The sequence below is a fragment of the Lycorma delicatula genome, chromosome 13, assembly GCF_047948215.1.
Source record: "Lycorma delicatula isolate Av1 chromosome 13, ASM4794821v1, whole genome shotgun sequence".
Taxonomy (NCBI): Eukaryota; Metazoa; Arthropoda; class Insecta; order Hemiptera; family Fulgoridae; genus Lycorma; species Lycorma delicatula.
The window spans coordinates 41,400,879-41,472,967 of NC_134467.1; the positions used below are offsets into that span (position 1 = coordinate 41,400,879).

The 72,089-nt window shown below is 33.5% G+C and overlaps 3 protein-coding genes and 1 long non-coding RNA gene across 4 annotated transcripts in view; 1 reads left to right on the forward strand and 3 right to left on the reverse strand.

The window, feature by feature from the left end:
- Window positions 1-210: 210 nt before the first annotated feature.
- LOC142333586 (uncharacterized) lies at window positions 211-19,568 on the reverse strand. Its single transcript, XM_075380898.1, has 5 exons — window positions 19,482-19,568; window positions 14,706-14,782; window positions 10,370-10,747; window positions 2,364-2,783; window positions 211-443 (listed from the first exon to the last, which is right to left on the reverse strand). Exons 2-5 carry the CDS (start codon window positions 14,761-14,763, stop codon window positions 343-345), a joined length of 957 nt encoding a protein of 318 aa, XP_075237013.1. The 5' UTR covers window positions 14,764-14,782; window positions 19,482-19,568; the 3' UTR covers window positions 211-342.
- A 3,539-nt stretch (window positions 19,569-23,107) lies between these two features.
- LOC142334064 (zinc finger BED domain-containing protein 5-like) lies at window positions 23,108-23,803 on the forward strand. The gene has a single exon (XM_075381733.1). It carries the CDS (start codon window positions 23,108-23,110, stop codon window positions 23,801-23,803), a length of 696 nt encoding a protein of 231 aa, XP_075237848.1.
- Window positions 23,804-43,339: 19,536 nt separating this feature from the next.
- On the reverse strand, window positions 43,340-58,390 carry LOC142333956 (uncharacterized). The gene is made up of 3 exons (XR_012758756.1): window positions 58,276-58,390; window positions 50,363-50,469; window positions 43,340-44,115 (listed from the first exon to the last, which is right to left on the reverse strand). It is a non-coding gene; the product is annotated as an uncharacterized LOC142333956 (long non-coding RNA).
- A 12,930-nt stretch (window positions 58,391-71,320) lies between these two features.
- LOC142333712 (uncharacterized) overlaps window positions 71,321-72,089 on the reverse strand; it is a 20,227-nt gene continuing 19,458 nt past the window's right edge. The window contains exon 6 of the mRNA XM_075381154.1: window positions 71,321-71,544. Within this exon, the coding sequence (XP_075237269.1) occupies window positions 71,417-71,544 (128 nt within the window). The 3' untranslated portion in view covers window positions 71,321-71,416. The remainder of the gene's footprint in view (window positions 71,545-72,089) is intronic.

Sequence of the window (72,089 nt, forward strand, 5' to 3'; positions counted from 1 at the left end):
TCGGTCGTATATTTAGGATTATCAACGAAGTTATTCAATTTCTTAATTTTAAAAACTTACATTTCTAAATATCATATATTTCTAAAAAATTAAAAAAACAAATCCGAAAAACCTTCATTTTTTTAAGAGCAGTAGAAAATGCAAACAAAACAGATTGAAAGCTATTTTATGATAAATCAGGAAAGGTGAAAAATACATTAAATTAGAAAATTTCGTTTTATTTTTTTTTACTTTTTATTTATTATCGATTTCATATTATTTATTTAACAAGAAATTCGAATTCCTGATAAAATATTTAATTCGAATTTTTCATATAATCGAGTTTCCACGTAGAGTTACTTATTAATAAGTAATTTGGCGTATGAGCTCAGTTACCTTAGTTTCAACTTCATTTTGAGAGTTTACCTTTTTCCCTGTAGACGCTAATAAATTTCTGTATCTCTCTGAAAAGTAGAGAAAAATATTATTTATAAAAAAAAATATTAATAAAATTGAAAGACTCTAATTATGCTAAATAGGGAGATACTAATTTTATTTTCATATCTCGACGATAGTAGATTGTCTGATGATTATCGATGTTCAATAACACTTGTTCACAACAACATGATGTAATTTGGTAAAATTAACGTAACTGTTTATTAAAGAGAAGTAAAACATTTAAACAATGCGTAACACGAATTACTATAACATAAAAAAAACTATAAGGAACAATACTTTTCTTTTGTGAAGGCATTTTTTTTCTTATCGTTGCAATAAAAAACATGCATAAATATTGGCAAAATATGCTAAGTAAAAAAAAAATATTATTAAAACTAAAATATTAAATATTTTACTTATAAGCGTTAAAAAACAAAATCCATCATTTTACGTCATTGTTTTCCTGTTACTGACTAGAAGTTTGATAGAAATGTAAAATTGTGTTAGTTTGGCGGAAGTACTAGCTTTAATGACTGTAATGTTTTTAATGTAACCGACTACCCGTTTGACTAGGGGCCTGGTTGGGCGCTTCCTTCCCCAAGATAGGCGTTTCGGCATCTAGACCCGACTAGTTTGACTATTAGTTTTCAGAATAGAAGTAGATTGTATTAAGAACTGTGTGATAGAGCTGCGGTGTGTCGATGGAATCACTAGATTGTTTTTGACAAAGTACGAATGAATTTGGAAATCCGCAGCATAAAACTTACGTGTTTACGAAAAAAACTTTTTTAATGGATGAGAGAATAGAATTTGCATTTTTTCAGTATAGTCAATTAAATAAATATTTGATATTGCAGTTTAGTTTAAAATGTTGTTAAGGAAAATAACTATTTTCGAGTAATTTGATTTTATAGATAGACAAGGGGAACGCGCTTCCGCGAAAGGATCAGCGAGTTAGTTGCGAGTGCCACAAATTAAACTAGTTGAGCGAAATTGCAAGAAGCCTAAAACAAAGGCGGCAGTAAAGGGGAAAGAACACACTGATGGAAATACCTGTCCAGACATTTGCATCTTTGGCATCGTGACAGATGCCAGATTGATGACTCTGGTAACTAATGATGTTTAGCAGTCGAAAAGTCGATCTTTCATAAAGTCTGTTACAGCTAGTAACTGATTGGGTAAAGTGATGACGGGGATTTTCAGAAGGCGGATATGTTGCCTTACCGGGGTCAGGATGACCAATAATTAATCACAGCACTGAAAACGCAGCCGAGGATTCTTTTTTATTTAATGTTTTACTAGTAGCATCTTTCTATTATAGGTTAGAATAATATTTTATGAATATTCTGGGCGGACATTATTAATTGATCGCTAATGAAACTTATTAAAATCCAGTTTTTCATGTCAACTATTCACAGGACGATTTCACCCTTCCATGTATCGGATAATGTATTATATAATTTTAATTTTTATTTTTATTAAATGAATTTAATAATTTGTAATTTTGTACGACACGAGTCCGTAACCTTTGATATGATTTTGTTAATTAGTATGGTTTAATTAACCCGAATCTTGAAATTTTATCACGATTTATCAATTTTAGATATTTACTGGTGTAACTGGAAAGTATTATAAGAATATAAATTCAGTTTGAGCCTTCTCTATAGGCTGAGATCAAAAACATTAAACTGAAGTTCAGGTAGCTAAGTAAACTGTGAGTATCGCTTTGTTGTTACACGGTAAAGCTAAGAATGTGTAAACAGAAATATAAACGCGCTGTATTACTGCCTACAGCGTCTAAAGTACAGCGCTTGTGGTATAGTTAACGGAAGAATGAACTGGGTAGACAGGACGTTTCAGTCGCCTGTCAAGATCAGTCAACATCTGCGATGTTGACTCTTTATGCTTTGACAAATAATCTTAACATTACGTTTAATTTTACTTACTTTCATTAATATAATGATATATACATTCCTCCATTCTTTCACTTTTTCCGTTTGATATTAATGGGTTTATTTTTTGAAATTCAAGTCCTGATTGAAAGTTTTTCATAATATCGTTTGTTGAAGTACTCGAACATGTAGTGATCCACGACTGCACTGCATCAATATACCTGTTATAGTTTATAAATATATCTCTCATGGTGTCCTGGTGTTCAGCTGTTATCATTTTATTCGAATTTATAGAAGAACGTACCGTTGGTTCAATTTCATACCACCTCTGTTGTTCATAATTTACAAAATCTTTAATACAATTCATACAATTTTTATTCAAAACATTTGCATCAACTTGATTTTGAAAAATCTCGTGACTAAGATAATCATCTTGATAACGTTGTTTTATTTTATCAAAATCCGTAATACTGGCTGCAAAATAAAAAAAAATAATAATGTATATATATATATAGAAGTACAATAACATCTAAAATTGTAAACGAGACTTATAATCCTCAATCATTTGTGTGGTAAATTACAACAAAGAAACGATAAGGGAAAAACTATAACTATTTTATTTATCTGTAAATTCTTCTTCTTTATTGATAAAAAACAGTATTGGCATAACGGGTATTATGCGTCCCGTTCATCTTTGATGCCGATAAAACTGTAATAAATTTTTTTACATTGGGGAAAAATTTGAAATTGCATTTTCCTTTTCAATATAACCTGAAATAGTTATTATCAATGAATTTTTTAAGAAAAATATGAGTATTTTCATAGTGAAAATGTTTCCTCAATAAACGATCAGATTTTCAGACATCTGATCGTTTTTGTAATATTTACGCGAGCCGTATTTTGAATAAATAACAATAAATGAAAAAGGAAACTTTGACGGCATGTAGGAGATAGATTCAACGACGCCGCAGCCACCTTAGATTGGCCCTGCCAGAGGAGAAACAATCTGTTTCCTAAAAAGGGCCGTTTGTGAACTCACATTGGTATATCCTACCGATCGCAGCAAGTAACATATTTGACTTCATTCGGAGGATGATAAATTAGATTCATTTCGGAATTTGATACTTTCACAGATTCACATGTTTAAAGAGGCCATTGTAGAGGAACCGAACAAAGAATTCATCGATCGATACCGGCAGAAAATTTTCTTTTCTAGAAACTGCTTTCCATTATTCATATATAGTCAGCTATTTTCACAGTACATTCTTCATTATTGTTTTAAAAGTATGTCCTGGTTTTATATATACTTTGGAAAAGAGTTTTACCTTCCATGTCTAGCATTCTGTACTACGTTCTCTTCTCCTGTAAACCAGTAAATTGCATAACGATTATGTTAACTGAACAGATTTCCTCTCACACGAGCATAAAAACGAAAATCTGATCATTTTTAATTTCGAAGAATTAAAAAAGGCGACGCCATTACAATACAAAACATCCACTATAAGAAAGAAAAGAATCTGCTCAGTAATTTGCATAATGTCCTCAAATTAAAACCCGAGATAAAACCCCAAGTAAGCATTAAAAATATGAAATGTTGAAGATTCAAAAATGTGCTAAAGAGAAACAAACAGTAAACAGGAAGTTTTTAAATCATTTATCAGAAATAATAAATCTGAGGTGCATTTATGGAATAATTTAGTTGGAAATTCAGAATTTTGTACACGGAACTAAAATTCTTTCTTCGTATGCTCGTGGATTCAGTTCAAATACACGAAATTTTAAGAAGGCATGGTTTTCTTCCGGCGTGATTCCCCTTCAGTTCATCTGCTGGAGTACTTTCGGTACCAGGACCTATGGGCTAGCAGGAGTGCGCCAGAGCTCTAGTTATTTGGAGGGAGAAATGCGCCCGGTTCTCCGTAGGGAGTCGCATATGCTGACTAAATAGAATTATGGTCTCTTCGTCGGACAGTGTGGGGTGATGTCTGCTAATTTCTTTTGAAGCGTGGAGTTCAACAAAACTCGCTATGCCGGGTAAGCATATGTTAAAATTGGCAGGACGTATAGGTGAAAAATGAGCAATTTCATGGCCAGCGGATATGGGCTGGCACTGTTCATTATTGGGTAAAGTGAGGCCCTGACGGCCTTTGCCCTTTGGGTCACATATTTAACATGTTCTGCTATGGTAAGCCGTTTGTCCAGGACTACTGCCAGATACTTGACTGTTTTCTCAAAGGGGATTTCCTCTCTTGAGATTTCCAGCTGCCTGGCTGGAGGACATGTATTGTACGTGAACATCACTGCCACCAATTTTTCACCGTTGACCTTGATTCTCCACATATCGAGCCACGGCTCTAATAGATCAAAGTTGCCGTTGGAGTCCCTCGATCGCGTAATCTACACTTCCGGATTCATAATAATTATGCCGTGTCGTCTGCGTTTAGAGCTGTTTTGACTCCTTCCGTCAGAGGCATATCGTTGACGTAGGCCGTCTACAAAAACGGCGAAAGCACTGCTCCTTTAGGGACCCCAGCGACTACGTCTCTGGTGGAGGAGATTGTTCTCCCTACGCGTACAACAAATTATCGGTCTAGTAAATAAGACCGTATCAATCTGACATAGCAGCAGGGAATCGTCATATGTGCGAGTTTATACAGCAAGCCGCTATGCTATTCCAGCAATTCGGAAAATATCCAACGTACAAAATTGACGTGAATATTGCTGTTATGGTCTCTATAAGAGCCGGTGGATCATTCCGAAATGCGCGGGCAGCGATCCCGTCAACAATTGGAGTCTAGTCGGGGCGTGTGGCTTTGATTGTAGCGGAAACCTCCGCCTCAGTGACTTGGTCTAATTCTAGTGGGGCGTCCTCCACCTGTACTAAGTAATCTACGAGGAAGTACTCCACCTCGGTTGTGTGGTCGTCGTTCGTGGCCGGAGGAGGGTTTAGAATAAGTTGGTTCTCCAGTGTGTTGGCGAAAACCTCCGCCCTGTCCGCCTCCGAATATGCCAAAAAGCCTTGTTGCCCCACACCGGGTGGCGGGGCTTCTTTCCTTCTCGTAGTTTTTTGTTTAGCCTAAACACCGAGGAGTGATCGTCTGAGAGCGAAGCGAGGTATTCATTCCATGAATCCTCTCGATGTTGTGCCAGTAGCTGTTTTACTCTCTCCGTTTGAATATAAAAAGGGGGACAGGATGATTCGGTATCTCCTCCTCAGTTGGCGCTTTTCTCCTATAGCATCAGAGACGTGAGGTGGGAGATTATTACGGATAGGCCTCGTGGTCTTTTCCGTAGAGCTGTTTGGCAGAGCCTCGGTCATTGACGATGTGACGCGTTCGACCGTGTCGTCGATTTCCTCCGGTGTGTCAAGAGTTCAGTATTCGCTGGTTTGTAATCCCGTTGGAGAGTTACATACAACCTTTTCCAACTTACTGATCTTCGGCGTATAGTTGGGGGGTCTCGGCCGCGCCCTACTTGGCCTTAATAGAGGAGAGTGGTCCGAGCTGAGTTCTTCTATCGATTCAGTCATGACCGGAGTTGTTACCGCCTTCATGCTTGCGATTTCGAGTACATCAGGTCTCGATCTGCGCGTTCGATGAACGAAGGAGGGCACCTCGGGGCCTATGATGACTAGCCGGCGTGCTCGTGCCCTTCCGTATAGCAATCTGTCATTTGCACTTGTCAGATTGCTATTCCAAGACTCGTGCTTAGCGTCGCCCATGAATATCATGGGCCCATCCCAATTTTCTAGCACGGCATCTAGATCTGCACCGGGTACTGCTGAGTTTGGCTTCTTATAAGCTGAAATCAGCCGATATACCGTGGCTAGATGATCCACATGTACACGTCTGCTCCATTACGTTAGTGTTGAAGTCAACCCGCGTGTGTATACGGCGTCTGCAGACTTAAATTTCGGTTCCGCCGCTGGCAGGTCGTCCGGGTCGTACTGGCCTATCCGTCCTATACGAAAAGTAATTCCGAATGGTCAGTTATTTGTTTGCGTTCAGACACGTTTTAGACAACAGTATCACGTCTGTTAGTGGATCCTCGGCCAGACGGCATAGTTCTGCCGTTTAGCCTACTACTGGATTGGCGTTCCACTGTAGCAATCTAAGAGTTTGCCTAACCATGCCTAGATAGCAGGTTCATGAGGCACTCTATAATGGACTGAATGCAGTCCTTAAGAGATTTTGCTTGCACCAGGCGGGGCAATATTGCTATAATTTCCGGTAGGACATATTTAATTGTCACTTGTGACAAGAAATCCTTGCCGGAACTCTCCTTCGGGAGTGCGGTTATATTTATTTTGCCGCTGCAGGGGCCGGGAGTCGTTAACGCCTTTTTGGTGGGGCGTGGGCATCTGGGACCTTGGTGTGTTTTCAAGACGTCGTACGTTTGGCACCCGCCCTCTTTGATTTTGCCGATTGTTCGCCTGCCTTTTTTCCCTGCGGAGCACGCTTATTTGGCTTTTTTGCTTCCACCTTTCTCGTAACTATTGCCGGTTTAGGTTTGTTGGTGTCGGGGTAAGTGATTGTCCTTTATCCACCGTCATCGTTGCCGTCGGTAAAACTACCTGTGTCTGGGGGCTCGGTTTTCTCCTTCCGGCAACTCGAGCCCAGCTACGTCCGTCAGTAACAGCGCACGTTTTCTGAGTGTCCTTTTGCTCGTTCAGCTGCTCCTTATAATAAGAACAGCCCCTGTAATTGGCCGGGTGCAGCCTTTTACATTTTGCACACGAGACAGGCTCTTCGCGCGGCTACAAACACGTCGCCGTGTCGTGGTCTCCACCACATTTCACACAGACCTGTGCCGTGCGGCAATAGTTCAACGAGTGTCCGAACTTTTGGCATCTGTGGCATTTTGGGCGGACGCCGCGAGACACAAATGTGGTCATCTTAATTCTACAATAGAATAAGTTTTTCACGTCATAAATGCCTCTGGTGGCAGCGTTCGTTTTAAGGTGACGAGGCACATGGTGGTTTTCCTTCTGTCCCTCGTAGTCAGCTTATTAACTGAAAGTGCCTCGTAACCAAGCGAGGTCAACTCCTCTTTTACCTCTTCCGGGTTGGCCCCATAAGGGATGCCCCGGATAACCACTTTGAGCTACCTATCGTTTGGGAGTTGAAAGGAGTGAAAGGCGACTCGCTTAGAATGCAGAAAACGCTGTACTTCTCTGAAGTCGCCTTCGCTGCTTAGCTGCAGCCTTACAGAAAGCCCGCTCTGTAGTTTTGGCTACCAGGCGCCCTCTGATAATGGCGGAGATTGCTCTCGCCAGCGTTGGCCACTCCTTGGGGCAGTCCAACATGATAGGTGGGATTTTCTCCCGCCTAGTACCGGTGATTGCAAGGAATTACCATCGCTAACCTCCATGGTAGCAGCTGCCGTTTCAGAGCTGCCCCTCGTAGTGTTTGGCTTCTCGGAGGGTTTATCACCCGTGGTTACCGACCTACGCTTAAACGTTTTCTTGCTCCCACACCGTTATCCTCTCCACCATCAGAAAACTCCGGGCGGGATAACGAGGGAGAAGGACAAGTTCGGATTAGATAGCTTTCAATTAAGAAAGAATTGTCTGAAGAGTACTGCTAAAATTTAAATTAATATTAAGTTAATTAACTATTTTTGACTTCGATGAAAGACCTGTCGTAGAAAATTAAAAATACAATTAAAAAGGTTAATCTAGAAGTCAAATTACTTGTAAAAGTTAAATTGTATTCACTAATAAAATATTAACATGTAGATAATAAACAAGTATTAACAAGAGCTATACAAGTATTAACTTATAGATATAAATAAAATTAAAGATTTAGAAATAAGAATATATAGAAATAAGGATTAAAGAAAAGTGTTCAGAAGTGGAAAGAGAAATGAACATTGGTAAAATAGACGGAGCATACAGGAAAGTTAAGGAAAATTTTGGGGTACATAAATTAAAATGTAATAATGTGTTAAACAAAGATGGTACACCAATATATAATACGAAAGGTAAAGTCGATAGATGGGTGGAATATATTGAAGAGTTATATGGAGGAAATGAATTAGAAAATGGTGTTATAGAGGAAGAAGAGGAAGTTGAGGAGGATGAAATGGGAGAAACAATACTGAGATCTGAATTTAAGAGAGCATTAAAAGATTTAAATGGCAGAAAGGCTCCTGGAATAGACGGAATACCTGTAGAATTACTGCGCAGTGCAGGTGAGGAAGCGATTGATAGATTATACAAACTGGTGTGTAATATTTATGAAAATGGGGAATTTCCATCAGACTTCAAAAAAAGTGTTATAGTTATGATACCAAAGAAAGCAGGGGCAGATAAATGTGAAGAATACAGAACAATTAGTTTAACTAGTCATGCATCAAAAATCTTAACTAGAATTTTATACAGAAGAATTGAGAGGAGAGTGGAAGAAGTGTTAGGAGAAGACCAATTTGGTTTCAGGAAAAGTATAGGGACAAGGGAAGCAATTTTAGGCCTCAGATTAATAGTAGAAGGAAGATTAAAGAAAAACAAACCAACATACTTGGCGTTTATAGACCTAGAAAAGGCTTTCGATAACGTAGACTGGAATAAAATGTTCAGCATTTTAAAAAAATTAGGGTTCAAATACAGAGATAGAAGAACAATTGCTAACATGTACAGGAACCAAACAGCAACAATAACAATTGAAGAACATAAGAAAGAAGCCCTAATAAGAAAGGGAGTCCGACAAGGATGTTCCCTATCGCCGTTACTTTTTAATCTTTACATGGAACTAGCAGTTAATGATGTTAAAGAACAATTTAGATTCGGAGTAACAGTACAAGGTGAAAAGATAAAGATGCTACGATTTGCTGATGATATAGTAATTCTAGCCGAGAGTAAAAAGGATTTAGAAGAAACAATGAACGGCATAGATGAAGTCCTACGCAAAAACTATTGCATGAAAATAAACAAGAACAAAACAAAAGTAATGAAATGTAGTAGAAATAACAATGATGGACCACTGAATGTGAAAATAGGAGGAGAAAAGATTATGGAGGTAGAAGAATTTTGTTATTTGGGAAGTAAAATTACTAAAGATGGACGAAGCAGGAGCGATATAAAATGCCGAATAGCACAAGCTAAACGAGCCTTCAGTAAGAAATATAATTTGTTTACATCAAAAATGAATTTAAATGTCAGGAAAAGATTTTTGAAAGTGTATGTTTGGAGTGTCGCTTTATATGGAAGTGAAACTTGGACAATCGGAGTATCTGAGAAGAAAAGATTAGAAGCTTTTGAAATGTGGTGCTATAGGAGAATGTTAAAAATCAGATGGGTGGATAAAGTGACAAATGAAGAGGTATTGCGGCAAATAGATGAAGAAAGTAGCATTTGGAAAAATATAGTTAAAAGAAGAAACAGACTTATAGGCCACATACTAAGGCATCCTGGAATAGTCGCTTTAATATTGGAAGGACAGGTAGAAGGGAAAAATTGTGTAGGCAGGCCACGTTTGGAGTATGTAAAACAAATTGTTGGGGATGTAGGATGTAGAGGGTATACTGAAATGAAACGACTAGCACTAGATAGGGAATCTTGGAGAGCTGCATCAAACCAGTCAAATGACTGAAGACAAAAAAAAAAAAATAAATAAAATTAGAAAGTTTTTAAAGAAAGGTTTAAAACTTATCCGGTCGTTGGGAATAGCTTTGTTATGGGCCTGGCTTGACGTCCTAATGGGAAGTTGACAAGGTCACATGGTGAAGGACACTGGTGGCCGGAAACGAAGCAGAACACTAACGCTCAAGCACTAGTAACACACACTAACGCAGGAGCACTATTTAACACAACCTTCTCAACAGAGACTCCAGAGTATGTAAAGTGACCGGTATGTTTATTAAATTCTCCAAAATTTGATTACGATTAATAAATTTCATTCGTGTTTATGCATAAACACCAAAATTAATCAAATTTACCATAACATTTATATTAATTAGCGGGTTCTGTAGGTAAATTAAGAAGAAATTTTTGGTCGATAGGAGAATAGTAATATCAAAATATGCTTTATAAAAAAAAAATCCCATTATACAAAAAGAATACTTACATTCTCCTCTAGTAAATAATTTTATGCAGTCAGAAATAACGAACGCCTTTTTTCTTGGAAGTGATGTTTTGTAATGTACTGTAGTATAAATATCAAAAAATGACTTTCTGGTATCAGTCGGCATGCCTTTTTCACAGTAATTTTTCCAATTTTCAGATTTATCCTTATATATTTCTATACGAAATTTACTTGATTTATCGTTTTTTGGTGAACGTTGTATTAATTCTAATTGTTCATTAATTTCAGCAAGTATACAAAGATAACAGCTTATCTGTGTATGATATAAATGCGGCCTGTTAAATAAGTCAGTTATATTTTGTTTTTCTTTTAAAAAATAATTCAACCCATTGGTTTTATCGATAGCAGATTGGCCATTAGCTGAAAGCAAACAAAATACATCAATAAATTCATTTCGCTAAGAAAAAACTATTAGATTCTTCGATTGTAACTACCATCAACCCGAGTTTGACGAGAAAAATGTGTAACTAACTGGCTAATGACGGTTTGGCTCTCTACAGACCATAATTTGCGTGGAAAATTAAATGAATCAATAGAGTATGTAAGCGTGCAAAAAAGAGTTATGTAAAATATTATTCTATCAAAATAAAAATACGAGATAGGGAACATATGGTGTCCGGATTGACAAATTATAACCGAAATTAAATAAAATCAATGAATCCTAATCAAAAGTAATCATTCAACGTTCCATAAAAATCGGTTAAACTAAACCGTAAGTATTAAAAAAAAAGAATACTGACGAAGAAAAACTAAAAAAATTGAGCTTATTATTTCTCACTATTAAATGAAATATCCTAAATGCAAAACCGACGGTTAATTTTAATGTAATGAAATCATCGACGTACAAGGATATGAGTTTGAATAAAGAAACGAAAAAAAAATATTTTTTGGAAATAAGAGTAAGGTGAAAATGAGAAAATATATTTTATATGGACTCCGGGGCATGCTGGTATTACAGGTAATGAAATCGCAGACGAAGCTGCCAGAAAGGCAACAGTCTGCGATGATTTGGATGCATTTCCTGTAAGAGTGGCAGATGTTAAAAACCGTCTAACAAATATAGTAAGAAACAAGTGGAACGCTGAATGGAGAAGTTTAAATACAAAATTAAACTCAGTTAAAACTTCTCCTTATAAATGGAAAAGCGACTTTAAGTTGACTCGCCGTGAACAAGTAGCGGTGACCAGACTTAGAATCGGTCACACGCGATTAACAAATTTATATTTGTTAACCGGCGAAGTGAGACCAATGTGCGGTGTTTGTAATAAAACACTGACAATCAAGCATCTAATAGAAGAGGAGTGTACCATATATGAGGACCTCAGAAAGAGGTTCTGTCTTAGAAATAATATTAGTGCTGATCTGGATAATGGAAATGAAGAAAATATAGTTGCATTTCTACACGCCAGTGGAATTCTTAAAAGTCTACAAAATGAAAGTTTAAAGCTGTGACAAAAGAAACTCTAAGCGGTAGTTTATATATATATATATATATATATAAAGAAAAAATGGTATTGATAAATTTAATTTTAATTTCAAATGCATGCATATATATATATATAAGGGAGTCTCGAAACTTGGCACGTATAGTAACGGGAGGTAGCCCTCTTGCCTAGGCCATTTTGGCTCACTTGCATTCAAGAGCAGTGAGTCGGGGTGTGTCCGATGATGGCATGGGGAACCCTCATGGGTGGATTGAGGGCGCGAGGCTATGGGTGTACGCTGTGCATGCCTATAGCCTGTTTATAAGAAGGATTCAACTGCCACGGCACCCTGGCGCGACTGATATACTGCTCAACGGCGGTTCTGGTCGCCCCGAGGGTGCTTAAACAAACTATAAATGAGACTCGTAGAAGAAAGAAAGAAAGAAATGGTATCGATAAGTTTAATTTTAATTTTAATTTAATGGTCTTTTGAGAACCTATCTCAAATTTTAATATTGGGGCGCTTTACACCCCATAAGTGTTTGTGATTTTCCTTGTCTTTATGTCTTAAATGTTTTGTGTAGTTTGTGCTTTTAAATAAAATGTAAGGGCCCTTTACACCCTTACATATGACGATCCAGATGGTGATAGTAGTTTCTTTTAAAGATTGTGACGAGGGCTAGTGACCTTACCAGTCGATGGCCATAATAAAAAATAAATAAAAAATATAAAAAAAATATATATATATATTTTATAACCAAGAGAAATCAAATTATAAAGAAGAAATCATTTTCCCATAGATAAAATTCAAAAATATAAAGTCTCTTCCTCAATCTCAGCCAAAACTAAACCCATTATGTATACGATTTATGTATACGGCCGTAATGGCCGTGTACATATATCATAATTCGGTTACTCTGAAAACACAAAGAAAATAAGTAAAACCATCATAGATCCTTCCAAATTGTATCTTCGCTAAAACTGTTTTTTTATTACAAGGAAGTCATGAATAACCAATTCCTGCAGAAATCGAGAATGGATTAGACTAGTTTACTTTGTATACAAAGAACAATTTGTAATTATGTAGTTGACAAAGTAAAAATAATATTTTTTATTATTATGTAATTAACAATATTCTGGTGGCCTGTTTTCCGTTTCTGAAATATCTTTCTGTCTTTTTGACGGCTTGAATGAGGTGATATACACTTTGGACGGGAATCACGTTAGCATAATTCATATTTAAAAAAAAAAAAAATATTGAGGCATAGTTTTGTATTATGATGTTTCAAGGAAAAACAGTACGGTTTGATTTTCTTATAAGATTATTACATTAATTTTTTCATCCGAAGAGCATTTACCATCGTATGAAACACCCAGAAATTTCGGAGCACATAGAACAGAAATTCTATCGTTATCATTACCGAAAATTCTACCCGTGAGATCATTATTAGTATGTCTTTCTGAAAAGCGCAACGCACCCGTTTTATTTTTGCCAATCTGGTTATCTTTCTGAAAATTTTTATTTCTTGAATAGTTCTTTAAAATGTCTCAATTTTCATTATTACTTGTTGCAGTAATTCCATTTTCATGTAAAAAGCAACCCAACAAAAACAACCCATTTAAACAATACTGATGTGATATATTTAGTGCAATTAATTATAAATATTACCACTATTTTTGCAAAACAATATTTAGATCAAGTATTTTTATAACAATTTCTGAAAGTGTCCATGATCTTCAGCAATGCATGCATTTGAATATATATGAAGAAGACAGGAAAGTCAACTTTTGAAGCGTACATCTTCCGTTTCTCGTAATTCTTGATTTATATTGGCTTTCAGTTCTTTAATTTTGTGTGGATTATGTTTGAATACACAAACTTTTAGATATGCCAAAAAAAAAATCTGCAGGAGAAAGATCGGATGACGTAGGTCTCCATATGTAGGTATTTCTCTTTCTCAGAACGTCCATCGTTGCTCTTTCCGTCTTCCATGTGACCTCCTCTTGTTGAATAAACAAATTTATCATTTAATTATAAATTGTTAATTAGTTGGTTAACAACTTTTTAGTAGAGGACTGCAGTAAGAGTATTTTTAAAGTATATGAGACCGATTAATCTTCGCCTGGAAACTGCTTTCACTCAACAATTTTCTGTGAGTGTACTGATCGTAAATAGAAAGTGTGAGGATTTTTGGATCACCATAGTCATCGTTTCAACTATTAACTACTCAAATTAAACGGAGTTTCATCTACAAAAAAATATACCATCGTACACTTTAATGCTCCCTTTAATAAAGCGAATAAACCACTGAAAATAGTAGAGACTAACAGCATAATCAACCAGGTGTGATTCATGAGGTACTTGAATTCGGTACAGTGTAAGTTAACTAATAAGAATAGCGACGAATGTAATCTTTTTTTTAATCCAACATACGAGTATAAATAATCTTTTCTTTAATAACAGCAATTAAAAGAAATACAGAAATAAATTATATTTAAATTCAGATCATCAAATCTCAGTAACAGAGGACATCAAACCAGATTTTTTGATGTTGCTAAACAAATACAATCAAATGTTCATGTTAAATTCCAGTGCAAAAAATGAATTTGAAATAAATTGAATGAAACTATATTGTTTCAAAGAAATAAATAGCTGGTTTATTGACAACATATATAAATAAATATATATATATATATTTATATTATATTTTATGGGAAAAATTAATAATTATTTGCGTCTTTGGGGTACGTAATCAAAGTCGTTGTGAGATTGCTCTTCTAGATCTATGATAGCAGGAAAGTAATAATTGTTCCTTTCAAAATTTTGTGTTACGAGGTTAAACGTTTTCTTTAGTATTGTTTAAATTTTTGTAATATAAATAAGAAATATTTACCTTCATTATAGTACACCATAGAAAGGAAAAGTATTAATACCAATTTAATGTGAATCATTTTCTCTTCGTTGAAAAATCTAAAAAAAAAACAGACGTTTTATATTTTATTTTTGTTTTCATATTCTTTTTATTTTTATATAACTGTAGCATAAATTAAACTACGATACAGATTTACCGGTTCTTCGAGAAAAAATAAAGCGATTAGGTTTAAAGTATAAACTGCCGCTAAACAACCGCATAAATCATTAATCGTAATAAATAATTATAAACAGCATGATTGTTTACGTCAAATTAATAATTAATATTTTCTTAATATAGATATTATTAATTAATTCAATAAAGGTGTTAATTTTAATAGAAGATAGTTTTAAATAATATCATAAATAAAAATATAAATGTTTTTTTGTTCAAAAACTTAAATCTCCGAAATTTCTTCACCAATTGGTTTGAAATTTTGACATAACGTTGGATTCGAATACGCGGGTGCTTTTATATACCTACTATTTATATACCTAAGCTAATACTTCTGTAAAAAGTAAAATCATGTTTTTTTTTTAAAAACAGTGCTATCTGTAAGACGTAAAGGCAAAAGAAAATAGTAAACGAGAAAAAGGTAAAGAGAGAAGAAGAAAAAATGGGAAAAAGGGAAAACAAGGAAAACGAAACGGAAAGGAGAAAGAGAAAAAAAGGGGAAAGGTGGGAATAGGAAATGGTAAAGAGAAATAATACAAGGAAAAATGGGGGAAAACGTGGGAAAGGAATATGGTAAAAATAAAAATTGGGAAATTGAAAAGGGAGAATGGAAAGTGAAAAGGTAGTTAAATTTGTGAAGTCTGTAATGTTCATTTTGTTAATGCTTTATCAAACTTCCAATTGTGTTGGAAGGCAAAAAGAGATGCAGAATAAATTTATATTATATCAAAAGAGAAGTACGAACATGTTACAGCAAAAATTAGAATTGCAAAAGAAAAAAAGTATAGGTCTAAGTAGTAAATATATAGATAATATCTATACTAAATTAATATCGCGTCAAGAAATAAATTATAAAAAATTTATTCAATCTAGTAATACAGATAATAATTGTAATTATGTACTTTTTGAAGTTAATCAAAATTTGATTAAGTGAATACCAGTAATATAAAATATCTTTTAGCGATTTTGCCGCTAAAGGAAAAAATAAAAATTGTAGATTAGAAGAGAAAAATAGCGAAAACGTTTCAAGGATATATTACTACTCTTCGTCGCAGCTTCGCCCGCGCTGCGTGGTTTCTTTCCTTTCCCGTAGCGGTCAATCTTTTTATTTTGTGTTTATTAATCAAGTAACGGGATGTAACTACAACCTGTCACACATACAATAACGATGGCAACGACTTTGTTGGTCACAGCACTTTCCCACACCTTAAAAAAAAATCGGAATTTAAAAAACCCAAAAATAGTTTTTAAATGTTTAACTGCAGAGTATTTGCAAGATCAAATCTACTGAATATTTCGTTTACTGAAGTCGGGATATGGAAAAATTACATTCACTCTTCAAATATTTTTTACCTTCTTCAGCTTTGATATGAAGATTGCACTCACCATTGAAATTAAAAAATGTAAGGTTTTCGAAAAAAATTCAAAAATCTATTTTTCATCCTTTTAAATTCGAATTTCAAAAAAAATTATTTAAACCGTTCGAACTTGGAATTTCAAATAATCTAGAAATTGGGTTTTAGATACTCATAATCAGTCATTTTGTTCAAACCCAGCTCATACAAGGATACACACTTACAGTTCACAATTTATTAATTCAATTCATTGAAGTTTTTCCTTCAATTGGAAAATTTCCACTACTAAAAAATATATATACTTTTTCCAAATTTTTCAAGAAGAAATATATCTAAAAACCTTCTCAATAATGGCAAAAAACAGGGGTTGCTATTGATCATGTAGTTTTTTTTATCCGGAACAAAAAAAAATATCTTTCTCTTAAATAATAGTATAGATTAATTGTAGGGATAACCCTAAAATCCTAATATGTCCTAAAGTTTCGGGCATCTCAAATTTTAAGATATATAATGAATTAATTTTTGACAGAATTGTTTATAAACTTCAAAAAAAAAACGTTAGATTTAGATAAAATGGATTTGAATAATTTGTCACCCGTTAAAAAACAGAATGCTGTTGCTCATCAAATATCTATACGACTTTTATATTTGTATTTACTTTTAATAATCAATCGTATTGTAAAATACTTAATTAAGAAATACCTGAGACTGCAAATCAGCAGCCGCCGAATGTTTTATTTGGTGAATTAGGTGTATTGTTTCTGGAAATACATTAATTCTATTAATTGTCTTAGTGTAATTTCTGTCCTTTGCACAATTATTGTTCGTCTCTTTGTAAGTACACGACCCGTTGTATATAAAGTTTATTGGAAGGCATATCCAGTAATAATAATTATTAAAATAATCTATTGTATATCATGTATATCTAATTTAGTAAAATTTGGAAGTATAATAAATTAAAAGTAGATTTTTAATAATATTCATTTTTGTGAATAGACATAACATATATATGTATATATAAAAATCCTTTCCAACTCATCACGGCATTTATTTTATTATGCTGGACTTTTAATATTTTGAAGGAATTTTCTATCTTTAAATGGTATGGTTCTTTTAACTCTTTTTCAATAATTAGTATTGTTTAGATCAATAATTGTTTATTGTTTTCTCATAATTCTTCGTAATAACCAATAAATAATATTTGTATTATATACTACATATTTCAAAATCATATACATGTATATTTTTTCAAGTGTATAATTAAAATACTTTTTAAATAATTATATTGAGAAAGGCAATGTATTAAACCTATATTGTACTATTTTGTTTAAATAAATAATAATATTAGATAAATTTATTTATCTATTAAATTATTTTTAAATATTAATTTATTATATTTTTTATAAACGACGTAGATGAAATCAAGCAGAAAAGTATGTCCCCAAGTTTATACAGTAATTAGTTTCTTTATCGTTAGATTTTCAACAAATAATATCTGATGCGGACATTACAAGACATGCTTGTACGTCTGTTAAATTATATATGCTCATAATTTTCATTTTTTTCTTTTTAATGAAAGTATATAAAATTTTATTTCATTAATCATATCTTAATTTCCCATTTTTTTTTAAAAAGTTAAAAAAATTAAGAAATGAATTCGGATACGAACCGATGTGCCTTCCCTTTGTATAATCCAAATATTTCATTAATTAAATTTTTATTTGGTTATAACTCCGGAATTATATATCGTTGAAAAGCATAACTGCAGTTATAAAAAATTTTAAAATCTTCTTTTTTTTAGTTTTGACTTTTTTGGACACTTTTTGTGCAGTCGATTGTAATCAAAGCTGCAGAACTAGATGTTACAGCACCCCTATATACAAAATTTCAACATTCTACGGCTAATCGTTTTTTAATTACGCGAGATACAGCCAGTCATGCGAGATACACGTCAGTACGTACGTTTCGAAGTCACACCGAAGCTATTCAAAATGGATATAGGGATGGTCAAAACGCATATTACCGTTGAATTCTGAAAACCGAAATTTTTCCGATCACAATACTTCTTTTATTTCGTATAAGGAAGTAAAATAAGAAGTAGTTTTGCTTTCAAAGAAATACTTCACATTTCATGAAATAAAATATCGTTTGATAAAAATAAGGACTAATAAAAAATTTAAGATTAGAATATTAACGTGTCAGCCATTTTAATTTGTTTACTCTTGTGTATACATCGCTTAATTATTTCCTTTAATATAGAAACTTTGTATGTATGTATATATATATATATATATATGTATATATGTATTCAAATTCAGAAGTGAACTCTCTCAACCCTTCCACATATAACTGGATTGTGGCAAGGAGACGGCTTCTCACCACTCTATTTTAACTGCGCCCTCGAATATGTCATGAGAAAATGGTATGAAATAAATCCCAAAAGTATAAAAATGGGTACTAAGAAAAACTCCATCACACTAAATTGCCTAGGATTTGCAGATGACCTCGCTCTTTTAGCAAATAATATTCAAGAAGCCAAAACACAAATCATGAGAAACACAAAACCTACCACAAAAGATAGGGCTTCATATCTCTTTCGAAAAAAATGAACTAATGGCCATAGATCCTCTGGTAATAGAGCACATTACGGTAAACAATCAAGAAATATCATTGAAAAGCTGTGGTTCCAAAAGCTAGAAGTAGGATGGATCAAAGAAAATTAGAGAAGATATGAAAGAATTGAGAATTTCCCTGACTGACCTACAGAATAAAACTGGAAAAATTACAAAGCTAAAAGAACAAAAGCATTAAATTTAAACAAAATACAGACAAACAAACGACAAAATACAACGAACAGAATGTTTACGGATGAAGAAAAGAAAGCAAGGTAGGAATGGATGAAGAAATACCTGCCAGCTCGGAAGAGTAAAATAACACGATTTTCTCAGAAAAGATCCAACTAAAATTGACTTAAGTGGTCCCATGTTGGCCGTAAAAGCATAACATATAAAATATATATATATATATATATAAAAGATTATTTATTCGTTTCAATTTACATCAAACATTAAAAAATAATAAGATATAAATTAAATAATAATAAACATGTTAACTTAAATATTAAATTATTATGAAATAAAATCATATTTTATTATTGCAATAATATTAATAAATTTTGTATATTAAATATGTTTAATATTAGCAGTAACATAATAAAAATAATAATTACGTGAACTACAATACACTTCAGTAGTAGGCCGGAGCAGATGCAAATCGTAATTTAATCATTGCAGCACCTCCTTTTATACTGAATTTTGTGAAAATAAAGTACGTTTCTTACGTAAAAGATATGTACATATTAAATATCCGTATATCCATTTTGAATAGTTTCTGTGTGACGTCAAAACGTATATACTGACGTGTATTTCACATAATTAAAAGCGTACCAGCATTAAAGAAGATAAAAATAGACGTTTGATGAAAACAACGTATTTCGTTTAAATTTCGCTATATTGTGCAATTTAAAAAAAAATATTTTTTCTTATTATTAAAAAAAAACCCAAATATTTTATTATACTATATTACTCAATTGTGACATACAGGAAAGAAAACTTAGTATTTGTTTCAACAATCACTTTACGGAAAATTTTGACTTTTTTCTCATTTCTAATCCGCATGGACAAACTTCGAACTTTAAGGGAAGAAAAAATACTTTTTTCTTCCCTTACATTAGCGACAACGTTCATTCTTATGAATGTGAAGCAAATAAAGGCAGGTGAATTAAAAGTTAGGGTGGGTTCTTTTGACATTATTGGTGAACCGAATTAAGGTTTGTAGTGCTAAATATTAACTGCATTTCGATTGCTTTAGAATTCTGAAATGTAATTATATATTCTTCGCTTTTGCTAGTAAACCTGGAACGATGTTTGTTATTCTTACAGAAGGCTAAATTATTATGGTGTGTGAATCTTGTACGATTAACTTACAAATTGTTATACTTATAGCGCTTAAAATTACAAAAATACATACATTTTTAAATGTTTTCTTCTCGAGTAGATAGCAAAAGCGGTTTAAAAAACTCAAAACATTATACTTGAAATTTGATGCGATTAGGATTTACCATTTTAATTTCCATTTATATAAAAGCTCTTTTTGAGTTTTGTCTTTAACTCGAAAATACCCGATTTACCCGTAAAACCCTCTACCGGTAGATTTATTTTACAAAAATGAAGATATATATATATATATATATATATATAACCAATATATGATTATATGTAAGATGAAGACGCATCATCTTCAGTTTTGTCTCCAGAAAGCTTCCCAATACATAATACTAAGGAATCGTTTCAGGATCCATTATACACATGTAACACCGAATCTTTTATGAACTAAAATAATTTTAAAAAACGAATAAAGTATAACGAATTTAGTAAAACGAAAAGTATAACGTGTGTGAATCTTGTACGATTAACTTACAAATTGTTATACTTATGGCGCTTAAAATTACAAAAATATATACATTTTTAAATATTTTCTTCCCGAGTAGATAGCAAAAGCGGTTTAAAAAATTCAACAAAATATACTTGAAATTTGATGCGCTTAGGTTTTACCATTTTGATTTTTATTTAAATAAAAGCTCTTTTTGAGTTTTGTCTTTAACTCATAAATACCCCATTTACCTCTGCCGGTATTTATATTGCAAATATGAAGATATATGTATATAAGGAATATATGATTATATGTAAGATGAAGACGCATCATCTTCATTTTTGTCTACGGAAAGCTTCCCAATATATAATACTAAGGAATCGCTTCAGGATCCTTTATACTTGTATCTAACCCGGAATAGTGTCATAGTTATTCTTTTATTAATTAAAATAATTGGAAAAACGGATCAAGTATAAGGAAAAGTGGTGTAATAGCAACTTACATGAAAAAAATATAAAATAAGCGTAAGTCAAAGAAAAACCTATAGTTAGGATGAAAATTTAACCAAGCGTTTATTTGTTCAAAAATAGTATTAGTTGCTCGAAGGATAAGAAGGTTTTATAGCGATTCCACACAGATTTAGTCCAGTCTCTCTATGAATCCCTCCAAAATGAGGGAGGAAGATGGAGTAAGAATTGACAGTGACTTTTCCAACCCCTCATGATGACAATTTAACCAAGCGTTTATTTGTCCAAAAATCGTATTTAGTTCTTCAAACGATAGGAAGATTTTATAGCAATTCTACACAAATTATATTTCACGAATTTTAATCGAGTCTCCTTCTGAGGCCCTCCAAAATGAGGGAGGAAGATGAAAAAAAGAACCAACAAATTTTATACCTAGAAACAAAACGTACGATATCTCACTTATCTTCACTTCGGCAAAAAGTTCGACACAGTATTATCATGAAATGATCATTATCCATTATTTTTTCCATTATCACCTTATATATTTAAAAACAAACATCACTTTGAAATATATTCCTATCCATTAATTGAACCATAATATTCATGAAGAAATTATCGTGCTACAATCATCGAAATCTACGGCTGCTATGTAAATTGCCGTATGAATAGTTTGTCTTTGCGAGTCTAGTAGAGGATATCATTTAAAGCAGTCTTTCTCAAAGTGGGCGATAACGCCTCCTTGGGGGCGTTTGAAACCTAGAGGGGGGCGTTAAGGGGCCCAGAAAAAATGGGTGGGGGGGCGTTGATGTGGGTTAGGGGGGCGATGTATAATTTGTAATTTCATTTACTTTATATAGTATTTTAAATTTCACTAAAATTAAAACCCACCTACTACTCAATAACGAATAATTAGTTTATATTTCTATCCTGTATGATGTTATAAAAACTTAAAATACTTAACATAGATTTCATAGGATAGCCCTCACACCGTACGCAATCAAGTTGTAACAAGTTTCTGTGGATAAAGGAAAATGATCGATGATAGTTAAAAATTAGAGCAATTTTACCTTAATTACATTGCACCAGAAATTATTTTAAACATTAGGAAAAAAACTACCGTGAACAGTTTTAAAATATTATACATACGTAAACTAACATAAATTTAGTTTTCTTTACTTTCTTTCTTGCTTTTAACATAAGTGCATATTACAATATTTTCCTAGCATTTTATAAGAAATTACTTATGTAAGAATCATCATTTTTATATAAAATGGAAATACATATATAATTATTGTTCAAAAAGTTGTGTTAGAAATTTTTTTTTACAATTAACCCATTACCGTCCAGTTTCAAATAGTATAGTAAGCCTAAACAGTTCACTTATTGTAAACATCGTTTACTATTTCTATATATTATAAATATTAAATATTACAAATAATAAAAACGCTGGCTTAGCCGGCGGTTTTTATTTGAACCAGTTCTAAATTATAAACTAAAATTCTATGAAAAATTACCCGTATTTATCTATAATAAGAAATGATATTAATTTATTTTCCGTAGTTAAATAAGTTATTATTGTTAGTAGCATTATTTACTAGTCGAAATATAAAATTTTAATTACCTTATATAAATGAGAAAGATATTCAACAAAAATAGTTTCGCTCTAATAAATTAGTACAATAATAGTACAATAAAATAGCAATGTATTTTGGTAATTCTGATCAGTGCAATCAGGTAGAAATCGGCTGGTTCATCGATACTTGCTCAGTACGATTGTACGTCGAAAGAGATAAACGAGTTTGTGCGTGTTTGTCTTATTCCTGTCGTTACTTGCTGTATTTAAATCCTATATAAAAGCTCGTAATTTTTCTTATATTTTCATTTGCGGTTTCGCGCGCTATCTTTAAACAAGTATTTAAATTCAACACTTTATTTACATATTTTTGAAAACAAATCCATGTCGGAAGCAAAAAAGAAGAAACGGCAATACAGTGTAGAATATATTAAATATGGATTCATAGAAAATTCGACAAACTCATCTTTGCCTTTGCGCCTTCTTTGTTCAAAAACATTTACAAACGAAGCGATGAAGCCTTCAAGACTTCAAGATCATTTGAATAAAATGCATCCGGATAAGAAGGACAAAAATGTAGCATATTTTAAAGATCTGGAAAAGAAGGATAATGCTCAGCCAAGTGTATCGAAACTTTTTTCGATGGCTGCTGAGCAAGACGATGACGGACTTCGAGTTTCATACAATATCTCTCTGTTAATTGCTCAAACAGGTAAACCACACACCATCGGAGAAAGGTTAATTTTGCCGGCGATAAAAGAAGTTATAACTACTGTGCCCCATAAACCGGCGGCAGATATAATTCGAAAAATTCCTTTGAGCAATAGTTTTGTCCAAAGACGAATCGATGAAACGGCTGAAAACATTGAAAAGTCATTGTACAATCATCTGAAGACTAGTAAATTTTCAATTCGGTTGGACGAGTCCACTTTACCGACTAATGAAGCATTGTTGTTGTCTTACGTGAGATTTATTAAAGATGAAAAAATATGTCGAGAACTTTTATTTGATAGAAATTTAGAGACAGACACGAAAGGAGAAACCGTATTTAAAACACTGGAAAAGTTTTGTGATGAATAAGGAATTCCGTTGAAGAATATTATATCAGCTGCTACAGATGGTGCTCCAGCTATGACGGGGTGTCAAAAAGGCTTCATATCGTACTTAAAAAACAAAATTCCTGATGTGCTTGCTGTACATTGCGCGTTATACATCGACAGGATTTAGTTGCTAGAAATTTAAGCGAACGACTATTTCAATCATTGCAACATGTCATCAGAGCGGTCAATGAAATCCGAAACAACTCTTTAAATGACAGATTATTTAATCAGCTTTGTGATGATAATGATGAAGATTTCAACAGATTGATCTTTCACACAGAAGTGCGTTGGCTATCAAAAGGAAATTGTCCGACTCGTTTTTACAATCTGTTTGACTCTGTCATAGAGTTCTTGGAAAACAAAGACACAGAATCGCGCGAAAATCTCATCACATCAAAGAATGATATCGCATACCTGACAGACCTTTATACATTTCTTAATGATATGAATCTCCAACTTCAAGGCGATGACTTTAACTTAATAAAAACAAAAAATGTTGTCGCTGCTTTCGTAGCCAAGCTGCTCTTACACAAGAAGAATATCGGCAGACGTGAGTTCCATAATTTTCCCAATTTATCAGTATCCTGCAACAACGACGATTTGCTCGTCTACTGACAACATTTGGAAAATCTTCACAGTGATTTCATCGAAAGATTCCAGGACATTTTGAAATCGGAAATACCAAACCGGGTGTTAGATCCTTTTTCAAATGTCAACATAGCAATATCAACCCGGTTGGAAGAAGAACTTATAGAACTGACAACGAACGAGGAAATAAAAATCAAATACAAAAATGGCTACCAACAATTTTGGCTACAAAAGTCAATTCCGCAGTTGTACCCTGGATTGTAGTCTATCGTTGAACGATTTTTGATATCATTCCCATCGTCATATTTGTGTGAACGTGGATTTAGCGCTGTGACAACGCTGCTTACTAAAAAGAGAAATCATTTCCAAGTAACCAAACGCGGCGACTTACGACTGTTTTTGAGTAAAATCGAACCTGATATCAACAAACTTATTAAATATCATCAAATCCATCCATCTCATTAGATTAGTATAAAAACGAAAACCGATTACATATTTATATTGTTTCTTTTAATTTGATTAAAATATATTATTAATATTATAAAGTTGGGTTTTATTTGCTCTCATTGGTAAAAATTTCTAGTTTAGAATGTAAGTTTAAACATCAGAACCGACTAATATAACTAAATTAATTAAAGTAATGAAATTGTGGTTTTTAAGTTTTAGGGGTGTATAAAAAATGGGGGGCGCTGAAAAATAATTGATTTTCAACGGGGGCGGTAAAAGAAATAAGTTTGACAATTACTGATTTAAAGGATATGATTTTCCATATATAATAAAAGCAAATTTCCCAACATTCTATTAAAAACTATACATAAACAAAATAAAATTTTTCATCTTAAACGCATTAAAGGTAAAATGAACGCAATTAATTGCAGTATCAAAGTGCTTGGAAAGAAATTTTTTTATTCTTTCCTAGCATTGGTTATTACATTGTGGAAAAAATATTATACATGAAATAAGTTACCTAAAATTTATTTTTTGTGATGAGGGTAATTTATGATAAAGATTTAAGGTAAAGTTATAATTATAAGTTTAAATAAACCAACAAAAAAAGGTTAAAATTTTAATAATCTGTTTGTTTTATATTTTTCTACTCTCCTTCCTCAAAAATCATTTTCTAAGAAAATTTAATGGTTTTTCTTTATTAATTACGTTAAATGTAAAACATTGATAAACTCTCCTGAAAAATCTACAACCAATAAAATGTTACCTAATATTTTTTTTTTAGGATGGATAAATTATGAAGAAATTTTATTGTAATATAAATCGTAAATTAAAAATCGATATTTTTAAATTTTCATACCCACCTACAACACCCCAAGGAATTTTCTTTTTGGGTGGGGGGTGTCACTTACACTATTACTCTTAAGAAGATATTACAAAAATCGCCTAAAAATATACAAAAACTAAAATATTTATTTTTTTTTAATTTTTGCAGAAGGTGGAATTTGGGGAAAAATTTCTTTAAAATGGTAAGATAAGCAGAATATATCCATTTTCTCAGCTTAATATAAAATAGGGTTATATTGGCAAGATTTAGAGAAATTTGTCACCAAAAAATTATTTACCACCCACCCCTTGAAGATATTATTAACCCCAAACGTTTACCAAAAAAGTAGCCGCTCTACATGAGTCTACAAAATTTTATAAAAATCAATTATTAAAATCAAAGATTTTAAATTACAACTACGCCAACACACGTATAGCTTTTCGTATTGGCACATATGTGATGAACAGCGTAGCTGTGTATATCTTGCTGCCTAACGAGGACGGGTGTATAATACTATTTGATTAGACAATATGTATACGGTTCACATATTGTTTATTTCAAACGATAAACAAATTCACGTCTTATATTTATTAGTTACTTATTTAATCCTGAATTTATATATTATTAAATTAGTAATTTATTTCTTTATTAGATACTAAAATAAATACAGAGTAATTTCTTAGTCCTGTTACCCAATATTAAATGTAATTTAAGAAAGGGAAATTTAGGTGGAATAAAAAAATTTATTTGTTACTTACAAAAGAGATTTCATAAAAAGCTATTACTTACATAATTGTTAAAGAATATGCTCAAAATGCCCACCCCTTGTGGTTATACACGCACGAACTCTTTTCAGCATATTAGCAGAAACCTTTTTAACAAAATATGGAAATATTGTAACAACGATTTAAATTGTTTTTGAAGCCCTTGGCCTTAATATAGCCCCACAAAAAGTAGTCAGGAGATGTGAGGTCTGGAGATCTTGGAGGCCATAAACCCTTGCTTATTATTCTATCATCAAAAAACTCTTGCAGAAAATCCATGGTTTCTTGAGACGTGTGGCATGTAGCGCCGTCTTGCTGAAACCAGCAATACCGTTCTTGAGGTTCCAGGAGGGAACAAATTAGCGCACAATATTCCTGTATATTTCACCATTTACTGTCTGTTCAAAGAATACGGGTCCGACTATACGATGACGAGATATCGCACACCACACACCAATTTTTTCAGGATGCAAAAATTTGCCTTGTAAAGCGTTAGGATTTTCAACCGCCCAAATTCGACAGTTTTGACTTTTCACATAACCATCGAGATGGATCCAAGCTTCATCACTAAATAACACTGTGTTTAAAAATTCGATTCCGTTATCGTTTACGAGAGACCTAAACCGACGGTAATATTGCAATTGCTTCTTTAGATTTGGAGGCTGAAGCTCTTGGACTAATCGTACGCGATACGGATACAATTTCAATTTTTTAGCGGCTTTCTGAACACTCGAATATGACAAACTGACTTGTGTGGAAAGTTTTCGTAAACTTTTCCGTTGAGAATTGAGCAATCTTGACATCAGCATTCTATAAAACGTCATCTGTCAAGCGAGTCGGTCGACCGCTACGTTTTCTGTCACAAACACTACCTGTCTCTCGAAATCGGTTTGCTAACCTAGAAGTTGACATTTTTTATGGCGGTGGAACACCAATAAATTTAATTTTAAATGATTATTTTACACTTACGTACGATTTCGTAGCAAAATATTGTTCAAGAATGAAAACTCGTTGTTCTATGGTAAAAAACATTCTGTTCGTAACTACCGGAAACGGCACAAAAGGTTACACAGCTCCAGGAGAATCAACTCACACTGCCGTACCTATACCGGTTGAGTAGCGCTACTAAAAATATTACCAGACAGACATTAACAATTAGGTAACAAGACTAAAAAATCACTTTGTATTTTATGAAATATTTTGCAGACTAATCGACTGTTACTGATTAGTTTTTAGGCCAAAATATATTTGTTTATAGCTTTATAACAGTATATAATATCCAAGCCATACAACCACAAGATTGATGTCTACTGTTTATGCTACGCTCAACCCCTTTGTTCTGGGAACTGCAAACAACCGTACTAGTACAGTCAATTTGTATTTTTATTTGAAAATCCTTACCTACCGATTGATGTTTTTTCCATATGTTAGGGGTGATGAGGGAAGCTTAACTCCAGATTTTTAATATCCCCCACCCATAGATTTTTGAAAAACTCAAAAATTTTTTTAAATGCGTTTTTCTCTGAATCTATGCATTTTAGAGAAAAGTATTTCAAACAAAAGATGTAGAGGACATTCTCCTCTATAATTAATGTCTTTAAAGTTATGCCGTATAATTTAAAATTGAAATACTAAGTGGTGCTGAAGTTATGAAAAACGTGTTTTTTCGGTTTTTTCACCGGAAAAAATTGTTTTTCGTCTGTATTGCATTTGGAAAAGTTGTTAATCTCAAAAAACCAGGCAACTTTTATTCAAACAATTTTCTTGTACGACTTAGCATTCCTGAGGGGTACAATGGGAACGCAGCGGTCCTGTTGTTACTGTAGCCGGGGAGATCGGCATTGTTCAGCGACTAGACCGGTTTCGAACACGTGCCCAATTCACAACATTTTCACACTTTCACAAGCTACAGCTCCAAAACGGTAAGTTGTACAAGAAAATTGACGTCATCTACAAAAATATATCATAGAACACATTAATGCTCCCCTTAATAAACTGATAAAACCACGGCAAGTAGTAGAACCATAATCAACCGGGTGAGATACATGAATTCGGTTCAGAGTAAGTTAAGTAGTTGGGTAGCTTATAGGACCTATACAGAGATATTCCTTTTGATGCGCAAGTTATCAAAATGATTTGAAAAGTGAGTTAAATAAGTTTAATTAAGCGTACCCCTACGGGTTACCCACAGTGATACTAGGGGGTACGCCAAATAAGGAGCTCACAATCGCTTGCGAATAACGATCCTGTGTCACCTGAGTGCGAGGTTCTCTCATCTGTCACCGTGTTTTGTTTAACTATTCGTCTGGGGAGCTGAACATCATAAATTCGCCGACTTTAAAGCACATGCGCCCGAAGACTTGGTGAAAGCGAAGGACTCTGTCCTGGAGATACCTCAGAACACGTTCCACAAGAAACCGCTATCTTCGTGCGCATGCGTTTTACAGCCGACATATTTATGATGTTCAGCTCCTTAGACGATAGGGTCTGGTTTCACGTTTTGAAGACGACATTTTGTAATCTATTTATTGTTCTTCCTAGTATTAAACCAGAGTTTCAACGAGTCATGAATCCGTTTACTCAAAACGTACAAATATATAACTTTCGATTGCAGTTAAAGTACAGTTAATCGACACGAGAGAAAGAAAAGAATTACAGTTTGAATTCTAAAGGAAAATTTCTTCATAATTTGTGGATGGGATTGCAAGCCGAATATCCAGATTTTGTAAGCAAAGCGACGAATACGTTCTTACTTTTTGTTCCTACATACGTGTATAAAGTAGCATTTTCTGCAATAACCACAATTAAATCCAAATACAGAAATAAATTAGAATTAAAACCAGATTTTCAAATTTCAGTAACAGAAGGCATCAAACCAGATTTTCCGATGTAACTAAACAAGTTTAATCAATTGCTCATATTTAATTCCAATGCAAAATAAAAATTTGAAATATAATTTTAATGTATGTATATTGTTTAAAATAAATAATTGAATTCTTGACTACACACACACACATATATATATATATTATATTATATGTGGTAAAATTAATAATTATTTTTGTCTTTGGAGTACGTGATTAAAATCGTTCTGAGATCGCTCTTCTAGAACTATGATTACAGAAAAGTAATAATTGTTCCGTTCCTTAGATTTTTTGTTGCGTGATTAAACATTTTCTTTACTACAATTTAAATTATTGTAATATTCATTAAAGTAAACAACTTTCTGTTTTTCAGTATTATTAACATCAATTTAATGTGAACCATTTTCTCTTCGTTGCAAAATCTAAAAAAAAAAAAAACAGACGTTTTATATATTTTTTTGTTTTTATAATCTTTTAATTTTTCTAATTGTAGCGCAAACTAAACTACGATCCGATATAAAGTATAAACTGCTCCTATTAATAGCGTTAACCATTCATCGTGATAAATATTTATAAACAAGATGATATTTTAAGTTAAATTAATGATCAGTACTTTGTTAATATAGATATTATTAATTAATTCAATAAATAGAATATTACAATAGTTAATTTTAACGAAGATAACTTTAAAGAATTAAGTAATAAGTTCTTCATCTACATAAATAAAAATATAAATGTTCGTTTGTTCAAAAACTTAAATCTGCGAAAGTTCATCACCAATTGGTTTGAAATTTTGACACAACGTTGCATTCGAATACGCGCGTGTTTTTATATACCTGCTATTTATATACCTAAGCTAATACTTCTGAAAAAAGTAAAATCATGCTTTTTTTTTAAAACCCCGCTATGTGTTGAAAGTAAAACAACACACGCTATACTAAATATTTTACGATTCCATTTCAATGTTTATCCGTTATAGACTAAAAAACTACTGGACCGATTTACGGTAAAAAACGGAAAAGGAAAAAAGAAAAAGGGAAAGGGGGTAAAATCGAAAAAGTTAAAAATGAAGAAGATAAAACGGGGAAAAGTAAATGGAAAGGGGAAAGGAGAAAAAATAAAAGGGCAAAGAGCGGAAAGAGGGTGGGGAAAAGGAAATAAGGGAAAAAAAACGGGAGAAGGATGGGGAAAAGGCCGGAAAGGAGGAAAAGGATTTTTTATTTTCACTAATATAACATATCCTGAAAATTTGTTACATTCTTTTTGAATCACTACCGTGCGCCTGTTAAGCCAAAGGTCAAGATCCGTGACAATTCGTTTGATCCATCCTGATCGGTCTCCTGACCACCACCTCTCCTTCCACTTTCTACCGATTATATCAGGCCTCAGTCCTATCCACACCGTCATAACCGAACGTGCGTTTCAGGGACAACAGTTCGATCGGAGGAACCGACGCCAGGACGCAAGTCGCCTCATACGGGACTGTACAATATCCTTGGATGACATCAAGGAGAAAACTCCTATAAACCCCCTGAAGGTCCCTTATCGGACGCCGACCAGAAAACATGATGTATTCGCATTTATGTACGAATAAGATCCATACCATGATTACTCAACCATGTATAAACCGTTTGTAGGGCTTCATTTCCTTTTGCCTCCTCTTCTTCATCCGTAGTTCCGCTTACAAGAATGCAGAGATCGTCGGCATAAGCAGTTAGTTCAGTTTTCGTCGACATGGGAAGCCTCAAAACACCGTCATAAACAAGAATCCAGAGGAAGGGGCCTAACACTGATCCCTACGGAACTCCCCATCCAATCGGACCATCCAGAGTTTCAATCCTCATTTGCCTGTCATACAAATATTCTCCGATCTGCCTTCTGATGTAACCACTGACCCCTTTAGCTGTGAGATCCGCCATGATGGCTTCCCACTCTACTGAGCCGAACGCGTTGCGAACGCCCAATGAAATCATGAGCGGAATCTGCCGCGTTCACCATGTCCCACTACGTTCTCTTCCTGCCTAGGAGACTACCCGTCTGAGCGCTTGTAAAGTGGAACCCCCTCGCCTGAAGCCATATTGATTAGTATGGAGTCCATCCTCAACCTCCCCCATCAATCTGCCGGCTACGAGCCTCTCCACCGCCTTGCCCATGTTGTTGATGAGACAAATGGGCCGGTAGGTCATCTCATCCGTGTCACCAGGTTTATTCGGGAGGAAAACAACCCGGGATTCCTTCCAACATCTTGGAAAAGACTTATTCTACAGGCGACGTCTGCCATTTCCCAAGGTACCTCCTCCATAAGAATCTTAAGAACGATCGCCGGAATGCCATCAGGACCCGGACTCTTTTTATCACGCAGTTTTTCAATTACCTGGGCCACTTCGTCCGGAGTGAATCGCGTCAACGACCGCATTCAATATGTTCTACAACATTCCGGTCACCTTCCGGGAAAATTATGTTAATTTGCTCGTTCGCCTGTATTGCCGTGAGAACAGGCCTTCCAAGCTTCTTTGTTGCCACCTGGTATTCCCACCCCCACAGATCTGCAAAAACCATGATCTGCTAGATTGAAAGTGTACGTGATGCGTGCAAAAGTTATCCTTTAACCAACTAACAAATACCCCGTTTGAATTTTGAAAATCGAACGATTATTTCCAGAGATATTATAAGAACACCCCATTACACCTCTCAAAACAGCGCCCCAGGGACGCTCCGTTTGTTACCACTTGATGGTGGTGATTGATCTAACCTCCCATGTGGTGTTCGAATACTTCACCACTCTAGCTACACACGCAATCCCGACGGGAAGCCCATTATTGTTAAACAGAATTTTCTTAAATTTATTTACTTTTATTCTATTTAACGTAAATTTAATTCTATTTCTTTTTTAATACTTCATTCGATTGATTCGAATCCTTCAGTTCAAACCTAGCTCACACAGCGATAGAGACTGACTTCACAGTTCATTAATTAAATTCATTAATGTTTGTTTCAACTGGTAAATCTCTACTATTATATATATATATATATATATATATATATATATATATACGAGATGAAATACATCTAAACACCTTCTCAGTTATGCCAAGAAACATGGGTAAAAATTTGATTGGAATTGATCGAGTAGTTTTTTTTTATCTCGCACAACAAAAATCTTCTTCCTCTTTATATAATATTATATATCTTACTAATTGTTGTTTGCCATTTATAAATATATATTACTGATTAATTTAGATCGCCTTTTCACGTATTTTAGATGAATGTGTGTCAATTTTTGTAGTTTAAAATTTAGAAATTTTAAACTACAAAAATTGACACACTTCTAAGTATCTAATAAGAATACGTGTTTTAATGTTTAGAAGTTGTTTTTGGTAATTATTTTTATGTTAATGGTTATGGTGCAGAAATTTTTAATATTAAATAATATAGTTAATATAGAATCATATAGCGTGTACTTATTAATTCTTTGAGCTGTTTTAAGCTATTGTGTGTGCGTGGTGTGCGCGCGTGCGCAAGTGTTTTATTAATTAAAAACATGTGAATAATGTTATTGAGAAATAATTATTTAATTATCTTATTAAGCAAAGGAAAAATCCATTATGCAATTACATGAGTAATTTATGTACACAGATTGTTTACGACTTAGTTAACTATCAATCCAAATGTAAATATCTCAATTAAATTCAAAGCAACATATTATTTTGCATACTTTATTTTTTCATATTGTGACAATAAAATCGATAAAAACATATTAAAAATAAAATATAATTTTTTATTACTTACTTTTCTTTTTATTTTTTTTATTTTATAATTTATTAAAATATTTTAATTCAATTTCTCGTTCGACATCTTTTTGAATTTCTCTAACTAAACTGTTATTCTAGATTAAATACTGTTAAGAATTATCCGACCTTCGTGGCGCAAGTGGTAGCGGTCTCGGCCTTTCATCAGAAGGTCCTGGGTTCGAATCCCGGTCAAGCATGGTATTTTTTTACATTCCCTACAAATCATTCATATCACCATTTGAAGCAATTCCTAACGGTAGACCCGTAGATCAAAAAAAAAACTGTATAAAATACGGTTTAGAAGATGAATTTTTTACAAAAAAAAACCTAACAGGTTTTTAAAAATTCAGTGGTTAATAGCTGGTTAACTCGTTTTTTCATTACAGTTTATAACTTTTCCGGTGAAAATAAAAATTTTATCAAAATTGGTTTATCCAGTTAATCATATTAACCTTCAAACACTCTAACATAGGTACTTAAGTACGTAACGCAATTAGGCAAGTGACACAATTTTTCGTAGTGAGAGATGTTTATTTAATGTGTAAAAGCAAAGCATGTAATTAATCTTACTTCTGAATATAATTCCTACGATCCTAATACAATGTAATCTGTTGGTTCCAGAAAAAGAAGAAATAATAATATTCAAACTGCCATTTGATGGAAATGAATTTCAGATTATACATATCGTTTCGAATTTTTCATTCTAGTCTTTGTACAGATAACAGAAGAACACGTGTGCGTTCTTTTAAATATGAAAAATACCGTATTTATTCGAGTACCCCTCGCCAACGAATAAGCCCCGCACCTAGATTTTCCGGACCGAAAATCCCCCCCCAAAAAAAAAATCGAGTATATACCGGTATTTTAAAGTGCAACAGATATGATAAAAAAATACGAAAATATTCAGAAAGTAAAGCATTTAATTCGTTCATTTAAATTATAATATTAATATTACATTAATAATTAATTACCGTAAGTAGTAGTTTAGTTCAGAATCAGTAGGCCAGTAAAACGAAAAGAAAGTATCATGTTGAAAAGAATCATTTCAATACGCTTTTCAATAAGGAATTTTATTTTCAATGAATCACTGTCACTGTCAATGTCTGTAGAAGAGTTACCGGTAGTCTCCACGTCGCTCTGCCAAAAGTTATCGTCTTCACTACCATCAAGTTCATTAGATATTCCGCATTTTTTAAAACTTTTCCTTACTAATTCCGTAGAAATACCTTCCCAAGCATCTTTTATCCAAACACAAATTTGGGCGTTTGATTCCTCCTGTAGGCGTGAGAAAGAAATTTTCATCAGCCATCCATTTACTGTACAGTTGTTTTAATGCAAATTTGAACGGTTTATTAATGCAGACATCTAGTGCTTGCAATATAAATGTCAATCCGCCTGGAATTATTACTTGGTCTGTCATAGCTTTTTTAAAATGTCTTTCACTTTATCGGTCGTATGGCCCCGATAACTATACATTACTAGCATACCGGTATTTTTTTTTATTAAGTAAATCTCCTGATCGCTTTTACCACAACCACCTGATCCAATCTAAAATTAAGGTTTCGTCCATCCAAACTGATTCCTGCGCTCTGATAATAACTCCAAATACCTGATGGTAGGAAGAGTTTTTCTTTTAAAAACGATGTACAGAGGTAATTTTGATCCAGCAGAAATAATGCAAAGCATAACACTACACCTTTGTTTTTCATTACCACCAGTGCGAATCGTAATATTTTATTCACCTTTTTTTTTTACGGTTTTGTTAAATGGCATTTCAAAATATACGGGGGTTTGATCAGCGTTTCCTATTTTAGAAGGCAAATAGCCTTTATTGTTTCTAAGATTTATTATGTATTTGTGAAAATGTAATATTTTTTGTTCATAAACGTCTGGAAGTCGTCGAGAAACGGTCGTATTTCGTCTTGTTGACAAATCATTTCGTGTAAAAAATCGTGTTAACAATCCAATCATTATCAAAATCAGCTTTATTCAACGATTTAGCGATTTCATGAGCATATGATTGACACATTTCTGTCGTGACAGCATAACCGCATTTCCTTTTCCATAACAAAGACGTAAAATTTTTTTTCTGTGTCTGTGTATTTTGGTTTTAAGCCACGAAAAGCCCTTTTATTACCAGTTCCTTTCACTAGAAGTTGTTTCTTCTTACGCCAGTCTCGAATGCGGCTTCATATACGTCAAATTTTCTTCTTGCCGCCCGATTTTCAATTTTTTCAGCCACTTCTATAACGCACAGTTTTTCATTTACTGTAAAAGATCGTAGACGCTGTCCTTTTGTACTCGTTTTAATTCCGTGATTAAAATAAATCACTGTATTAAACTTTACAAGATAATGTAAACAGATAAAATGCACATAACCGTCCACATATACAAACAGTACAACGACTATGGCGAATAGACAAGACGACGATGGGTAACTGATACTGTAACTGTAGTGTCATTAGAACCGGATGCAGCCTATACAGAACGAATCAATTTTATAAAAATACCGTTACTTCGTTCCTATCGATAATATGAACAGGATGTTAATAATTAAGAATGTATTCTGTATAAGCGACATCCGGTATTGATAAACGAAAGCCTAATGTAACTATATTTATGTGATTGAGTTTAGGTACTTCTAAGAAAACGTTTTACATAAATTATCCTGGCTAAAGGCTATTTTTCAAGTAAGCCCCGTACCCTTATTTTTCTCTCCAATTCCAATAAAAAAAGTGCGGGGGGTACTCGAATAAATACGATAATTAAGAGTTAATTTTTTTTATACTAGACAAATCAATATTCATGATTAAAATCAAAGCATTTCCGGTTATTTTTAACTGTACACTGTACTGTTTTCTTGACGAAAAATATATTTTAATCGATTTTTCACTCACATTGGATCAATCGAATGACTGTATTCCATTTGTGGATTAAAAAATCGTTCGTCTCGGATCTAGTATTAAATGTGTAAACAACATATAACAGTGTAATCTGTTCAACTTTAGGAATTGTTTCAAGCTATCACATTTTTAATATAATTTAAGGAAATCAACTCGCTTCTACAACGCGTTCGGAAAGTCGATGTGCAGTATGTTTTAGAATTATCTAGTGTATTATGTTCTTTCGGCGTTAGATTGGTTGCCCTGTGGGTTTTTTGGTAATTGCTTAGTAATAAATCAAAACCTTAGTTGTCGAGTTGTGATTGAATGCATCGTTTAGTTTCGTATTCTTTCGTTCATCCAAATCAGTAGTTGAGAGAAAATTGATGTCTCTTACGGTACAGGAACACATTTTTCTCGTTAAACTTATCTTTCATGATAAATATACTGATTTAGTGAAGCAGAAGTTTTCTGTAAATTTTCAAGCACTCCTGTACATCATCGCAATGCTCTTCAAACTCTTTCAAAAAATTTGTTGAATGAACTGTTATTAAACTCTTCGGGCAACAGGCTCTGTTAAAAACGCTGATCGAAGTAGAAGACCATCTAATTTAAACGATCAGAAGCTGCTTGATATTTCGGAGCTATGACCGAAAGTCCATCGAAGCCAATGCCTAAGTTAGCATACCAGAAAAATATCGGATTTGCTACCAGAAAAAAAGCTGATAAAACTGAAACGTTTGCCCTATACAATAATTTGTGTTCAAGTATTGAAGCCTAAGATCACACCAAAAGACTAAATTATTCTCAATGGTTTAAACATGTTATTGATCAAAATTCCGTAGCTATCCTAGACATAAGGTTATTTTTTTACAAATAAAGCGTGGTTTCATCTAGAATGGTATATTAATTCACAAAATACACGACTGTGATCGACGACAAACCCTCATAGATTACACGTTCTTTACACAATCGAAAAATTATTTTTGCGTCGGTGTGAGTTCAACGCTCATTGTGGATCCAATTTCTTTTTGAAATTTCAAATTAAAATGATTGTTATTGTGTTGTTTTACAAATTTCATTAGTCAGTTAACGGAAGTTTCAATCGATGACGGTTGGTTAACAACAGATGGTGCCTCAGCGCATGTAGTTAACAGGTAAATGACTTTTTTTACGAAATGTCTACGGTGAATGAATAATTTCGAGGGATTTATGGCCTGCACGATTGCTCTATCTGACTCATCAGATTACTTCCTATGAGAAGCAGTAAAACAAGTTGTGTATCGCAACAGACCGCGAAAATTGAAACGTATGCACTGTTATATTGATGTTGATGGAGTTCATTTTCAACACCTTTTATAAATTTTTGTGGTTATTGTAATATCCGTTTCTATAAAATCTATATAAATAAAAATGTAAATGTTCGTTTGTTCTTAATTTCCGAAAGTTATTCACCGACTGCTGTGAAATTTTCAAGTATTGAAACCTACAGATCACGGCAAAAGACTAAATTACGTTGCATGTGAATACGCGCATATTATTATTATTATTATTATGCTTTTACGGCCAACATGGGACCACGTAAGTCAATTTTAGTTGGATCTTTTCTGAGAAAAGCGTGTTATTTTACTCTTCCGAGCTGCCCAGTATTTCTTCATCCGTTCAGATCTTGCTTTCTTTTCTTCATCCGTAAACACCCTCTTCGTTGTATTTTGTCGTTTGTCTGTCTTTTGTTTAAATCCAATGCTTTTTTCTTTTAGCTTTGTAATTTTTCCAGTTTTATTCTGTAGGTCGGTCAGGGAAATTCCCAATTCTTTCATATCTTCTCTAATTTCTTTGATCCATCCTACTTCTAGCTTTTGGAACCAGAGCTTTTCAATGATATTTCTTGACAGTCTTGTTTCCGGTGTCCTTTTGAGATGACCAAAGAAAGAGATTCTTTTTTTCCGCATAGTATCAGTAACAAGCTCTATTTCTCGATACACCACCTCATTTGGCACAATCCACCATCGGCTGGATTTTGGTGTTTTTTATCGATACACGTTCTGACAATTCTCCTCTTTATTTTCAGAATTTTATCAATTCGGTTTTTCTAAGTGATTTTGAAAAGGGTCTCGCTTCCGTAGGTGACTTCTGGCTGTTCTACAGTTTTATAATGTTTAAGTTTTGTTTTAGCAGAAAGGGATTTTTTGTTATATGTTGACCGAGTTAATTTTTGGGATTTAATCATTTTATTTGTCCTGTTTTGCCATGTCACTTTTTCATTTAAATTATAAGTTATTATTTCCCCTAGATATTTAAATTGTTTTACTATTTTAATTTTCTGATTGTTTACCGTAATGTGCTCTATTACCAGAGGATCTATGGCCATTAGTTCAGTTTTTTCGAAAGAGATATGAAGCCCTATCTTTTGTGGTAGGTTTTGAAGGCTCATGATTTGTGTTTTGGCTACTTTAATATTATTTGCTAAAAGAGCGAGGTCATCTGCAAATCCTAGGCAATTTAGTGTGATGGAGTTTTTCTTAGTATCCATTTTTATATTTTTGGGATTTATTTCATACCATTTTCTCATGACAAATTCGAGGGCGCAGTTAAAAAGGAGTGGTGAGAGGCCGTCTCCTTGCCTCAATCCAGTTTTTATGTAGAAGGGTTAAGAGAGTTCACCTCTGAATTTCACTCTGGACTGGGTAATATAATATACGCGCATATATTATATATCTTATATTTATTTATATTGTATACCTTATATTTATATACCTACTATTTATATACCTAAGATGGCACACCTATGACAGGTAAAATCATGCTTTTTTTGAAAAAAAGCGCTATCCGTTGGCTGTAAAAGCAACACACGCTATACTAAATATCTTACTATTCCATTTCAATGTTTCCTATATGTGTGTCCGCTATAGACTAACTTACTACTGGATCGATTTATGCGTGGATAAAAAGGGAGAGAGGGAAAAATCAGAAAAGAAAAATAGGGAAAATTCTGAAATGGGAAAAATAAATTGGAAAAGGAAAGGAAAAGGGGGTCGAAAAGGAGGAAAAGGGAAAGGTTAAATTTTGTGAAGTTTCGTAATGTTCATTTTGTTAATGTTTTATCAAACTTTCAATTGTGTTCATTTGATCTATATATACATATATATATATATATATATATATATATATATATATATATACACACACACACATGCATATACTCAAATCTAGCAATGGCGAATCATTGCCGGGTCTGCTAGTAATTAAATAAAAATACAAATTAATAATTAAGAAATTTTCATCATTATATTTCCATAATTCCAATCCACACCAACTTTCGAACGAAATCTATGTCCTGTAACTTTTCTCTTTCAAGTTTCAATTATGTGAAAATTAAAAATATTTTTAATTTATTTAGTTATTTAATATATTTATTCTGCGTTATTACATCGATTTACAATAATATAAATAAGTGTTATCGATCCAGTCTAAATTAATTATTGTGAAGAATTATCAGATTGCATTTTAAATCGTTTTTTCGTCTTATTGTCTTAACAGAATATCTAGTAAAAGCATTAAAGAATCAGTTTTATACATTTTTAGTACTGAAATGTTATCGGTATAAAATTCCGTATTTCTATTGTTATTATACTTACATCACAAATGCTTATTGTTTAATATAATATAGGTAGAAGAATTTTGTTATTTGGGAAGTAGAATTACTAAAGATGGACGAAGCAGGAGCGATATAAAATTCCGAATAGCACAGGCGAAACGAGCCTTCATTCAGAAATATTTACATCAAAAATTAATTTAAATGTCAGGAAAAGATTTTTGAAAGTGTATGTTTGGAGTGTCGCTTTATATGGAAGTGAAACTTGGACGATCGGAGTATCTGAGAAAAAAAGATTAGAAGCTTTTGAAATGTGGTGCTGTAGGAGAATGTTAAAAATCAGACGGGTGGATAAAGTGACAAATGAAGAGGTATTGCGGCAAATAGATGAAGAAAGAAGCATTTGGAAAATATAGTTAAAAGAAGAGACAGACTTATAGGCCACATACTAAGGCATCCTGGAATAGTCGCTTTAATATTGGAAGGACAGGTAGAAGGAAAAAATTGTGTAGGCAGGCCACGTTTGGAATATGTAAAACAAATTGTTAGGGATGTAGGATGTAGGAGGTATGCCGAAATGAAACGACTAGCACTAGATAGGGAATCTTGGAGAGCTGCATCAAACCAGTCAGATGACTGAAGACAAAAAAAAAGAAGAAAAACATTCCTGTAGTTCCTCAACCACCTTATTCACCTGATTTGAGTCCCTACGACGTTTTCCTGCTCCGACTTAAACACCTCAAAGGACAACATTTTGGAACAATAGAAAACATTAAAAAAATATAACCGACCATTTGAAGAATATTCTGGTTTTTGAGTTCCAACACTGCTATGAAGAGTGGGAAACCGTTTGAAGCGTTGCGTGGCTTCCCTTGGGAAGCCACGCACTTCCCAAGGGAACTATTTCAAAGGTGATAATTGGGTTGTAAATAAAATGTTTTCTGAACCAGTCTCAATACTTTATTTACAGATCTCGTATTCTTCAGGAAAAGATTTTTGAAAGTATATATGTTTGTAGTGTCGCTTTATATGGAACTGAAACTTGGACGATCGGAATACCTGAGAAGAAAAGATTAGAAGCTTTTAAAATGCAGTGCTGTAGGAGAATGTTAAAAATCAGATGGGTGGATAAAGTGACAAATGAAGAAGTGCTGCAGCAAATAGATGAAGAAAGAAGCATTTTGAAAAATATTGTTAAAAGAAGACATAGCCTTATAGGTTACATATTAAGGCATCTTGGAATAGTCGTTTTAATATTGGAGGGATAACTAGAAGGGAAAATTTGTGTAGGCAGGCCACGTTTGGAATATGTAAAACAAATTGTTAGGGATGTAGGATGTTGAGGGTATACTGAAATTAATCGATGGTACTAGATAGTGAATCTCTGAGAGCTGCATCAAACCAGTCAAAAAAAAACTAATACAAAAAAAGACAAAAAAAAAAAATATGTAGATTTAAAATGCTTTTTGTTAATAATTGATTTTTGTATGATGAAATCAAGAAAATATTTTTCTTTTATTTGTTCATATTGTATGGAAAATTTCAATCTGCAATGTAAGTTGTATGTTATTATTTATTTACATTTCTGCCTTGTGTTTTCTCTGCACATCTGTAAAATAAGATAGTGTTATCAACACGTGTCAATATACATTATTTCATTATATGTTCAATTTAACAATTATTTTTTACTTTGGTACATTTATTAACAATTAAAAAATAATAATATTTGCAAAAAATGTTTTTGAATAATTGACCTCTCCACCACCCCAAAACATATCTAAACTAGTGATATGCTATAACGTCATAGGTGAGCGATGGAATTAAATAAATTAATAATATTTCGAAAGTAAAAAGATAACTCCGGTCTGATTAGGCGTCGAAACCCATCGGGTTGGTCTAGTGGTGAACGCGTCTTCCCAAATCAGCTGATTTGGAAGACGAGAGTTCCAGCGTTTAAGTCCTAGTAAAGTCAGTTATTTTTACACGGATTTGAATACTAGATCGTGAATACCGGTGTTCTTTGGTGGTTGGGTTTCAATTAACCACAAATCTCAGAAATGGTCGACCTGAGAATTTATAAGACTACACTTAATTTACACTCATACATAACATCCTTTAAAGTATTATCTGAACGATAATTACCGGAGGATTAACAGAAAAAAGAAAGGAAAATGATTAAATGATTAGGCCTAGAATGCGATCGCCCGGGTACCTGATGCGTAAGCCGTGAGTCTATAGCTATCTGCCGATCGTAAAATCGCAATTTATTTTATATTAGTATAGTTAGTACCGACATACCCGCACCAATTAAATACAATATGCATGCGGGCTATGGTTAGAATCATTGAATTTAATTTTAAAAAATATTATATTTAAAATATTATTAATTAAGTTATGTGTTTAAGCCATGCAACAGAAAAAACCGGCAGTTGTCAACGTTTTTGATAAATTAATATCTTAAGATTTGTCATAGCTATTTCATTCATTTCTGTATTAATAACGGCGAAACTGAAATGAAAACTGGCGAAAGAAGAGTGGATTAAAGAAAAGTGTTCAGAAGTGGAAAGAGAAATGAACATTGGTAAAATAGATGGAGCATACAGGAAAGTTAAGGAAAATTTTGGGGTACATAAATTAAAATCTAATAATGTGTTAAACAAAGATGGTACACCAATATATAATACGAAAGGTAAAGTTTTCCATTGCGTTCAGTTGCCAGTACTCAGAGGACTGACTGATGTTGATATGGCCGTTTAAGTCGTCCTGACTCACGCCCTTAACTACTACTGAAAGACCTGCTGCCCTAAAAAGGGCAGCAGCTTAGTCTGCTCTCTAGTCGGGCTCTCAACAGATACCTCTCTGATATGGTTGCACCTTCGGCCCAGCTACTCTGTATCACTGAGCACTCAAGCCCCCTCACAACAGCAAGGTATCATGATTCATAGAGGGTGATTAATTATTTGTTGATTTTAAGAAAATGTTTTCTTGACCTCAAAAGGACAAGGAATTACAAAATAAAAATTTAAAGATGTAGTATTTACAAGAGTTGTAACAGCAAGTTTAGATATACATATAAAAATTAAAATACTAAGAGATAGAATTATGTTTGATTGCAATAAAACAACAAATCCATTGAACCAAAAAACTTCATTCATAACACATTCAAAAATATGAAAATATTAAAGCTAATGTAAAATAGAACTTTAATTATACAATAATACTTAGTTGCAACTTTTATCGCATTACAATAATTTTCTTAATACAATTTTTTTGTAAGTAATCATCATGGTTATAATTTAAACATTTGATGGTATTTTTAAAAAATTATTTGGGTTTGTCATGTTCAACATTAATGTTTTTTTTATTTTTTTATATACACTCATAAACACAAGAGTGAATGCATAATAATATTTATATAGATAATTTTAAAAAATATATATATCTTATCAGGTTTATAATTTTTTATGAAATAAAAAAATTTATGCTACATATATAAATGCATACATCTATGTAGTATAAATTTTGTTGTACTATATGTTTGTACTATATTTATATATATATATATATATATATATATATATATATATAATGTTTCTGCTTCTGTTAGTTTGATTGTTGACCTTTTGAATTGCATTGAAAGTTTTCTATTAATATGGATAATTTCCTAACTTATTTGGCTTTTATATATATATATATATATATATATATATATATATATATATGTGTGTGTGTGTGTGTGTGTGTGTGTGTGTGTGTGTGTGTGTGTTAAACAAAGATGGTACACTGATTTATAACATGAAAGCCAAAGTCGATAGCTGGTTGGAATATATTGAAGAGTTATATGGAGGAACTAAATTAGAAAATGGTTTTATAGAGGAAGAAGATGAAGTTGAAGAGGATAAAAGGGGAGAAACAATACTGAAATCTGAATTTAAGAGAGCATTAAAACATTTGAATGACAGAAAGGCTCCTGGAATAGATGGAATATCTGTAGAATTACTGCAGAGTACAGGTGAGGAGGCGATTGATAGAATATACAAACTGGTGTGTAATATTTATGAAAAAGGGGAAGTTCCGTCAGACTTCAAAAAAAGTGTTATAGTCATGATACCAAAGAAAGCAGGGGCAGATAAATGTGAAGAATATAGAACAATTAGCTTAACTAGCCACGCATCAAAAATCTTAACTAGAATTCTGTACAGAATTGAGAGGAGAGTGGAAGAAGTGTTAGGAGAAGACCAATTTGGTGATCTCACAACACTTCACCCATGCACCATCCTTTTTTTGGGAAAAATGGCATATATAGTACAATGGAAGAGATTGTTATGAATGGAAAATCAAATGTGATCGTATTGTTTTTATTATTTTTATTATTACAAGCAGTATAATATATTACAATGAAAAAAAAAAATAATAATAAATAGAATTACTCATTTTAATTAATAAATTAATTAATTTCCTAAACCGTTTTGTAAAACGTCAATGGAGGCACCTAATGTCCAACTAACTTCATGTTCATTAATTTTTTTCAGCAACTGTAAACATAAACAAAAAAATATAGAGTACACATATTATATACGCATATTCTATATTTGTTAATGCTCATAAATATAACATCATATTATATTAAATTCTAAATCTGTAAATATTTTATTATAATTGTCTTTTAACAGATTCATTTCTAACAAATGAATTTGGAAAGTTGGAAAAGGATTCTTTATTAAGCTTGTTACAGTAAGTTTATTATACTTAAATTATTAACTTTGTTACGTTAATTAAATGAATTTAATTACTACTCAATAAAGAAAAAATACTGTTTGCTTTATTAAAGTTATATATGAGTTTGTTTTATATGTACGCGTACCTTTTCATTAGCAATCACGTATATATACCGTTTTTCTAGGAGGTACCAACCAGAGAGCAATTCGGTAAATATACGTTTTTAAATTTACCGCAAACCAGTATTAATATTGCTTTGTTTATTTTAAGTTAGATTGATGCTGCCATCTGTTAGGAACAACTAGAACTGTTTATAGCAGATTTATTTAATAATCTCTTTGCAGGAGATGTGATTTAGTGAGCAGTATACATGTGACTTTACTGCATTATGTTGAGAATTTATATTTTGTTGGTTATGTGTGTGTTTTATATCGTGTTATCTGTGTTTATGTTAATAGAAATGAAATCTTTTTTATTTGTGTTAGATGAAGAAAGATAGATAACGGTTGTTTCTAAACTTTGTTTACATATTAGTTGTATTTTCCATACAGTTCGTGCGTACATTTTGTAGGCTATTTAAATGTTTTTTTTTCTCCGATTTGTTTATTGATTAATATAACTAATTTATTTATTTACATTTTTGTTTTGAAAATAAATTTAGCATACTTGTAGTTTTTATAAACATTTTATTAGTAAACTTTTGACAATAAGTTCAAGATTTAGTAGAAATAAAAAAAAAACTTGCTCCCATACATGCAAGAAAACTCAAAAAATACGCCAATAAAAAGGTTACAAAGATTGGAATATAAAACTCTTCCACAAAGACTGAAAAATTGTACTCTTCCAACAGTCGTCTTCTAATGTTTATTTGTTTGTCACGTATGCGTACCTATATCATTCGTCCGATTGCTATGAAACTGGTGAGTTATTGTGCGCACGCTAGCGAAAGTTTATGAATTAGTTTGGACCCGCTAGGTGGCGCTGGGGGTTGAGATATTTGGAAAAAAATATATTTTGGTCCGATTTGGCTCATATTCAAAACACATATTAGTTACGTGAAAATAAATATTTGTTGCAAAAAATGGACCCGTTAGAAGGCGGTAGGGTTGAGATATTTAGAAAAATTTAATCACATAATAACTGTCTGAGGAAGTCGATATTCATAGACAACGATCGATATAAACAATGACAATCGATGTAGACGATATATCTCTATATTAAATTTAGTAAAAGGAGTTTTAGGTTATTTATTTACTCATTTTTTTTTATTAGTTTAATGAATACAAAGGGGTGCAGAGCCTCCTGGTTAGATGGGAAGGGCAAGTAAAGCGAGCCTTGACTGGTTAACCAGTCTGGTTAACCAGATCCGACTGGTTAACCCAGTCGCGATCAAGGCTGGTTAACCAGCCTTGATCGCGATGGGAAACGCAAGTAACCATATAACGCGGGCGAAGCCGCGACTGGTCTTGCAAAAACTATACTCGCTAGGTGGCGTCGGTGTCGAGATATTTACGAAACTAATATACAAACAGACTTTCTTATATATATAAAAGGTTCGTATATGTGTGTGCTATAGACTAAAAAACTACTGGACCGATTTACGCGTGGTTTTTGCAAAATTGTCCGCGTTCTCCGGAGAAAATTTTAAAGCTGTTGAAATCCTCGATCTAACCAGAATAAAGAAAGTTAGGGGTATTTAACCGACTACTGTCTTTACAAAGTAGTTTGAATTAAATCCGATAGGTAGTGCTATTTTGACTTTTTGTAAAGTGAAAGGTTAACATTTGTGAAGTTCTGTAATTTTCAGTTTTTAATGTTTTATTAAACTTTCAAGTGTGTTCATTTAATCTATATATATATATATACTCAAATCTAGCAATAGTAAAGCATTGCCGGATCACTCAAAGTTTCGGGTCATGTACTGACCAAACTGTTGCTTGGGGAAATTATAATATACTGATATATTTTCTAAATTGTTAAATTGGCTGAAATTTTTATTTATAAATCATTATTTTCACAAGGATGAATGTAATGAACAAAGCAGAATCAAAGGGTATAGACCTCTGGCTAGATGGAAAGGGTGAACGAAGAGAGCCGTGACCAGCTAAATATCCCCTGACCGCGACGAGAAAACCAAGTAACCATATACAGCGGACGAAGCCGCAACGGGAATGTTAAATAATTTTTTTTCTTTACCTTTCAGTCTATATTGGATTATTTCAGTTCATGTATAAGATGGAAGGTTGTTCAATTTTCTTATCTTCCTTTTTTACTTCCTTGTACGAAGTAAAGGAAGTATTGTTTGTGATCACGAAAAATTTCGGTTTTCAGATTTCAACAGAAATATTCATTTTGACCATCCCTGAAACCATTTTGACTAGTTTCCGCGTGAAGTCTGTACGTACATACGTATGTACGTATATCGCATAACTCAAAAATGATTACCCATAGGATGTTGAAATTTTGGATTTAGGACTGTTGTGCACCTCCCCTTTTGATTGCAATCGATTAAACCAAAAGTGTCTAAAAAAGCCCATAATATTTGGATTTTGGACATTTTCTTAATTGCAATAATAAGCCCTCATTGAGAGATTTTAAACGATATATCATAAGGGGTATTTATTTTCATTGCTTTCAGAGTTATAGCCAAATAAAAAATTTTAATTAATGAAATATTTGGATCTTAGGGAAATCAGTTCAAACCAGACTTCATCTCCTTTTTTTTGAACATTTTTTTAAAATTTAAATATATTTATTTATTAATAATAATTAACTTCTGATTGTAAAAAATGTTTTACAATAAATAATTATTGAATAAGAAAAAGAAAAAAACTTTAAAAAAATTAATTAAATATGTAATTTAATAGGCGTACAAGGAAGTCATGTGGTGTCCACGTAAGTGTTATGGTTTTTATTTTTTTAAGCGATGGGAAACAATTCGTTGAATTCATTATTTATCGTACAACTTCAATAAAAAAAAAATTATTTACAGTTTCATCAGGATTTAATGAAAATATAAAAACCATATTTTTGAGTAAACAGTTTTTATTTATAAACTAGCAGACCCAGCAATGCTTCGCTATTGCTATATATATATATAGAGAGAGAGAGAGAGAGAGAGAGAGAGGGAGAGAGAGAGTTTAAATGAACACACTTTGAAAATTTGATAAAAAAATTAAAAACTGAACTTCACAAATTTTACCTTTCACTTATTCTCCTTCCCCTTTTCCCTTTCCAACTTCTCCCTTTCACCATTTTCCCCTTTTTCCCTTTTGTCCGTGCGTAAATCGGCTCATTAGTTTTTTGGTCTTTAGCGGACACACATACGAACATGCATTATATATATATATATATATATATATATATACCCGAGATGCGACAATAAAGTAAAGAGACTGATTTTTCTTTGCAAGATGTGGCAACCCTGCAGCTTGCGTAGGCACACCATCTTTGACCTTGGTCTATAAGCTACTTCTAATCCAAGCGGCACATTGATGCAACTGCTCAGTCGTGAGTTGTGCTGTAATAAGTGAATACGTGTTTGTGTCTCCCGTCACAGAAATGAAACCGCAAAATATTGCGCAACGGTATGCCATTTGTTATTGCGTTAAATCGGGTGTAAACGCGACGAAAACTTACGGTAAGCTTCAGAAGGCTTTTGGCGAGGAGGTTATGTCAAAAGCTCAAGTTTTTCGGTGGCATAAAATTTTTTGTGAAGGCAGAACGAATGTTGAAGATGAAGACCGCAGTGGACGACCATCAACCTCACGGACAGATGTCAACTTGACCAGGGTGCGTGAAATCGTACGATCTGATCGAAGATTATCCGTGAAAATGATCGCAGAAGAACTCAACATCGATCGAGAAACGGTTCGTCTAATATTAACTGAAGATCTTGGTATGAGAAAGATTTGTGCAAAAATGGTCCCCAAAAATCTCACAACAACAGCGAGAAACGCGGGAAAATGTGGCAGCCGATCTGTTAGAGCAAACGGAAATCAATCCAGATTTGTTGAGCCGTGTTATCACTGGTGATGAAGGTTGGTTTTTTCAATACAATCCAGAGACAAAACGCCAAAGTTCGCAATGGTGCTCAAAGGGATCACCCAGACCAAAAAAGCTCGCATGTCAAAGTCAGAAGTGAAATGCATGCTCGTGTGCCCTTTTCGATTCCAAGGGAATTGTTCATAAAGAGTGGGTGCCTCCTGGACAAACAGTTAACCGATATTTCTACAAAGAAATTTTAGAAAGACTTCGTAAACGAGTTCTTTGTGTTCGTGCCGACATTGCTGATAATTGGATTCTGCATAACGATAATGCGCTATCCCACACTGCTCTGTCAGTACAGCAATTTTTAACCTCAAAACAAATTTCAGTACTACCACAGCCACCTTATTCACCAGATATCGCTCCGTGCGACATTTTTCTATTTCCAAGAGTCAAAATGACGGTCAAGGGACACCATTTTCAAACAACACAAGATGTCCAAAAAGCTGTGACGAGGGTCTTGGAGGATATTACAGAAGATGAGTTCCAGAAATGTTACCATCAATGGTAGAAGCGCTGGAATAAGTGTGTGCAATCAGAGGGGAACTACTTCGAAGGACACAACACTAAACATGACTAAAACGGTAAGCAGCATTTTTTTTCACATCAGTCTCATTACTTTATTGTCGGACCTCGTATATATAGAATAAAAAAGTCTGTTTGTATACTTATTTGTTTGTTTCGTAAATATCTCGACACCGGCCTCATCTAGCGTGTATAGTTTTTGTAAAAATATTTCTTTTCACGTAACTAATATTCATATTCTGAATATGAACCAAATCGTTCCATAAATATAATTTTTCTAAATATCTCAATCCCAGCGCCATCTAGCGGGTTCTTTTTTGCAGAGATAGGTCTTTCCATATAAGTAACATGTATTCTGAATATGAGGCAAATCGGACCATAAATATAATTTTTCGAAATATCTCGACGCCAGCGCCACTTAGCGGGTCCAAACTAATTCAGAAATCTTCCCTGGTATGCGTCCAACCATTCCCCAAAGTTTCATCGCTATCGGTATTACAATCCCAAATCTAGCATCCCTATCGCGGCTTCGCCCGTGCTCTATGGTTCCTTGCGTTTCCCGTCACGATCAGAGGGTGACGGCTCGCTTCGCTCTCCCTTCCTGTTTCCCTTTCCTTCTCCCGTTTCTCTTTCCCTTATTACCCTTTCTCTTCCCCCATTTCCCTTTCCCCCTTCCTCTTTCCTCTTTTCCTTTCCCCTGTTTTCCCATTTTTCCATTTTATCCTTCTTCCCTTTTACCTTTTTCGATTTTTCCCTTTCTCCCTTCTTCCCCGCGCGTAAATCGGTCCAGTAGTTTTTTAGTCTATAGCGGACACACATATCGAAAACATTGCAATGGAATCGTAAAATATTTAGTTTAGCGTATGTTGCTTTTACGTCCAACAGATAGCGCTGTTAACACGAAATTTATTTTTTTATCGATTTGAACCCCTTAAAATAAAAATTTCGCAAAATCCTTTCTCAGTGCACGCCTTCTTAAAGATACAAAGGTACTCTGAAAATTTCAAGTCTCTACCTATAATAGTTTTGGTTGTACGTTGATTATGAGCCAGTGAATCAGTCAGGACATTCTCTTTTATGTAAGAGATGAACAGACGTATAAAACTGAACATACTTTTTGAAAAAATTTCTAAATGCATATCATGTAATTAAAAAAATAATAAATAAATTTTCTTCAGTATTATAGCTAATGTCAGAGGGAAAATAAATGCAATCAATTACTGAATGTGTTATAAAGTTGAGGGAAAAAAATTTGAAATAGGTTATTAAATATTTTATTTAAAAATTTATTTTATTGCAGTCACGAAAAGTTTACATTTATAAATAAGCATACAAATGTTCTAATCGGTTTGAAATGTTAAAATAATTTGTTCATAAGTATTAAAATATTTTTGAACAGTTATTAACAAAAAGTTATCTCCAATTAAACGATAACAAATAACAATAATTAAGCTTATCACTGTACATAATAAAAAAATAAAAAAAACTTACAGTAATTTTTTTGTCGGGCCTCAAACCGTATCCATCAACCAAAAGAAAATACATGATAGTTAGATCCATGCACAAAAATGGATAATGTTCGTTTGGATGTTTACAAGCTAAAACAAAATTATTATATGTAAATACTTTTTGCTTGTATAAATTAAATTTACTTACCAACAATTTAAAAAGTGTAAATCGGTATTTTACACTAGTGCTTTCGGTGCTGTTATTCCATCTTCAGGTATTTTATAAAAGATGTAAATTCAGATCAATAATCGTTTTTAAATTAAACTGTTATGTTCATAATAGTTGGACGTCAAGAATTAAATTAATTCGTAATTTGTACGTTAATAAGACAGTAATGTTATGTTTGTAAAATGTTTGGGTCTATTATATTACTTTTTATTTATTTTTAGGTTTTTAGGAGCTAGACTACTTTGGTCATTAGCCCCGCCCCACTTAAAAAAAAAGGGTTCATAATTTCATATTCTAATCAACTTTCGAATCCAATATTTACCGTCTAGGCTTTCCTTTCGGCCATCCTTTCTTGCACCATTTTTCCATCGTTCGAACGGACTCTGCTTCTGATGAAAGTGTGTCTGAGGCCTCGGATATGGCATCTTCTTCTCTTTCTGATACCAATGACGTTCGCCGGCTTACATCAAGTTATGAAAGCTTCGTTGGTGCAGTCAGCATCGTTGCTATTGAATCTAAACTCGCAAGCGATGCATTTTCGGCGGCTGATGAACTGGATTCAATCTCTAAGGCTGTGATAGGGCCGGCTGATATAGTCGCTCTCACCGTAGCTGCTCTCTGAGCTTTTGGAGGCTCTATAGGTACAGTTTTAATATCGTCTGTGTCTGGTGCTTTCTCAATAATGACTTGCATCTCCATTCCGGTAGACTCAGATTTATCCTGTACTTTTGGCACAATTTCCTTAGCCTTCTGATTAGAAGAAGGAGTGATATTTTTTCCTTTTCCGGATAGATCAAGATTTTTCTTCATTACGTCAATTGATGGCGTTATAATCGCAAGTTTTGTCGGTTTTTTAAGCTTCGCTGGTACGTGATTTATGACAACGACGTCAGTCCGGGAATGAGCCTTCTCATGTTTACTTTGTTCTGTCCGATGAGTCGACTCAATCTTTGAATCAATGATTCTTTCTATCATTGTCGCAAGACTCGGTGCCATCGTATTAAGCAACTACTCCACATTAATTTTAGATGTGGAAGGAGCAGCAGTTCCTTCTGCATATGTAGTCGATGGTCGAGGTGTTCGTGAGTTGACAATTTTCTTCGCTTCAAGGTAACTAACTTTTTGAAGCGTTTTAATTTTCTGAATGGCCGTTTCCAATTTATATATAGGGCACTACCTTGAACGACAATTGTGGTGCCCTTTACAATTAATACAGATTGGAGGGTCTTTACATGGATCACCCTCATGTGTTTTCATTCCACATATACATACTTCCTGCGCTTCACATCTGGCTGCAGTGTGTCCGAAACGTTGACACTTGAAACATCGCATAGGCTGCGGAATGAATGCACGTATATCAAGTCGATGTATGCCAGCACGTACCTTTTCAGGAAGGCTAGGCCTATTAAATGTCAATACATGCGAGGCCGACGGAAGAACCTCACCATTTCTTCTCATTGTTAGTCTAGGATACTGAATCACTCCTTGACTCGACATTTCCTGTACTATTTCTTCTTCTGTACAGTTTAGAAGATCGCGGCAAACAACTCCTCTGGATGTGTTAAGGGTGCTATGCGGTTGCACAGATACCGCAAATTCATCGATCATCTTCAATGCCTGGACTTTCTGGCTTTGACTCTCGTTGATAGCTTCGACATGTAATCCATTAAAAGTATTCTGGATTTCTTGAACAGGACCACCAGCTCAATTAGTAATCTCTCTAACGATTAAGAATGGACTAGCCTTTTGAAAGTTTCCATTCTCCTTCGTAATAATTAAAAATCTTGGCTTAGGTACATTATAGCCAAATAAACTTTTCCGTAAGTCTTTACTGATTCTATCAGCATCTTTTCTTATTTTATCTGACTCCTTGCTTTTTTCCTTTTCGCTTGTGGCGAATCGGAGGTTTCTAAACGAGGGGGTTTACGTGCACTCTCTGCCACGTTTGTTTGTTCAAGTATATCCATGTAAGTTTATCCCTTCTGTAGCAAGGCTAGCCGCCGAGGTACACCCCCACTCCAGGGCTACTAAACTTAGAGGTCCGATCCGGTACTCCGGTGGAACCGGCATATGTCCTGGCAGAGAGCGGATGCGCAATCTCTGCACTGACTCCAGGCTTCTACTCACCGAAGCTTTCAGAGCTCCCATGCACATGGGAACCATTGCTACATGCTTGCCATCGCAGGGGGCATGTAAGCAACGGAAGGGTCTTCATTACACCTGCAATAACATTGACCCTGGCCGCCACATCGCCAGCTCTAAATATGGTATGTGTCCACTTCCTAATCGTTTAATTGTTCATATCCTGCAGGTGGCCAAAAAATCCAATCCATCTGGTGACCTGAAGATGGAAACAGGTCAAAAAAAGTAATATATCCGAGGAATTTACTCGGAGCCCCGTTAGCCAGCTATATGTATAGTACGTAAGTACAGCTGTTGCCGCCCTGGACGTGGAACGTAGATGTTCTGTTCCGGACGTGGGGATTATCTACCTCAGGGCATTATTATTATTAATTTTTACCTTTTACTTCCTTGTACGAAGTAAAGCAAGTATTGTGATCGCGAATAATTTCGGTTTTCAGATTTCAACGGAAATGTCAACGGAAATGGATTCAGGGATGGCCAATCCCTGAATCCATTTTCACTAGTTTCGGCGTGAGATCTGTACGAACGTATGTATCTCGCATAACTCAAAAACGATTAGCCTAAGATGATGAAATTTTGGATTTAGGACTGTTATAATATCTAGTTGTGGACCTCCCTTTTTGATTGCAACCGACTGAACCAAAAGTATCCAAAAAAAAGCCCAGAATCCGAACAAATTTGGATTTTGAACTTTTTCTGAACACTGCTGTAATAAGCCCTCATTGAGAACTTTTCAATGATATATCATAATTGGTACTTATTTTCATTGATTCTAGAGTTATAACCAAATGAAATTTTAATTAATAAAATATTTGGATCTTAGAAGGGGAAGGCACATCGGTTCGAATCAGATTTCAATTCCTTTTTTTTGTAATTTTAATACATTAATTTATAGATAATTAACCTCTTATTGTAAAAAAAATGTGTATATGTAATTCAATAGTCTTGCAAGGAAGTCATGTGGTATCCACTCAGATTTTGTTTTTACTTTTGTTTCAGCTACTATTTGTAGATTTATTTCATTAATGAATAGTTTCATAGATAAATGAATCAATCAGCAGAATTATTAAACAAAAGCTAGATATTAAAAAAATAAAAACACGAGTCAGATAAAAAGACATTGCATTCAAACATTGTTCTTTTTTTTGAGGATTTTGTGGTCAACTCTAAATTGTTGGCAATTACTAAATTATACTTTGTGCAAAACTCTATAAGTCGGTCCCCTCTTTCATTCCTTTTGCCCAGCCCGTATTCACCCACTATATTTCCTTCCTTGCCTTCTCCAATGCTTGCATTCCAATCTCAAACTATTATTAAATTTTCATCTCCTTTTACGTGTTTAATTGCTTCATCAATCTCTTCGTATACACACTCTACCGCATCATCATCATGGGCGCTTGTAGGCATATAGACGTTAACAATCGTTGTCGGTTTAGGTTTTGATTTTATCCTTATTACAATGATTCTATCGCTATGCGTTTTGAAATACTCCAATCTCCTCCCTATCTTCTTGTTCATCACGAAACCTACTCCTGCCTGCCCATTATTTGACGCTGAGTTAATTACTCTAAAATCACCTGACCAAAAGTCGCCTTCCTCTTCCCACCGAACCTCACTAATTCCTACTATATCCACATTTATCCTATCCATTTCCCTTTTTAAATTTTCCAGCCTACCAACCTTTTTTAAGCTTCTAACATTCCACGCTCCGACTCGTAGAATGTTATTTTTTAATTTTCTGGTGACCCCTTCCTTAGTAGTCCCCACCCGGAGATCCGAACGGGGGACTATTTTACCTCCGGAATATTTTACCAAGGAAGGCGCCTCCATTATTGCTATGTGAAAATGCAGAGAGCTACATTTTCTTGGAAAAAAAGCAGCTGTAGTTTTCCATTGCTTTCAGCTGCGCAGTACTCAGAGGACTGAGTGATGTTGATATGGCCGTTTAAGTCATTCTGACTCACGCCCCTAACAATTACTGAAAGAGCTGCTGCCCTCTTTCAGGAATCATTCCTTAGTCTGGCTCTCAACAGATACCTCTCCGATATGGTTGCACCTTCGGTCCAGCTAGTCTGTATCCCTGAGCACTCAAGCCCCCTCACCAACGGCAAGGTCTCATGATTCATAGAGGAGGATTTTGTACATATATAGTATAATTCTTTTTCAATTTTTTTTTAAATTTATTTAAACATATATATGTATATATATATATATATAGTCTTTGATAATCCTGCATAATGTAAGGATTCCAATCATACATCTAAATCGGTTCAGCGGCTGAGTTGCTACGGTGGAACAAACATGCATAAATCCTAAATACATTACACCCCTTTTTGGGTAGTCATGTAATAAATCAAGAAGTATGTTACCTTGAATTTTAAAACTTTAACTTTTCCATGAAATAAAAGTTTTGCATTTTGTAGCGAATCTACGTTCATTTTTAATGTTATTTAAAAGGTACACCTCTAGTAAGACAATTGTAACTACATTTCTGTAGTGATAATTATTTAACTTTCCACTTTATCTCTTAAGAAAGAATTATAAACTGGTAAAAAGATTTCTTGTTAAGTTAAATTTAAAAAATGTTATTCAAAAATTGTTATTTATTTTTAAAAAATTTGTTCAAAGAAGCAATAATTCGATTTAAGTTATAAACTTAAATCATATTCTTAACTCATATTAAGCAAACAGTAATCTTTTTCATATTTATTCCAGAAGATCTTCAGTTAATGCCCTGTAGAATATTAGCTTTTAGTTTAGAATTATTCACTAAAGGGACTTTATAATTCAGCAATTTAAAGAGCTTTAGAAACATTTTCAAGTCTAAAACCGATCAATTTAAAATTACAAAGTTTGGTCAATTAGAGGTTCATTATCAGAGGTGTGGTAGATAAATGAGTGATTCAAAAAGGACTACTTTAAAAAGATATAAAAATCCATTGAAATAACTAACAGATTTGGTGGAGATCACATTTCATAGAAAAATACACCAAATTTCTCACCCAACTTTCACTTTGGTTTGATCTGGCTTCCACTTGTAATGTGAGTTACATCGCACCTGAAGTCATTTCATATTAAACTGTAGACAAAAAGTCAGGCTTTACCTTTGCAGCTGTGGCGTTAATTTCAAATCTTAGTTCAACAAGATTAGCAGGCAAAAGCGGTACATAAACCCGATCTTTAATGAAATTCCAAAAGGAAAAATTTAACAGAGTCAAATGTGGGAGTGAGATGGCTGTGCAATTGGACATTCATGACCAATCCACCAACCTGGGAGTTGGGAATCAAGAAAATCTTGAACCTCTAGGCTGTAGTGAGGTGGTGCTTCATCTTGCAGTTAGTAATGGTCCCCATCTTGATCATCATCATCATCATCTAACTGAGGTATTAGAAAATTTTGAAGTATGCCCAAACAAACTCTCACTTACGGTTCCCTCCTGGAAGAAGAACAGTCTTTGTATGATTAGAGCATGAAAAATATTGTCCTTAGATCTATCATGTATATGTAGCAAAGTTTCATGAAGGTTTTTGCTACCCATTAATGTTCACCTTGCCATTAATGTGAAATTTGATTCATCACTAAAAATGTGTCGTTGTTTACGATTCTATCCATCATTTCCACTCGAAACTGCAGCTGAGCAGTTTTGTTGTCATCTGTAACATGTTGAACCATAAGTAATTTGTACTGCTTCAAGTGCAATCGTTTATGTAATACAAGCGAGTCATTTTTAGAATACCAGTTTCATGTGACGCACATCAAGTTGAGCTCTTCAAACTATGTGGAAAGTTTTCTCTGAGTTGTTCCGCAGCAGCTTCGGGAAAAAGTGGTTTTCCTGGTGATTTAAAATGTTTAACAGAATGACCTTTCTCAACAAAGGTTTAGTGCCAAGAGTAAACTGTATGCCTACTAGGAGGCTCCCTACCATACTCTCTAAGAAAATTTTGTTGAACTTCAGCTGCTGACTACAAATCATAAAACCAAAACACATAGCGAGCATGACCCACACCACTAAATGTATCCATTTTTAACAACAGAGGTGACGGTGCTGGTGGTCAAATTTGGTACTAATGAACTATGTGAATCAAAAGCTTGATGTGCTTTGCTATGTAATGAGACCTTGATCAAGTTATCTAAACTTATAAATTATCTCAATAAATTTTTATATCATTTTAAATTTGTGAAGTCATTTTTGAATCATCTGTTACTATAAAATACTGACACTCAAAAAGATTGCAATGAACTAAAACTGTCTCTAATTAAACCATAAAAAAAACATTGTAATTTGTAAATATTGTCATTTTTGATGACACATCTTTATAAGTTTTGTTTTTCAAAAATTTTGTAAATTTTTATGTCAGTGTTTACTTTTTGTGAATTTATGCATACCATTTTATTCAGAATCAAATTTTAAACAAGTTTTGTCTATTACCCATTTAACAAAGTTATTTTACACCAAAAAAAAGATATTGAAAATGAATTCACAAAACATTTAATGTAGTTTTTACATGGCATTCATGGAACAAAGAGTTAATAATATATTCATTGAGGTTAGTTCTGATCATCATTCATATTTTGAGTATTTTTCTGGATGTAACTGGTGCATTCGATAATGCGTAATGGTAAATTGGTAATTTTTAAACTTTTTAATGTAAGTTGGCAAAATGGAGGAAGTTAGAACAGATAAGAGTTATATGGTGAAGGAAATCTTAAAATATAGTGGCTTCACTCTGGAAAAGTTTCTTACTTTTTTATTACTTATGGGTTCAATAATTAGCATCCTGGACTTCTGTTACTTTCTTTGTGATTTTCCTGAGATGACAATGCTCTTAAGCACTCTCACTTACATTAAATTGTTGGAAAACATCTTAAAAAAGAAAGAAAAGAAAAAACTAACTTGTTTACTAACCTTATAACTAAGTTATAGTAAAAACGTTTAAGAATGAATGTGGTCTACTAAGCCTTAGTGAAGCACGTGTTCATGACTAAAAATTGTAAGGCCTCATATATTAAAATTTAATGAAGTTAAGATTAAAATAACTCAGAGCAAATTTGGTCCTTCGTTTCATACTGTTTGATAGATTTTATGCTAAATATGAACATTAAACCTCTTTTCAAGTGTTTTCCATGCGGATACTGAATTCATTTTGGGAAAATAGGTAATGGGAATTAGCTTTCTTTACTTAATAATTACTGTACAGTGGTTTTTTTTTCAAACTGGCATCTTGGTGCATCTGTCTAACCTGATAAGCCAAACTTTTCAGTGACAATAGGCTGACAAGACTAAGTTTAGTTCATGTGTATGCTAATACTAATTTCAATTGGAGAGTCTTTCTGCCTTAAAGCAACACATTCAAAGTGTGTATCTTATTTATTACAACCAAATGGCAAGGCATATTTTAAAAAAAACATAGCTACTGGTACTCAACATTCAATATAGATGGTTTGGAAAATGGCTGGATCTGCTTCTTATAGTAAGCATCTCTCTCTTGGGGTTCATAGATTTAAAGTTATATACATATATACATAAATATTATGAAGTAAACATTTTATTTTAAAAATGATAATTAAATATCATAGTTACCTGCCTTCTGAAGCAGCAGTCTGATAAGCACCTACAGTTGTTTCAGCCATCTTAACTGATTCTGAAAATCAATAGTAATTAAATTATCAAATTTAAGTATCAAATAAACATTCAGATATCTTGGACTAAAATCAAACTATGAGACTAAAATCAAAATTGGACTAAAATCAAATTCAAATTCGTACAATGCTTATTCTTCAGAAAGTAAAACTAGACATCCTAATTTGTAAATTGCAAGATAATCTGAGTACAGCTTCCTGAACATATTTGTACACAGTTTTTAGAATTTATTATTACCAACACCATATTATTTTAACCGTTAAATTAATGACTTAATTTTTATTTAAATTGCAGTTTATAAACTAAGAAATAATTTTTGATAATTCATTACTATTTTTTCAATTTGCTTTTATACGTTTACTTTTTTTTATTTTTGTTACTACTGAAATCAAGTTTGAATTTTATCACAATATTGATACAATTTTTTGTTTATCAACTTTATAAAACTTCTTTTTAATTACTTAAGTAAATTTTAGTTGAAGGTGAAAGTTGATAAAAATGTTAGGAATCTAAGCTCACTTTCTTTACTTCAGAGATTTTAAAGAAGTTTAATTTAGAATATAGCTTGCTAAGATTTAGGTTACGTTTTATAAATTTCACCATCAGTGTAAAAGTCTTGTAGTCAAATTAAAATTTGTTATATTTTTTGGTACGGTACAGTATGGGTACTAAAATTCAAACTTTTATTGTTTTTTCATCTAGATATCTTAAAATAAATAGATACAAATCGCAGTCTACTAATATTATGAAATTTTATACTTTAAAACTTAAGTTTGTAATGTATTTTAGAATAATATTTTCTTATTTCTGTTATGTAATAATTTAGCCAACAGGCAGTTATCTCTTATATTATTGTTTTTTGACAGGAGAATCATTGTAGGTTTTTCTTATTATTCTTGACATAAATAAAAGTTACATTATTTTTAACCCTAGAATCATAACAAGTGATTTGCCAGACTAAAATGCACATTTTTCCAAGTATAAAAGGGCATTGTTGAATTCAGTCTCTTGTGTGCCTTCCTATCCTCGCAAACCCTTAGTGCTGTCTTAGTCAACAACCCAGTAACTACTGTCAAATTTTCTGTTCTTAATCTTTGTAGTCTTAGTGACCAAACAAAATGAATAGTATTAATTTCTTTCCATATAACTGTAACGACCAATAAATGAAAGCAATAGTAGAGTATATCAAACTATAATTTACATTCTTACTTTGATCCTGCTAACCACTGCTCTGCTTGATTCATTTAAAATAACTTCTGTCAAAACATTAAAACTTGAAATCCCTGCTGAAATGGAATATCATAATAAAAAATTTTATTCAGAAAGAATTACAGTTGTTAGGCCACAAAACTGGAATATCACAGATTTAGGTTGTCTTTCAGATATATGGGTAGTGAGTTCATTGAGTGAAAATATTTTTTTCTAATTGCAGAGAGAGTAATATCTTATGTATAATAAAACGGCTTCTATCTGAATCCCTTTGGCAGCCCAAACCCCTACTCAACCTGAAACAGTATTCATATACTATTCCTTGTTACTGTTAGTCCAATAGTACTTATTCTTTAAATGTACAGATTTTTTATTTTTTTTATTTTCCTGTTTAGCCTCTGGAACCACCGTTCAAAAGATAATATGTATGAATGTAAATGAAGTGTAGTCTTGTACAGTCTCAGGTCAACCATTCCTGAGATGCATGGTTAATTGAAATCCAACCACCAAAGAACATTGGTATACTCAATCTAGTATTCAAATCCATATAAACATATCTGTCTTTACTAGGATTTAGAACTCTCGACTTTGAAATCAGCTGATTTGCAATGATGAGTTCACCGCTAAACCATAACGTTGAGTTTCTTTGGATGTACAGACTAAAGAAACAACTGTTTGTGTAACTTCTAAGAACCAAAAGTATTAAAATACCAGAATGTTAGCCATCCAATTTACATTATGCCTATCTCAAAAATTCTTCATATGATTTCTACAGTATTAGTGTATCAGTGTAGTTAAATATGTAGTTATACAGTAAAGTATAATTTTTCATATTTTGATATGCAATATTTACTAAGGAGGTATGAATTCTATGATATTATTTCATAAAAAATATCAACATTATTATACAGTCACAAAAATTAAATTATGAAGAAAAGAATCTGTTATTGTCAAAATGTATGTCCAATTGCATAATAGAGCAAACAATTTTGTTCAAAAAGTAAGATAGGACAGCTATAAAAATGCTGCGTGTAAACAGAAAAGATTCAAGATGATATGTAAAGTGGAAAATTACCCAAATATTATAGGACTCCATTAAATTCTAGTCTGATTAAGCATATCATTAAATCTGACTGATGGGAATGAGATAATGCTGTATAAAAAAAGTTATAACAATTAGATAACTGGAATTATCATGTAGAAATGGACAAATACTCATATTAATCATATGGTAAATTTACTTTTTTAGTAAAGATTTCAAAGTAAAGAAAAACAAAAAAAAAGATCAACAATCAATAATATTACATTAAGAGCAAAAGGGTTTTGTTTGTTTGGGATAAACAAAAATAGTACCTGATCAAACGCAACTAAATTTTTACCCATGTTTCTTGGCATAACTGAAAATGTTTTTAGATATATTTCATCTCAGAAATAAAATAAAAATATATATATAATTTGTAATGGTGGAGATTTGCTGGTTGAAGTACAAACTTTAATGAATTGAATTAATGAACTGTGAACTTTGAGAATATATCACTGTGGGAGCTGTTTGAACTGAATTATTTGAACCAATCGAATGAATAATATTAAAAAATAATAAAATTAAATTCAAATAAAATAATATTAAATAAATTTAAAAAATTTCTGTTTAATAGGCTTCCTGTGGGGACTGCATGTGAGGCTAAAGTGGTGAGATATGCAAACACTTCATGAGAGGCTAGACCAATTATCATCATTGATTGGCCTTGGGCCACTGTTTTGGGAGGTGCAACGGGGCACTGTTATAATATTTCTGTTAAAAAAAATCCAATTTTCAAAATTCATATGTGGTATTTGTTAGTAGGTTCAAGGCCAACTTTTGCATGCATCAGGAACTCTCTCGATGTAACAGGTCACAGTTATTTGGAAATTACCTAAAAATTATTTATGAAAATATATAAATAATAAATAATCAATGACCTGTTGAATATGTTCATGACTGTGAGTAAATGTTAATCTAGTCTCCCTATTTTAATATTTGATGTAATCATTCTAGTTTAATTTATAAACACTTGGGTTTTGTGTTCATAAGTGGGTGGATTTTTATTGTCAGGTTTGTCTGATGATGTTACAAATTTTGTTTTAATGCGCCACCCCCACCTTGGACACGGATTGAAATCTCGCATCAGATCGGAGAGTGGCGTTCCTGACGAACCACGGAGCTCCAAAGATCGTCCGCAACGCGATGTTTTGGACGGCCTCGATCTTCTTTTGAAGCGAGGAGCTCAACATTGCCCCCCATGCCGGGTAAGCATATGTTAGAATCGGCAGTACGTACAGCCGAAAAATGAGAAGCTTAGTTGCCAGTGGGTATGGGCTGGCACTGTTCAGCACTGGGTATAGTGAGGCTCTGGCGGCCTTAGCCCTCCGGGTCGCATAATTTACATGTTCGCCGAAGGTAAGCCGCCTGTCCAACACCACCCCCAGGTACTTAACTGTTTTCTCAAAAGGGATTTTCTCCCCTGAGATTTCCAGCTCTCTGGTCGGTTTTCGTGTCTTGCATGTGAACATCACGGCCACCGATTTTTCACCGTTGACCCTGATTCTCCACATGTCGAGCCACGGTTCCACTAAGTCCAGCTGCCTTTGGAGCCTCCGGACCGCGTAATCCACATTTGCGGATTCGTAGAAATATGCCGTGTCGTCTGCGTAAAGGGCCGTTTTGACCCCTTCCGACAGCGGCATATCGTTCACGTACAAAGTGTACAAGAACGGGGAAAGTACTGCTCCTTGGGGAACCCCAGCGGCTATTTCTCTGGTGGAGGAAATCGTTTCCCCTACGCGCACGACAAAATGTCGGTCTAGCAGATATGACCGCATCAGTCTGACATAGCGGTAGGGGATCGCCGATCGCGCTAGCTTATAAAGCAGCCCGCTATGCCAAACTTTGTCAAAGGCCTTGGCCACATCCAGAAAAACGGCTGCAGTCACCCGTTTCCTGTTCAGGCCCCCGACAAGGTCGTCTATTATTTTTACCAGTTGGAGGGTGGTTGAGTGACCCTCCCTGAACCCAAATTGCTCGGGCCGCACTTCTCCCTCCATGTATCGCCTCAGTTTTTCAAGAAAAATCCTCTCGAACAACTTAGACAATACCGGTAACAGGGAGATTGGCCTATAATTCCGTGGGAAAAGTAAACTTTTCCCCGGTTTGGGTAAACATACGACTTTGGCCGTTTTCCAACAATTCGGGAAATATCCAACGTACAAAATGGACGTGAATATCACCGAAATTGCTGTAATCACGGAGGCCGGTATCAATTTTCTACCAAACTCATAATTTGACAAATAATTTTTTAACCGATTTTATAACACATAATTTGTTAACAGATATTTAAAAATAAAATGTGATTTTATTCAAAATAAAAGGATTAATATTTTAGTAAAACATAAATGTTGATAAAACTAATATTTATAAAGATATAACGGATTGAAAAATAAACATGGCCGCCATTTTATAATTCGTGAAGGTATTTAAGTCCTGATTTTTTTGTTAATTTTAAAACTTTATTACCAAGACACTTACCAAATATTAATGTGATTTGTCTATCCGAACTTGAGATGGAGAAATTGCCATTTTTCCTAAGAATATTTTTTTGTTTAGTTTTAAAAGTAGAATCCGAAAAAGTATAGCCAGCCCACCATTTTAGAAACACTCTGTATATGATTAATCGAGTAGTTTTTCTTTTGTTTATACCGAAGAAACAAAAATCCCCTTCCTCTTTATATAATAGTATATATATATATACATATATAGAGAGAGAGAGAGAGAAAATTCCGGTTAATAGGACTAGTGGTTATTTGGGGGCAGCCGTTTTAATTGCGACAGTTTTGTAAAAAAAACAGAAAACATATTGGTATAATTCATGTAAAATTTAGCTGTTTACCGGTCCAAAAGCCCACATTTAAGGCCCCAATAATTCACTCCTTTCTTTAGTTTACTTGAAAAATAATACTTAGTTATATAAGTCGTTTAATCCTTGTTTAAATGCTTTAATGAAGGAGGTAACTTCACCTTAACCATTAAGAGTAACACTTTGTCCGTACTGTCTACATAGTACTTAAATTATTTCAGGTTTTATGGGAGAGATAACGAAATAATTAAACAGGTTACTTAAAAACTGGGAGAAGTTGAATATGATAAAAATGATTCTTAAGTGAAACGCGTATTTAAATAATATGCAAAAAAATTCAGTGATAGACTTCAGCACTATTTAAGGCAAGAAAACAGCGAAGGAAACAGAACCGGGAATCTGTGCCAAATTTGTAATAAACGGAGACGACAGAGCAACGAAGAAAATTTTTTTTAAAGATATTTAATCACGTAAAAGACATTAATTTTTATATTTTACTGACCGTAAAAAGCAGTCATTATTTTGACTTTTATCTCTGTTCTGTTTATAATCTTTTTACTTCCTTGTACGAAGTAAGAGTGATAGCGAAAAATTTCGTTTTTCAGATTTCAACATCCCTGAATCTACGAGTATTTTGACTAGTTTCGGTGTGGCATCTTGCATAATTCAAAAACGATTAGCCTAGAATGTTGAAAATTTGGATTTAGGACTGTTGTGACATCTTGTTCCCCTTTCGATTGCAATTTATTAAATTAAAAGTGTCCAAAAAAAGCCCAAAATCCAAACAGTTTGGATTTTTGGACTTTTTCTTAACTGCACTAACAAGTAGTCCTCATTGAGAGGTTTTCAACGATATATCGTAAGTAGTACTTATTTTTATTGATTTCGAAGTTATAGCCAAATGAAATTTTAATTAATGAAATATTTCTATCTTACAAGGGGAAGAGACATCCAACCTTCAACTTTAGTTATTTATTTATTTTTTTTAATTTAAATATATTGATATTAATTATTATTAACTTATAATTGTAAAAAAAATCTTTACAATAAATAATAATACAATAATAGCAGCAAAAAAAAAATAAAATATGAAAATAATCAGATGTTGCTAGTGAAATAAAATTTTATGTACTTTAAAAATATGTATATGAAGTTTAATATGCTTACAAGGAAGTCATGCGGTGTCCACATCAGTTGAGGTGAAAAAACTAATTATTTAATATTAATTGAAAATTATAAATTAGAATCGTATTTTTTTTCGTGAATTTTTACGGGCATCGACTACTAAGGTCACTAGCCCTCGTCACGTTCTTAGAAAGAAATTAGTATCACCATCAGGATCGTCATATGTAAGGGTGTAAAGGACCCTTACATTTTATTTAGAACCACAAATTACACAAAACATTAAGAAACAAATAACAAAGACAAACACAACACTTAAAGGTGTAAAGGGCCCCGATATTAAAATTTGAGATAAGATTCTCAAAAAAACCATGAAATTAAAAATACAAGTTATCAATACTATTATCTTCTTCTACCTGTCTATTAATTTGTTTAAGCACCCTCGGGGCGACCAGAACCGCCGTTAAGCAGTATATCAGTCGCGCCAGGGTGCCGTGGCAGTTGACTCCTCCTAATAAACAGGCTACAGGCAAGCATTGAGCCCACCCATAGCCTCGCGCCCTCAGTCCACCCTTGAGGGTCCCCCATGCCATCATTGGACACACCCCGACTCGCTGCTTTTGAATGCAGACGAGCCAGGGTGGCCTAGGCAAGAAGGCTACCTCCCATCATTATACGTGCCACGCTTCGAGACTCCCATATATGAATGAAACTACCTCTTAGACTCTTTAACACAGCTTTAAAATTTCCGTTTTCATACACTTTTATGAAGTCCAATGGCGTATAAATATGCAACTATTTTTCTTTCATTTCCATTAGCTAAATCAGCAGTAATATCATTTCTTAGATGGAAACTCTTTCTGAGGTCGTGATATATGGTACACTTTTCTATTAGATGCTTGATTGTCAGTGTTTTATTACAAACACCGTACATTGGTCTCTCTTCGCCGGTTAACAAGTATGAATTTGTTAATCGCGTGTGACCGATTCTAAGTCTGGTCACAGCTACTTGTTCTCGGCGAGTCAACTTCACGTCGCTTTTCCATTTATATGGAGAAGTTTTTACTGAGTTTAATTTTGTATTTAAACTCCTCCATTCAGTATTCCACTTGTTTTTTACTACGTTAGTTAGACAGTTTTTAACATCTGCCACTCTTACAGGAAATGCATCCAAATCATCGCAGACTGTTGCCTTTCTGGCAGCTTCGTCTGCGTCCTCATTACCTGTAATACCAGCATGCCCTGGAGTCCATACAAATACGCATCGCTGTCCTCGTTGATTTAAAACGTATAAAATGGACAGGATGTTTGCAATTAGGACATCCTTAATGTTTTTGTTCCCAATTGCAACAAGTGCACTTAGAGAATCTGAACAAATTAGCACTCTCTTTTCGCAATAATGTTCTGTGAAGCGAAGAGCTTGCTGAATGGCAGTTAATTCTGCTGTATAAATACTGGCCATATCTGGCAGTTTCCAACAATGGACTTCTCCATTTACATATATGGAGCATCCAACACCATGTACGGTTTTAGAACCGTCAGTATAAATTCTTATATGTTCTTCGTAACTACTGACGGTTGCCAAAAATTCCTGTTGGATGATCACTGCTGGGTTCTTTTTTATTTCTCCCAGAGAGAGAGATCCAACCTTGTATTTACCGCTGTCAAAAGCCATGGCGGTATTTCTCTTTTGGAAATTGCTAATGTATCTGGAATAGCAATTTCGTATTTTCTTCTTAATTCGTGGTACCTAATTCCGGCTGGTCTGGAATAGGTAGCACGACGTTCATATACTGCAGCCATAGGATGATTCATGAAAAATTTATTATTTATATAGGGAGGAAAAGCCCATACGTTTGCTGCATATCTTAATAAAAGGATCTCTCGTCTATAATGGAAGTGGCATTATTCCGGCTTCGGACATCAGACTAGCCGCCGGACTTGTGCGGAAAGCGCCTGTCGCATATCTTAATCGCTATTATGAATTACGTCTAACTTTCTTAAATACGACTTCCTAGCGGATGAATATACAATACATCCGTAGTCTAGTTTTGATTGAACCAATGCCTTATACAATCTCAATAAAATTTCTTTATCTGAGCCCCAATTTAAGTTCGATAAACATTTTATAATGTTGGGGCTCTTTTGCATCTATCACTCAAGTCCTGTATATGTAATCCCCACGTAAGGGATTTATCCAATACTAGTCCATAATAGCTTACGTTGTCTTTCTATTGTATTGGATTATCGCCAAATGTCAACGTAGGACTTTGATGAGGAATTCTCTTCCTACAGAAGTGTACACAGCACGTTTTTTCTGGTGAAAATTGGAATCCGTTATTCCTTGCAACTTCATTTAGAGCGTTAATCGCTCGTAGAATCGTATTATTATTATTTATGCATTTGTTTCAGTCTATTTGATATCGCTATAAAATTTAGTAACCTTTTCCTGCTTCGTTTTTGTTTTCATTTTGTTTATGATTACAACATAATAATTTAAAAAACACAGTATTAGATGAACATTTATTTTAAGAGTAATAAAGGGACTTTTACTCTATCCTAATATTTCAGGTAAGATTGTGGAATTAATGATAGTGTATTAGAAATAAAATTTGAGTAAAAGGACGTTAAATAGTGATTAATAATTAGTGTATCCCGTACTATATCTTTGTATAACTCATCGTTTTTCATTGATATTCCTTAATATGGTATACAGTAGAACTCGCGAGTAACGAGGTCACTTGAAACGATAACTTGAATGTAACGAGCAAAATTCCGGGGTCTGTTTGGTTTTCTATCTCATTAATGATAATTTAACTTGATTTTAGCGAGGTATCGACGCTTCCATAAACTTGCCAATTACGAGAATTTTAATTTTTTTTTAAATACTGTAATAGAAAAAAAAGGGTAAATAATAACCAAATAATCTCAACGCAATGGAAATTTCATTTCTTTATTCATGAAATACACATTTATGATTTATACGTAAATATTAAGACATTTTATCTCAGGTTTGTTCAGGTCAGGTCTAAAGGGTGAACAAAAGGTTTGTAACAGGACGTTGTACAGTACAAGTTCCATTGCTGTATTACAAAGGCTGAAAGTTACAGTATTTTAATTACACGGATTTTTCTGTTTGGAAAATTCCAGAAAAGACTGGGGCGAAACAGTGATCCGTCAAAATCGCCCAAACAGGTTCATCGAACACCGTAGCACATATTAAACTATTTAAGTGAAAGTCTGAAGAGGGGCGTGGTTAAAGATAAATTTTACCTGCTTCCACTGGTAAATTCAGTAGGCATAATTTTCAGTTTAAAAAATTTTGTTGTACAGTGTATTTTTAAAATAGTGTACTCTACTAACTCCGGTTTATTTATAATGAACAATGTCGGGCGTCAAAAGGAAACAACTGTCCGTGACTGATAAAATCCAAATTATCAAGAACTGAAACGAAGCCTATCAAATTCAAATGTTTTTAAGGCATGGACTTTCTTCATCAACAGTTTCAACAGTATGGAAAAGTCGCGTGAAACTTACGAGCGTTTTTAAAATGAATCACACGCAAGCAAAAAAAAAAATAATGCTACGTGATATAAGACGACAAATGGCACAAATCCTGTACAGGGTGTATAACGGAATGCCTAAAGTTGAGGCTAGACAAATCCTTTTGAGAGATCGGCAGAAAGTCTGGAATGCTTCTCCTACGGGAGAATGGACAAGACGCATTATACAAAGCATTGATCTGTGGGTTCAGCGTAGGTTTGGGGAGTTGGGATTCTACCTTTCCCAGCCGCTAACCGGGCATGGGGAGTTTGAGGGGTACCTGTGCCGGTTTGGTAAACGGGCTACCACCATTTGTAGATACTGCGAATTACAGGACACACCATATACCACTGTTGTAGGTGGAACGGTGTTCGACAGGAGCTGGATTTGACCTGGCTTACTCCAGAGAGGACTATGGATTATATGCTTTCCAGTAGGTAGGCCTGAGGAAATTTGGAGAAGCTAGCTTGTAGAATATTGAAGACAGAATCCCGTGATGGTTGGGACCTTGGTCGTGTGTAACTGGGGGTGTGTTTAGTTAGGGAGGGCAGCCTCGATCTGGAGAGGACGGTTCGCCGAGGTGGGCCGTTGATGAGGGATCGGGGACCCCCGATCCCTCATCAAGATTGTGGTATTTTTTTAATAATGACAACTGGAAACTGGATAGCCTCATATAGGATCACTGCTAAAAAAACTACACAGGAAGTGGGGTACTCTAATGGTTTTCTTACTAATATAATATAAAATAAAGATCCGATCTGCCAAGCCGGTAAGTGGGAACGGCTCTCTTTTTCCTGTTTAGCCTCCGGTAACTACCGTTTAGATAATACTTCACAGGATGAATGAGGATGATATGTATGAGTGTAAATGAAGTGTAGTCTTGTACAGTCTCATTTCGACCATTCCTGAGATGTGTGGTTAATTGAAATCCAACCACCAAAGAACACCGGTATCCACGATCTAGTATTCAATCCGTGTAAAAATAACTGGATTTACTAGAATTTGAACGCTGGAACTCTCGCCTTCCAAATCAGCTGATTTGATAAGACGCGTTAACCACTAGACCAACCCGATGGGTAAGTGGGAAGGGCTGAAGAAAGGACACCTCCTACGCTGTTCTATGTTTAATTGTGGGTCCGGCGTAAGGGAGTAAGGAAAAAAAGATAGTGCCCTCTTATCAGTGGTTCAGTTTTAAAAATACAGGCTGAAAAATTCGCTACAAATCTCGGCTACGCAGATTTCCTTTGTAGTAACGGATAGTTAGAAAGTTTTAAAAACGGACATGTTTTCCTAAAATTAATGGGGAACCTAACAGCGTAGACATTTTGTGGAATACTTGAATAAACTACAAAATTTGTTTGATGATTACAAGTATAAGATTATTTTAAGGCTAATTAATTTATATGCACGATTAAGTATTGAAGTATTCTTAGAATGAAGAAAAAATAGGTTAGAATGATTTTTTAGATTTAATAAATACAGTTTTTACGTGAAAATGTGCGACAAATATTTTTGTGTGGTGTTCATTTGTTACTTTCTCGATGATTTTATTAAGTTTTATTTAATACTTATTACCATTTTTTTTTACTAATTCATTGAACGCTAACAGTTCTGGTAAAAAGCAAAACGTATTAGCGTCTAAAAATTGTATTACATCTCTTTATTTGTTAGTTTAAAATACAAAACACACCGATAGTTTATTTTAAAACAGCTTCTTGTTGGGTATACAGTATATTTTTTGTATTATAAATAGATAATGACAGCATAAAAATTTACGGTTACGAGGGACAAGTCGTAAGTACCTAGCACTCGGCTGTAACGAGAATATTTGATTGGCCCCTTGAATTTCGTTATAAGCAAGTTTTACTGTACACACACACACACACACACACACACACACATATATATATATATATATTTCAAGAGGAAAAGGAAATAATTGGAATAAGGAAAAAATTTCACATTATTATATCCCGGAAAACTCTTTGTTTTCGAGTTACGGCTAGCGAAAGATTTGGCCCGAATTTTAATGTCACTGGTGAAACGAAATCATACTGAAATTTTTCAGTGTCATATAAGAGGTAAACGTGATGGTTCTTCAGTTTATTTATGTGAAAAATCGAATAAAACTGATTCCAGAACTGTGTATCTCCTGTAGTTTTCATGATATTCAATGTAAAATCGAAAACTTTGGTTAAGATTAACAATAACTAATAAATACATAAATTTTATTGTCAAAACTTGTAGAGAATTTAATGTTGAAATACTTATGTAATAAAATCTATGAAAAACGAAACGAAAGTCAACTTTAATTTTTAAAAACATAACAGAATAAAACTTTTAAAAAAAATTATGAATTTGTAAAAATTAAAAGCCGCTGGTTTTAATACAATAAATCTATACTTGTGAAAAAATAAGTTGGTAACATTAACTGTTTGTTTCGAAATTAATTTTTGTACCACTAATTGTCATAAATTTCTGGTTACCTATTAATAAAAACATTAAGTGGTCTAGTTGTTTAGAAATAATTGTAATTGTGTTTTATTTTTTTTTTTTTAGAAATAAGTTACATAATGTTTCTTATGTCTGTTGTAATCTAAACTGCATTTACATTTAACGATTGAATCTGAATTTTATTAAAAAGTGAAATTTCGTTTTGATTTCTTTGTTTTGAAAAATGCCTCCAGCTGCAGTAGAAGAATACGACATACGTTAATTCTTTTCTTTTTTTTTTCTGTTTAGCCTCCGGGAATCAACGGCTTGCAAAGACTCAGGTCGACTATTTCTGAGATGTGTCGTTAATTGAAACCCAACCACCAAAGAATACCGGTAAGTACGATGTAGTATTGAAATACGTATAAAAGTAACTGCCTTAACTAGGAGTCGAATGTTGGAACTCTTGACTTCCAAATCAGCTGGGAAGACGCGTTCATCACTTGACCAGTTCGCACAGGAATTTTTTTTCCTACGATTACGTGAATTCCGTGAAATACTGTTGTTAGAAAGAATTATAATCCGGTAAACTGAATATGCGATAGGAAATTGGGATTATGAATATTCCCATTCGTTGTGAAGTATACTCTGATCGAGGACCCAAAATATATTCAGAAGTGGAAATTTTGTACCGCATCAGATGAAAATATGCTGACAATAAGTGTTTCTTATTGATTTAGTTTTTATTAAAGTATATGAATAATGGAAAATTTAAAAAAAAGGAAAAATTATTAAATTAAAATTGTTATTTATTTATTATGTTTTCCTCTTTACATTTTTAAACATAATCAGATTCAATATAGTTACCATGAAAAAACAATACATTATACAACGTCGAAATCGCTAAAATAATTTTTCCGTTTCAGTAGCTGAGTCGGCTTTGTTTCAAGTTTACCTTTGCGATCAGTTTCTTTACCTGAATAGATAAATTGCGGTCTAATTAAATTTACTCCTGGAAAAGAAATAAATAAATCGATGTAACAGTAATGACCAAATACTGATTTAATTAAAATAATAAATAAAATAGATTATTTACTAACGAATTATATTATAGTAAATTATCATTAGGACTCATCATTGAACCATAGAATAAAAGGTTTCCTGGCATGTGATGCTTTTTATTATCGAAATTTGCTACTTCTTTTCCTTTGTATATATTAGTAACATACATAAAGTCGAGTAAAGATTTTGTAATTACAGTGTTTTATATTAAATAATATTCTAGAGATATAAGTTTTATCGGTAAAAGTATAATTCTCTTTTCTTTTCATTTTCAACATTTTGAAGTCTCCTACATGCATATGCGCACACGCATTATTGTATATATTATACAGGATGTCCCATGTAAAACGCAACCCATCAATCACTCATCCATGAAATTTCAAAAGTCAAGCTTACTCCCCTACTCGTTACTGAAATGGACTCGTCCAACAATGCAATCATAACGTTCAGTGTATTGCTAGAGACAAGATGGTGTTTTCGGTAGATGAACGTCTT

What these genes read in the sequence shown, in the direction of transcription:
- LOC142333586 (XM_075380898.1), bottom strand. Translation starts at nt 14,763, where the DNA reads ATGATTCACATTAAATTGGTATTAATACTTTTCCTTTCTATGGTGTAC. An exon ending in TATGGTGTACTATAATGAAG is followed by an intron (nt 10,748 to 14,705) that starts GTAAATATTTCT and finishes GTTTGCTTTCAG; the next exon opens with CTAATGGCCAATCTGCTATC. An exon ending in ATTATTTACTAGAGGAGAAT is followed by an intron (nt 2,784 to 10,369) that starts GTAAGTATTCTT and finishes TTTATTTTGCAG; the next exon opens with CCAGTATTACGGATTTTGAT.
- LOC142334064 (XM_075381733.1), top strand. Translation starts at nt 23,108, where the DNA reads ATGTCGGAAGCAAAAAAGAAGAAACGGCAATACAGTGTAGAATATATT.